General features: G+C 39.7%; 4 protein-coding genes across 5 annotated transcripts in view; 1 reads left to right on the top strand and 3 right to left on the bottom strand.

Moving 5' to 3' along the window:
- Window positions 1-28635: 28635 nt before the first annotated feature.
- Window positions 28636-29942, bottom strand: LOC130713009 (uncharacterized). Its single transcript, XM_057562818.1, has 2 exons — window positions 29868-29942; window positions 28636-29628 (listed from the first exon to the last, which is right to left on the bottom strand). The coding sequence occupies exons 1-2, from the start codon at window positions 29940-29942 to the stop codon at window positions 28636-28638; spliced, it is 1068 nt and encodes a 355-aa protein (XP_057418801.1).
- An 8012-nt stretch (window positions 29943-37954) lies between these two features.
- LOC130710482 (uncharacterized) lies at window positions 37955-41826 on the bottom strand. The gene is made up of 8 exons (XM_057559766.1): window positions 41406-41826; window positions 41276-41335; window positions 41060-41142; window positions 40527-40591; window positions 40408-40441; window positions 39404-39474; window positions 38588-38718; window positions 37955-38479 (listed from the first exon to the last, which is right to left on the bottom strand). The coding sequence occupies exons 1-7, from the start codon at window positions 41716-41718 to the stop codon at window positions 38628-38630; spliced, it is 717 nt and encodes a 238-aa protein (XP_057415749.1). The 5' UTR covers window positions 41719-41826; the 3' UTR covers window positions 37955-38479; window positions 38588-38627.
- A 1404-nt stretch (window positions 41827-43230) lies between these two features.
- Window positions 43231-47401, bottom strand: LOC130710481 (uncharacterized). 2 transcript variants are annotated; one of them, XM_057559764.1, is made up of 7 exons: window positions 47209-47401; window positions 45918-46354; window positions 45619-45803; window positions 45395-45538; window positions 45246-45321; window positions 45052-45126; window positions 43231-43673 (listed from the first exon to the last, which is right to left on the bottom strand). In XM_057559764.1, exons 2-7 carry the CDS (start codon window positions 46321-46323, stop codon window positions 43483-43485), a joined length of 1077 nt encoding a protein of 358 aa, XP_057415747.1. In that variant the 5' UTR covers window positions 46324-46354; window positions 47209-47401; the 3' UTR covers window positions 43231-43482. The 2 variants fall into 2 exon arrangements, with proteins under 2 accessions (XP_057415747.1, XP_057415748.1); XM_057559765.1 differs by having other exon boundaries at window positions 45458-45538; window positions 47209-47393.
- Window positions 47402-67481: 20080 nt separating this feature from the next.
- The window catches only part of LOC130713008 (uncharacterized), a 1722-nt gene continuing 1503 nt past the window's right edge, over window positions 67482-67700 (top strand). The window contains exon 1 of the mRNA XM_057562816.1: window positions 67482-67613. Within this exon, the coding sequence (XP_057418799.1) occupies window positions 67482-67613 (132 nt within the window). The remainder of the gene's footprint in view (window positions 67614-67700) is intronic.

Genomic DNA, 67700 nt, shown 5'->3' with positions numbered 1-67700 from the left:
AAAACATCCTTCTGAAGAAAGATTGAAAACATCAAGAGAAATGGGTGTAAGCGTGTGGAATCTTCATTTGAAGCTCCGAATAGAAAAAGTCTTCATCGTCGGTTGATTTTAGGTTTCTTGAACTACCAGGGTTTTAGTTTCGTCAAACCTCCGAGGATTGGAATCGGACGTTCGTACATTCGAGGGTTTCGCCTTGAAACGCTTGTTATATATGGATTAAGAGAAGTTCTAACATTTCTCTGAAGATTTTTGGAATTATTTTCCATCGTGTCTTTAAGTGTAAATTAGCTATTTACTAGTGTTTTTGCCCTAGGTTTAAGCGTATATCGATCGTGCTATAACTTTTATTGACCTTGATGCAATCCTTAGACTTTTCCTGAACTTTCTCCTTCATAAATTTATTCCTTTCGATAAACTCTTGTTCAGGTTTTCCTTCACGATACATCAAATCTAATCGTGTATAGGAATTTTATTCACTTGGCATAAACTTAAAAACTTGGGTCTTACAGCGCACGAGGACCTCTGCAGACTTGAGGCCCGTGTTAAGGCCATGGAGGAAGACAATCCTCAAATGCAAGGACAGGACAATCGCGACCAGGCCCGCAACACCTAGGACGAAATCCGCATGCTCCGAGCGTGTCTGCGCCAGTTGGAGGAACAAGAGGAGCGCTCGAGACTTAACCCGGCGTTTTCCCAAGAAGGGGAGACTGGCAGGAGGCCTTTCCTCCCTCCTACTACCAAGATGATTATCACCACGAACCGATCATGGAAAGGGCGGCTAATCGGCCCTCCCATAATCAGAGAAGCTTCTCCGGAAGAAGGAGTCCCGTTTCTACCAGAGAACCGGCTCGGGACCACACGAGGGAACACAACGCTATCGTTGCCCTCCCTCAAACGATCAGCGGACCCCTCTCTCCCGACATTATGCCATTTCCGTTCCTGCCAGGTTGCTCGAGACCCAAGATGAAACTCTACGAGGGTGACACTGATCCCACAAACAACAGTCGGAAGAGGAGCACTATAGTCATTATGTCTGCTGCAGGACGACCCCGTCCAGGATCCAGCCGGCCACCCTGGCAGAAGGTGGCCGTCGGTTTCACCGAATATGACTACGGTGCAGACACTGGTGAGGAAGATGACCCGATCGTGATCGAAGCCCTTATCGGAAACGGTAAGATCAGAAGAATCCTAATCGACACAAGTTGTTCAGCACATATTATGTTTTACGATGCTTATAAGAGCTTAGGCCTGTTTGTGTAGGATTTGATCCCCTACGACCACGACCTTATCGGGTTCACTGGGGACGAGGTCCTTCCTTTAGGATATTTTGATACGGGCCTCTCCCTTGGAGACCCTAACATTTGTAGGACTGTGAAAACCCGTTTCCTGGTGGTGGAATGTCCAACAGCGTACAATGCTATCATCGGGAAGCCAAGTCTCAACGCTTACCGAGCCATCATATCCACCACCACCTCATGCTTACGTACCCCTGGGCCGGCAGAGCGGTCGCCGTACGCGGTAACCTAGCCATGGCCAGGGGATGCTATAACTCTAGCTGCAGATTGGCCAGAGAAGACAGGAAGAGAAAGAAGTCCATCCACGAAAGACGAGACGAGAGCTTCCAAGTCCGACGGGGTACTTTAATGACCGATCTCGACCCACGGGTGGACCAGTCCCGGGATGATCAGCGCCTCAAACCCAACGGGGAATCCTGCCCCCTCCAGGTCGGCCTCCGCCTAGAGAACGTTACGAAAGTAGCCCATGACCTCCCTAAGGATCTGTCCACTCGACTGGAGAAGCTGTTGAAGGATAACGGAAAATTATTTGCATGGTCGTCCGCTGATTTGTCAGGCATAGACCCAGCTTTTTGCAGCCACAAGCTAGCAGTAAGCAAAAATTTCAAGCCGGTTGCCCAGAAGAAGAGACAGATGAACGTTGAGAAACAAGAAGTGATCAAGCAACAGACCAGTGAGATCCAGATCCTCCAGGCAGGGATCATTCGAGAAGTCAAGTATACCACTTGGCTCTCTAACGTGGTCCTGGTGAAGAAGTCGAATGGAAAGTGGCGCATGTGCGTCGACTACACCGACCTAAACAAGGCTTGCCCAAAGGACCCTTTTCCTCTTCCCAGCATCGACGCCTTGGTAGACAACTCCTCGGGGTACGAGTACTTGTCCCTCATGGATGCTTACTCCGGGTACAACCAGATTCCTATGTACCGTGAGGACGAGGAGAAAATCGCCTTCATCTACGACCCGGGGATATACTGCTACACTATGCTCTCATTCGGCTTGAAGAACGCCGTGGCCACTTACCAAAGGATGATGACCAAGATTTTTGGGAACCTAATGGGGAAGTCCGTTGAGGTCTACATAGACGACATCATTGTGAAGACTCCTAAGGGCGGCGATTACGCCGCCGACCTTGCGGTCGTCTTCGAACAGCTGAAGAAGCACAACATGCGCCTTAACCCGTAGAAGTGCACCTTCGGTGTCAAGAGCGGAAAATTCCTCTGATATATGCTAACAAACCGGGGAATCCAACTGAATCCAGAGAAATGTCAGGCCATTATGAATATAAAGAGCCCCCGGACGGTCAAAGAAGTACAACAGCTAGCGGGCCGCATGGCCGCAATCGGGGGGTTCCTCCCCAAAGTCGCCCTGCGGGCCCTGCCTTTCTACAACCTGCTAAGGAAGGGAGCGAACTTCGATTGGATCGAGGAGGCTGAAAAGCCTTCTCCCGGCTAAAAGAAATCCTCACTTCCCCGCCGATATTGTCAAGTCCAAATCAAGGGGAACCTCTGTACCTGTTCCTGGCGGTGAGAGACAAAGCTGTGAGCTCCGTCCTGGTAAGGGAAGAGTCCGGAGTCCAGCTACCAGTCTACTTCGTCAGCTGATCGCTGAAGGGAGCGGAGCTTCGATACCAAATGCTCGAAAAAGTGGCTCTCACCCTCTTGACCACGACTAGACGCCTCAGAAGGTACTTCCAGTCCCACCGCATCATCGTCCGCACTGACCAACCTATCAGGCAAGTACTACACAAGCCGAACCTGGCTAGGCGCATGGTGAGCTGGTCTATCGAGCTGTCCGAACACGACACTGGCTAGGCGCATGGCTGAGCAGCTGGAATCGGACTCACGAACAAGAAGAAGCCACTCCTGAGGTCTTCTGGGTAATCCACGTGGACGGCTCGAGCAACAAAGAAGGGGGCGGCGCTGGAATCATCCTTCAAAGCAATACATGGATGGTGGTGGAACAGTCACTGCGTTTCAATTTCTCGACCACCAACAACCTAGCCGAATACGAGGCTGCATCGCCGGCCTAGTAAATGCTCGGTGTAAGACCGGATAATTTATGCGACTAATTAACTAGTTATTTATTAGTTAAATAGCGATAAGCGCTATTAAGCTTAAGTTATTGTGTTTGTTGTGTCTTCTGTGTTTATGAAAAAAAATTTAATTATTGTATAATTAACATTGATATTATTATTTTCTTACTTGAATTGAAAGAAAAGAAAATTTAAAATCTAGTTAAAAGAAAGAAAAAAGAAGGAAAAAAAATGAAAGAAAAAAGTCACGAAGTGACTTAAAAGAAAAAGAAAGTAACGAAGTGAAGGAAATGTTATGTGATTTGTATGTGTATATATAACTTGTTAATTCCTTGTTTCTTGATCACTTAAACTTGCTCAAAATGATCTTAAATTATATCATAGAGGCCCTCATAATTTTTAGGATAATAATTCATCTTCCTAATATTTTTCTCTTAACTCTATGAGTTAAATCATACACTACTCTTTGTGAACCTACACCTTTAGATTTTGAATTCTATTCTTACCAATTTGTTACGTGCTTCAATTCTGTCCAAAGTTTGACAGCACTTGCTTTTTACATTTACACTTCTAAACTTTACTTTCCACCACATGCTTCATATACTACACCTCATGCTTATACATTCCATCTCCTCCTTGATATCATCCCACCTTCTTCTTGCTGCATGGTGAACGTGTCGTTTGCTGCACTTATTTTTGCATATTATAACCATGAGAAAATTGCCCAGCTTACACGTCCTTCTGACTTCATACGACACACGTCCTTCTATTGTGTGATTTCTTCACATATAAGTATTGAAATCTATGCCTATATAAGGCAGCAACTTGGCCTTCGATGGAAGAAATGGAAACACACAAAAAGATCACAATAGTATTAGTTATTTGAGTGAGTTAGTTTTTGGTGAAAATTCTTGAGTGTTAGTCTTGAGTGTGAGAGAATTTTTGAGTTTTGGGAGCGGAAACTAGGATCTTGAAGCTTAGCATTTTCTATAGTGATTAATTTTCTAAGATCGGAAGGGTCACGAGGTTCGCAACTTCTATGCACTACTACTCATGAAGGTAAGGGTAACTCGGTATAGAAGTGTCCTTGAGTCTTGCCTGCTTTAATTTCACTGCATGTATTTGAGATGAATGTGTTTAGTTTAATTGCGAAGTTGACATGTTTTATTGTGATATATATTTGACTACGCTTTCGTTTCTGAGGCTTCTCCTACATGTTTTAGGAGGCTTCGGCCATTGTTAAACTTAAGGCTTACGCCTTTGTTTTTCTTGGGCTTATGCCAATGTTCATTACTTAATGATCTACTTGATGAGCTAGTATGCATGATTGAATTGACTTATGCTTGTTGGAAATATGAATAACATGTGGTTACTCTGACTTGATTATTGGACTTGAAATTGTTGATTAAGTGACCACTGAGCTTGATGAGATGTTGTTGACTAACTTTGGCATATAGGGCTTGAACTTGAAGTGACAATGTGATGGTGATTGTCCCACGTGATTGTCCCGTCTTTCGAGGCGTTATAAAGTGGCGATGTGGTGGATATTGTCCCACGGGATCCTCCCATCTTTCGAGATGTCCTAAAGTGGCAATGTGGTGGTGATTGTCTCGTCCTTTGAGGCGCTAAGTGGCGGTGTGGTGGTGATTGTCCCACGTGATCGTCCCGTCTTGTGAGACGTTATTGATCGATCCATCTTTGTCGCAGCATATAGTCGCATTATAAGGCACTAACATTTGATTATGTCTATATCTGGTTTGATTTCATGTGGTTGGACATACGTTGTCATCTATCTTGAATGAAGTTGCTATCTCATATGTCATGTTATGCACCAAAATTTGAATAACATGTTTTTCTCTTTTTATGTGAAGTATTTGCATGGAGTTAACCCTTTCTGTTTGCTACTTGTTGTTTAGGCGTTTAACGCTATTAGGCAATGGATGTCCTTCCGCCGAAATTTAGCTATGTTCGAGTTGGAGACAAGGATTGTAGGCGTCAGAGTAACGATGGGAGAAGCAGTTTAACTTTCTTTTTGTAGACTATGTATAAGTCTTCTTCGCCATCTGAAAACTCTATTATTAAAACCTTGTTTTCACCACGGTCTAAATATGCGTACTTATTTTGAACCCTTCTTATGATATTGTAAATTATTATTACTATATGTCGGGAACGGGTTATTTAATTAAGATTATGTTATGTTTCCAAACCTATGGTTGAAGTGTTTTATCAAACAAGTGGCAGGTGTATTCGCTTTAGCGATGTTGTGTTTAGTTCTTTTAAAAAAAACACTTGTATTTTATGATTGCAAATTAGTCCTTAGACTTTGATAGGTTTCCAATGTGATTCCTCAGTTGAGAAATTGTGGCGTTACACTCGGGACCTGGGAGCAAAAAACATACTCGTCTGCTGCCCAAGCCAATGGCGAGGCCCAGGCCAAAGACCCCATTCTGGAGCAGTACCTCTGACACCTGAAACAACTCGCTACAGCCTTCAGCAAGGTGGAATTCTGCCACATCCCAAGAGCTCAGAATGACCGAGCGGACACCTTGGCCAAGCTTGCCAGCACCGGTAAACCTGGGCTGAACGAGACCGTCATTCAAGGGACCCTGGCCCTGCCTTTCATAGTTTATCCCAACCGTCCGGCAGAGCAGACAAATATGAGCATCAGCCACGACGAAAACTGGAGAACTTGTAACACCCCATTTTTTTTTTTTTAAGTTATGCTATATGGTAATTGTGACGCCCGGGGCCGACGAGGGTGGGGAGTGATAGCCGGTGCAGTGAGGCACGGACAAGGAGCGGCTCCTGGCTTCTAGGCGGAGGGGCACATGAATGAACCGATCTCACACCCGAACAAGAGGTATTCCGAGACTGTAAAGGGATGGACTATACAGTTGAGGAGGGCATAAAAGATTTGATTGGTACTACTCATGACAACAAGTTGCAACTTCTTTTCGGGAGCCTAACTCATAAGAACTCCATGGTTAAGTGTGCTAGTCTTGGAGCAATATTATGATGGGTGACCTCCTGGGAAGTTTTCCCGGGAAGCGCGCGAGTGAGGACAAAGCGCGCTGAAAAGATTCGTGTTGTTACCGTGAGGCCAGTCGTCAAGTCAGGATGTTACAAATGGTGTCAGAGCCGACCTCTCCCAGTACGGTGTGGTTCGGGGACGAACCAAGCGGAAGCTGGTGGGCCTGTGACGCCCGGGGCCGGCGAGGGCGGGGAGTGATCGTCGGTGCAGTGAGGCACGGACAAGGAGCGACTCCTGGCAGGCTTCTAGGCAGAGGGGCACATGAATGAACCGATCTCACACCCGGATAAGAGGTATTCTGAGACTGTATAGGGATGGACTATACAGTTGAGGAGGGCATAAAAGATTTGATTGGTACTACTCATGACAACAAGTTGCAACTTCTTTTCGGGAGCCCAACTCACAAGAACTCCATGGTTAAGTGTGCTAGCCTTGGAGCAATATTATGATGGGTGACCTCCTGGGAAGTTTTCCCGGGAAGCGTGCGAGTGAGGACAAAACGCGCTTAAAGGACTCGTGTTGTTACCGTGAGGCCAGTCATCAAGTCAGGATGTTACAATAATTTTATAATTTATGTGATTTAATTAGATTATAAGGTGATTATGTGATTTTATTAGATAATTAAGTGATTATGTGATATAGATAAATAAGGGTTTTAAGTTTTAAGTGAGTAGTTGGGAGTGGGGCCCATTGTAAAACTATTTATGGGTTAGGAGTAATTTAGAAAGAGAGAAATCAGAATTTGAGAATTGGAGAAGTTACCAGAGCAGAAGAAAAGAAGCGTGAAAGAGAGAATTGGAGAAAAGAGAAGAAAAACCTAGAATTTGATCTTGAAGATGTAAGAGTTTGGATTCATGTTCTATGGATTAGTATGATAGTGGGTAATGATAGGAAGCATGATTTAGAAACATTTGGATGCATAAATTCCCAAATTGAAATATTTAGGGTTTGATTTTAAGATGAATTTTAGGGGTAGAAGATAGGTGCGCATGATGCGCGGGTTGTGCGCGAGAAATTTACGAGCTCTTGAACCCTTTTTGGAGCTGTGTTAGTGACCGAATTTGAAGAAGTAGTCTTGATAAAAGTTGTAGCCCTTTTATTTATGAAACTTTTGGCGCTGGTTTCATGTCGTTCCGACGTCTGTAGCTCCAGTTATATGTATTTTAGTGAGGATAGGTTAAGTTGTCTCATTTCTCACAAACTGCTGTTAGTGTTAGATTTTTCTTGAATTTTATACTTTTAATTTCGACTAAAAAATTTACAGGGTTATACAAAACATGTATAGGGAACCATGATAAAAAATATTGGATTTTTCTGAGTGTATTTGATGTATTTAAAAATTCGCCTAGGTTGTTGTACCGTTTATAACTGTTTTGAATAAAATGAGTCATTTTAGGTGCAAATGTTGTTTTCGAAAAAAGATGTGGTGCGAGCTAGTGGTGATGCGCAAGGCGCGGTGGCACGCGGCCATGGCGAGGGTTGCGCGCGAGGGAAGTGACGCGTGTAGGTAGTGTTCGGTAGAGCGTGCATGAGGGGATGGTGCAGGGAGATGACGATTTTTTGGTGAAAATTAGGAAGAATCCAGTTTTTGTATAATATTTGCAGAAACCGTTATATATGAATTATATTTAATTAACATATGTTTAATAGTTTATTATATGATGTTATTTATGAATTGATGTTATGTGTTAAGTTGTTAAGTTACTGTGATTGCAAGTTGTGTGATTGATAACATGTAAGTGTGTGTTTTGTGAAATTGGAGATGATTTGAATTGTTGAGCTGGTGATGAATATGCTAAAATAATTAAGACTTGGAGATGGTCTGAATATGCATATGTTAGTTGAGTTGTGCACAATACACTGCATAGTTGTCAAGAGGCAATGTTTGCTAGTTCTCGTGGAGACTAGTGACTTGTCCCAAAACTGGAGTGGTTTTGAAGCCTAGAGCGAGGGCTTTATTGGTGGTTATGTGTCTAGAGTGGACGCGGTGATACCGCTAAGGATAACAACTTTGGTACCAAAGGCATTTTCACAAGTCTCACTTGAGTCATATGTGTTAGGGAGTCGTTGATGCTAATTAATGATAATTGTGATATTTTTTTTGAGATTTGATGTTGTGGTAATTGGAGACAATAATATTTGCTTACTTGATGCTATGAATTATGGAGTATTGTCATAACTGTGAGATTGATTGATTATATTAAATTACATAATTTATTATTTGTTAGTGAAGTGTGAGAAATTTAGGTGGAACACATATAAGCTTTTACATAATTTATTATTATGCTTATCCATATGATATGAGTTCTCACCCTTCTGTTGGAATGATGTTCTATGCGACATCGCTCAGGTATCGAGGATAGTGGAGCTTCTCGCGAGGGTTAGTTGGAGGAGCTAGTATTTCATTTATGGTTTAGTTAGGGGAGTCATGCTCTGTTATGTAACACCGAGAAAACGCTTAGTTTTGTACCTTGATGTTAAGAGTTATTTTATGAACTCTCTTTATTTATTGTTGGATTATGTCTTATTTTGAAATTGAATAAATCCGATGTGCTATGCATATGAAGTTGAGAAATTTATATATTTATTATGAGTGTGACATGTATTTTGCTTTATGTTTCTGGAGAATTAGTGTGACACCCTCAGTGTTATGCATTTCACTCTCGTTTATCCTATAATATGTGCGCGGGGTTTAGAGGGTGTTACAGAACTCCCATCGTCAAGTACCTCACCACTGGTTGGTTGCCAACCAACGGATCCGAGGCCAAGAAGTTAACTAGGTGCACGTCTTGGTACACCATCATCAACGAAGACCTCTTTAAAAAAGGGTTCTCCTCCCCTTCTTCAAGTGTTTGTCCAAGGAAAGGGCAGACTACGTTATGGCGGAAATCCATGAGGGTAGTTGCGGGCATCACCCTGGAGGACGTTTGCTGGCAAGAAAGGTACTCCGAGCTGGGTATTTTTGCCCACGATGGAAAAGGATGCGGTCGAACATGTCAGACAATGCGACCAATTCCAAAAGCACGCTGACCTTCGCCTAGCCTCCCTGAACGCCTCTCATCTCTAGTGTCCCCTTGGTCGTTTCATCAATGGGGGATGGATCTCATGGGCCCGTTCGACACCGCACCGGGACAATTGGAGCATTTGGTAGTCGCGATGGACTACTTCACCAAGTGGATAGAAGCAGAACCCCTCACCACAATCACCTCTGCCCGTATCCAACGCTTCTTCTACAAGAATGCCATGAGCAAGTTCAGCGTGCCTAGAGTCCTGATTACTGACAATGGCACCCAATTTACCTCCAAGGGATTCAGGGAGTTAGTGAGCAGGCTGCACATCTAACAGCGCTTCACTTCCGTTGAGCACCGCTAAACGAACGGGCAGGCGGAAGCTGCAAACCGGGTGCTACTCAGAGGGATCGGGAAACAGCTAGATAGCTCAAAGGGAGACTAGGCAGCACAACTCGATCACGTCCTGTGGGCGTACCGCACCACCCCGCACTCGACTACCAGGGAGAGCCCCTTCCGCACGACCTTCAGAACGGAGGCAGTTATACCGACATAGATCGGTGAGCCGAGCGCCAGGACCCTCGGCTTTGATCCTGTGGTAAAAGATCAGCTCATAGAGGAGGACCTCGACCTCCTCGAGGAAAGGAGAGCAATCGCAAACTGCAGGGAACTAATTGCGAAGCAGCACACTGCCTTTCGCTACAACAAGAAGGTTGTCTCCCGTGCGTTCTCACCCGGAAATCTAGTCTTGCGCAAGGCTAGCATCAGAGCTCGCGCGACTGAAAAAGGAAAGCTAGCCGCCAACTGGGAAGGCCCATACCGAGTCACTGAAGCAACAGGCACTAAAGCCTACAAGCTCGAGACGCTCTCCGGGAAGGAAATCCCACGCACTTGGAACGCCGCCAACTTGAGCCACTACTACAACTAGCCACATCCTGCCGACAAAGACCTATCAACCGTCTAGTATTTCTGAGTATATTTTGTTTGCTTTTTAGTTTTCCCCTTTAATTTCCAAGTCAAGGGCCTACACCCGCACTTCCTCTTGTACAAGAAAGAGAACCTCATGCTTTTTAATGAAGAAACAAGAAGGAACGTTTTTTTTAAACCAAGTTTCACTAAGTTCGAATCTCTCTCACATGACCGCAGATCGAAACAAACGACGATTAAGTAAAGACACACCAGGCACGAAAAATTAAAAAAAGACCCATCGGGCACGTTAAATTAAAAGACCCACCGGGCACGAAAAATTAAAAGACCCGTCGGGCACGAAAAATTAAAAGACCCATCGGGCACATTAAATTAAAAGACCCACCGGGCACGACAAGTAAAAGACCCACCGGGCGCGCCAATTAAAAGACCAGACCGGGAACGATAAATAACAAGACGAATAACGCCAACCAAAAGACCCGACCGGGTACGATAAATAAAGCACCCAACCGGGTACGATAAACAAAAGGCGAATAAGGTATAACAGCGAAACACTTGGACAACAAATTCTTAAATTCATAACATTCATAAAATACTCGAGTAGAACACTTCTCCAAACCTACACTATTACAATATAGTCGTCCAAAAGGAGAAAAAACACTTAAACAAATAATAAACAGAATAGGCCTCAAGGAGCTTGTTCAGGCGGGTAGGTTGGGGTAAAGGCCCCCTTGCCATCAACAGTCCCGATCTTTCCCCCCCGAGACAACCTTCTTGTAACCGACAAGACCCGCATTCAAACCTGGGTTGACAACCGAGAAATGGCTCACCGCGTTGTTGAAGGATGCTTTGTTAATCTTCGACACAGTGACCTTTAGCTTCTTCTTGTCAGCCTCTAGCGAGGTGACCTTCGCTTCAAGCTCGCTCTTCTCTTTCTTCAGAGTGGCAATATGCTCGAGCTCCAGCAGGCGGGCAGCCTTCTCTTCTGCCAGGTCTTGCTTCGCCTTCTTCAAGCGCGCGTCCCCTTCGCCGCTTCCTCCTCGGCCAGTTTCAGCTTATCCCCAAAGTCCTTGACGGTGGCCTCTTCAGTCAACACCTTCTTCCCCAACCACTCCTTCTCAGCATTCGCAGCGTCCAACACCTTGTTCAACTCCTCAATCGCAGCGATGCCACCCTCCAACTCCTCGTTCATCGTCTTAATAAGTCTGTCCGCCTCCGCCTCCTTCGCCCTCAATTCGTCCACCTCGGGCAGCACCGACTGCTGGACATACCGAACTGCAGAGGCAATCTTGAGCGAGCCCTGCAGGGCGTAGTTCAGAATATCATAAGGGTCCTGCTCGCCGAAGTACTTCAAATCACTTTCATTGAGCACCAATCATCAATCTGATCCAGGTTCTCCTCACTGTTCGCCGCCTCTGTACCCCACATCGAGATGAACCTCCGAGGAGCCACCACGCTCACCGGTTCCACCCTCTCAGCATTGGAACTTCAACCATCGTCCTGATGGCCAGATTGGTCGGGGTCAACACGGCGCCTTCTTGCAGCCGGATCTTCAAGCCCTTTCTCCTCGTCGGTCGGTCCTCCCTTCGGACGAACGGGGGAGCGTTCACGGTTTCCTAAAGCGTAGCCCTTGGAGTGTGAGGCATCTACATGACTGACGCCCTCCTGATTCTTGATAGGCTCATCCTCGGATCGAGGGGCCGACCTAAGCCCTTCGTTTCCGACCCGGACCTGCTGCTCGGGGTCGAGGCCCGGCTGACCTCGGTCGTCTTCCTCCTGCCCCTCGTCCCTGGGGGCCTCGTCCTGCGGGACCTCATCGTCATCCGTTGATTCCTCGTCGGAAATTTGCAGCGCTTCCAACAAGTCTCGGTCGATCTCCGCCATAGCACTTGTGCGAAGACAAAGAGAAAGTTAAAAACAAAGGAAATGAGATAATTAACAAAAAGGAGAGCAACAAAATAACCACTTACGCAGCTTTTTAGCGTTCCTCCGAACGCTGAAGGAACAAAAATCATAACAATGTAGAGGACATACGAGGACTTTCTTTTCACCCTCGGGAACATAACGGAGCACACCCGTTAAAAGACGTTTGAAGGCCACATCGGCCTCCGACAGCGCACCTTCGTTCGTGAAACTGAACGATGTCACCTTCTCCTCATAATGAGCAGCGTTCCAAGTCAGTACGAAGCGTGGACGCGTTCCCTCACTCGGTCCCATCTCAAACCACCAATAGGGGGCGTAGTCGGCGCCACACGGAAGAACTGATCCTTGAAATCCTTATAGGGGTCCGCGAACGCCTTGAAGACCGGGAACGCCGTCCTCAAGGTCACCATTCCGTACCCCACCATGCCCCTGGGTATGGGCAACCGCAAAGAGGTGGAAGAATAAGGGGATGGAGGGAGCCCGCCCGAAGAGGGCGCACACAACCTCATAGCCGCGCCCAAAGCCCCATCCACCCGGGTGAAGTTGCGAGGGGCCACCATCATATGGTGAAGTAAATCGACCTGGAAGTCGGTCAACGACATCCGCACCTTCACCTTCTTCATCGTAAAGATGTGCATATAGATGCCGAAGGGAGGAGTTTGAGGGAGCCTCTCAGTGATCCCCGGGGCATAAACGTCGTGGTCGGGCCTAATCTGCTTCTGCAAAAGATAGTACTGCTTTCGGAAGTGCTCCTCATCTTCATTAGCATAGCACGACTCGGTCTTTAAAATATTCCGACAACACTTGTAAAAAACGGCCAGATCCCCCGTTAGGTGAGGGTATTTCACCCGGTCGATTTTCTTCCGCTTGGGGGCGTCCTTGCGAGGCTTGTGCGTAGAAATCCCTCCGAGCGTGTTACTCCTCTTCTTCTTTTGAGGACCAGCTATGCCAACACCTACACAAGGGAACACGTCGTATCAATGCCTACACCGATTGAAAACGGCTCAAAGGGGAAACCCGCTAGGGTCCACCTTTGTCCCCGGCAGGAAAAACTGACTCCGCGCCGGCAGAATGGCCCAAGAACCATCTCTGCCACCGCGAAAGGGGGGAGGGGGGAGACTACTCCGCCCCCAAGGGTCAACGACCCAGAAGGAAATCAAAAAAGAAAAAGAAGAAAGAACAAAAGAAGAAGGAAAGAGCAGCGGCTGGGTGTTGATCGATTGACAGAGTGTTACCATATAGATTATATGATTAATTGTTTATTGTGTCTACTAGATGTTTCTTGCTTGTTGTTGTCTTGAACACTAACCCCTTAACTTCTGACTAGATGGTTAGTACCCCCACCGAAATATTAACTGTACTTGTTGTTTGCCTGCTTTGTTATATGTTATTCTAGGTAGAGACTATATGTTGTTGAACAGGGAAATGAGTATGCATTAGGCACATTCCTTTGACTGTTGTGTGCATTCTAATTAGGAAAATGGTATAGGGTTTAGAGCAGTTTCTAAGCCTTGAAACTTGTTTTGGTACAGATATGTTAGTAAGGAAGATAGAAGCTTAGAATGAATCCTAAGGGAGTGTTGTTTGAGTTTCAAGAACTAAGGTTGTACTTCTTCTAGATGAAGTTGTTAGAGATTGAGTAGATTAAGAGATGATCTTAATTTAGATGTGACCACTTGATGAGATAGACTCATTGGCCTTACTAGTGAGTTTTTTCTGAATTTTCTTCCGCAAGATATTGAGCCTGATCAACTTAATATTGAGGGGTTGATATTTGGAATCACAGCTGGCATGGACTATGATAGGAGGATTGATTGTATTTGATCGATGATTAGTCGAGTTGGTAGGTAAGTTATGTTAAGCACTTGATTGTAGAGGATTAAGATTTAAATCTTTGAAAATTGATGATTGTCGTATAGTAATTAATTAGCTTGTTCGTGTGATTACTCTAAGTAGAGGTAGACTAAGCCAAGAGATTCAATGTTGGAGAGTCGTAAGTATTCTTTCGGAAGTTATGAAGCCATAGGTTATGTGATTCCGTGCTAATTGCACTAAGAGACTAGACTTGGTGGATTACCGCCTAGTTAGACTCTAGAGGTATAAGTGTTGATCAAGCAAAGATTTTGGATTTCTGAGGAACACGTTAAGTTTGACGACTGAGAGTTACTCAGTTGAACTTGAATCTTAGGGATAAGATTAACCCGGTGAGTTGAGAATTACGTACGAGTACGAGAACTTATCGTTGTAGCGGTGACAATAGGAGTTGAATCTTAGAAGATTGAAGATCCGAAGATGAGTTTCTGGTTAAATCCATTGAGGTATAATATAAGAGTGATCTTAGAGTAAATGAGTTCTGAGTTGTGTAGAGTGTTAAGATTGATGATGAGTTGATGATTTGATTTGTGACTAAGAGAAAAGTTGATTTGATGGTTATAATGAGGATAGTTTCAAAAAGAGATGACGTTAATGGATTGTTAGATTCCAAGATGACTTTTGCTTTAGAAACTGTTGGTAGAAGAAGCTTGTCACGAGATTAGAATAGTATTAGCATGAGGGTTATGGTAGTGAGTATGGTTGAGCTGTTAGTGTGAGAGCATGACGATACATGTGAGGTCGTTCATGTAGTGATTGAGTTAGGTTTTGGAGCATGACAAAATTAGTTATTTTAAGTGCAAAGAGTTGCTTTGGAAAATAGATGAGAAAATCTTTTATTTTAAAATGATATTACAATGCTTTGGAGTAGGAAAATCTCTTTTGGACTTTACTTACGTACGTTGTTTATTCGTTTATGAAAATAGAGAACATTTGAGTTTTACGCACGAGTATTCGTTAAAAACCGAATGCGAAAGGTTTTGAAAGTCGAATAAGTTTTTGGAGTGTTTGGGAATAAGAGTTTTGTTATTATCTCCTTAAGTTGATTTTCTAAGTCAAAAGCTTTTAAAGCATCGTAAATTATGTTATTGTTTGTTGTCATTATGACAACTTGTCTTGACTTCCTAGTATGATCCTAATGGTTTATAATCATTACGGAGATTAAGTTTAACTTGTGTTTTCTTTGAGTCAATTGCTTGAGGTCGTAGCTCTAGACTCGGGAAGTAGGTAGCTCAATTAGTAATTACGTTGTGTGTACTTATGAAGGGTACGAATAACGGAAGCGCTTGGCGACGAAGCCAAAGGACAAAAAAAGGAAGCGAGCTGACACGGGAAAGCAAGGGTGTGATTGGATTGGAGTTGCAGTTTAAGCATGAAATTGGCTAAGGTAAGGGTAACTCAGTTTTAGCGCGTCTTTGAGTCTTGCCTGCTTTTATCGCACTGCCTGCATTTGAGATGAAGATGTTTATATTGATTGGCATTGGATTATGATTATTATGCTTGCAATGTTGTATGCTTGCTTATGTTGACTGTTTCTGAGGCTTGTGCCAAATGTTTTCTAAAGGCTTCGGTCGAGTAAACTTATTGAGGCGTGTGTCTCCGTTTTCTGAGAGGCTTCGGCCGTTTACTGGTTTCTGTCATTACAGCTTTCTAATGGATAAGACGTGGTCATTGTTGATACTTGACTTGAATATTAGACTTGGAATTGTTGATTGAGTGATTACTGAGGTTGAGGATTGTTGTTGATTAACTTGACATTTAGGGCTTGAACTTGAAGTGGCAATGTGGTGGTGATTGTCCCACGTGATTGTCCCGTCTACCAAGGCGTTATAAAGTGGCGATGTGGTGGATATTGTCCCACGTGATCGTCTCATCTTTCGAGATGTCCTAAAGTGGCAATGTTGTGGTGATTGTCCCACGTGATTGTCCCGTCCATAGTGGCGTTAAGTGGCGGTGTGGTGGTGATTGTCTCACGTGATCGTCCCGTCTTGAGAGGCGTTGCTGATCGATCCATATTGGTAGAAGCATATAGTCGCATTATAGGACACTAACAATTGATTATGTTATATCTGCTTTAATTCTATGTTGTTAGCTTAATTATCAGAATGTTTTGGAGCTTTTGAAGTGACGATGTGGTGGATATTGTCCCACGTGATCATCCCGTCTTTCGGGGCGTTATCAAGTGGTAGTGGAGTGGATATTTTCACATGACTATCCCGTCCTTCGAGGCGTTGCTTAGTGACAGTGGAGTGAATATTTTCACAGGACTGTCCCGTCTTGCGAGACGTTATTGTTTGATTGATATTGTTGAGGATTGTCGATATCTTATTTGATGTTATATTTTTGAGGATCATTGATATCTGATTTGTTGTTATATTGTTGAGGATTAATGATATCTCATTTGATGTTATATTGTTTAGGATTATTGATATCTGATTTGTCGTTATATTGTTGAGGATTGTTGATATCTGATTTGATGTTATGTTGTTGAAGTTATTGTTATCTGAATTAACCTATGCTGTTAAGTTATTGATTCCTGAGTTAATTTATGTTGTTAGGTTTTGTTGGTATCTGTTTTAAAACCATATCGTTGATTTTGCTGATATGCTGATATATTTAATTCTGTTAAATATACGATTCGATTTCATGATCGATAGGGTAAGTTGTCATCTATCCTGAATTAAATTGGTAGCTTACTTACCATGGCATGTATTAGATTTGAATAACATGCTTTTCTCTTTTATACGTGGTAATTGCATGGAGTTAACCCTTTCTGTTTGTTATTTGTTGTTTGGGCGCTTAACGCTATTAGGCGATGGAGAATCTTTGAAGGAGCTTAACCTTTGTGCGAGTAGAGATGAGGACTTGAAGGACAGTGGAGTACTCGACGAGTAGAGTCGGGTTTAAGGCTAGAGCCTTGGGTTAGAGAGCTTACCGTTATTGGTTTAAGCTTGCATAAAGATTTTAGGAATTTATATTTGAGGTTTCGGGTAGGTTCCGATGCATTGCTTTCCTGCGGTTCCCCGATGTGGAGATCGTAAGGAGTATGTCGGATTCATGGTGTCATTGCATAATAGGTTTTTTTGTTGAGTTGTTTCTATTGGTTAGGTTTTGTAGTTGGGAGTATGCATGACATGTTTTGGAAATACATTTGAAAAGAAAAAAATATACTCGTGTTTATACATCCTTTTGGAAAACATCGCATATTTACTTTAATAGGTTACTAAAGTGACACCCGAAATTCGGGGCGTTACACTCCCGGTATCACTCGGTCTACAATCCCTTTTCGGGAATTCCGCCCTTAAAGCTCATACTCCACCAAAGAACGACCACCACCACTTGTAGACGATCACCGCCTGTAGACGATCACCGCCCCAGGAAACCCTTGAACGGACGACCGGAGTGGACACCGGGGATGGTACCTAATGGGACGATCACCCACTAAACGATCATTACCTTCTCCCGGCCCGCTTGGGACGGGAGAGACTTCCATTTTGAGTACAAGACAATCACCGGGCCCACCATGTAGGGGTTGACCTATCCCAACCACCATATGATACTAGTGGTTGGAGGCACAGATCCCAGCGAACCCTGGGTCGTTGGATCACTGCTTTGCGACAGGGAGCAACAGAGGATCCAACGACCCAGGATGAACCAAGTACGAGCCATGCATGACGTTGCATGGCTCCAACCCTAATTTCCCTTCGTGTATATAAGGAGGGCTCTTCCTCCATTGTCAGTGTGTAGTGTGAACCCTTTGTAGTTGGTTTTTTTTAACACCCCTTGTAGTTAGTGAATGTTATGGTGCGTAAGTTACTTAGGTGGTGTTGGCGCACGAGGTATTTAGGACCACAAGAAATTAGCAAAAAAAAAAGTTTATATTCATGGGCATAAATAATGAGTGGCTGTAAATAAGTTGGGGTAAGTTACTATTTTATCCCTCCTCCCATTTTACCATTATATCCCTTAGTATTTTTTATTTTTTTGCATCATTACTATTATACCCTTCCACTGCATCTCTCCCTCTCTCGCCGGCGCCGACCACTCCGCCGTTTGTTCTACTTCTTCTCTCGCTTAACTCGCTTGCTTCCCTTTCGCGTCCCTCGCTCACACCCGCTCTTAACTCGCAGGGGCGGTGAATGGTTTCTCAGGGGGAAAATGATCCAGTAGAGCCTGAGATTAAGGTATTGAATTTCTTTCTCTTGTAAATTTATGCATATGAAACTTAGCATTGATTGAATCGGTGGGGGTTATCGGTGGATCACTAGATTCAGCAGGATTTGGAGAACAAGAACGAGGATTTTGGGTACTAGTGCTCTTCAAACCAGGTTTTCTTCTCAACTTTTTTGGAGTCTAAGATTCTGTTTGTTGATTATTTGTGATGCTATAACACCAGTTGTTGCATTTCTGTTTGTGAGCATGAATGCACCTGTCACTGTCATGTTCGAGTTGGCAGGGGAAACTCACCCACTTGAGGTAATAAAACCTTTTGTTCCCATTACAATCTCATGCTTTTGTTCTTCTACAGTACAACTTACCTCTTTCTCAATTTTACTGATTTGTTGGTGTCTGTTAGTATGCAGCTAGTTACGAAATCATGTTAGTAATGGTCCTGGTTTGTAGCAACCAAAAATGTTTTTGTTGAGGTGTTAGTCATGAGTTCAGGTTTTTAGGAGTTTAGTTAGTTTGAAATTGAATTGATTTGAATTCTATTTAAGTGATATGAAGGTTTAACTTTTGGTAGTAGTAGCAATAAAAAGATATTTGAATTCTAATATTTTTCCTCTGCCCACTACCTCTGCAATATCATTTGGAGATTTACATAGGGTAATTGATATGATAGCTAACAAAAGCAAGCCTAGTTCATATATGCTTTAAGCTTGTTTGATGAACTTATTGAAAAATCAAATTCAGAAGAGTTCATAGGTGGCCATATCTTATTTAGATGAACTTGCTCGGGTGTGTAACTTATGATATAAGTTCTCTTTCAAACAGATCCTATAAGGTTTCTTTTTTTTTAACTTAATACATGATGTGCTATGTGAAAGAGTTTGTCTTATGATATAACTCTCTTTCAAACAGATCCTATTTGCATGCGTAGAAATTGATGGAATATCAGGTGTTTGACTTTGACTTGGTTTGTTAGTATACTTCTTTTTAATCCTATTCTATGATGTTGAATTCTGATTCTAATTGTCGATGTTGCTGCAATTTTTTGTTTTCAGAACAAACAGGGTGGGTTATGGATCAAACTCCCATGATTTCTGATTGGAAATTGGATATCGGTTATCTGGTCATATTTATCTTGATGCTTAATTGAATAAGGTTCTGGATAAGTAGATGATAACACTGCTAAATCTGATGAATATTATTGAACTGAAACTGAGGTTACAACCTGGAAATCAATTTGAGAATTGAACCAGGGAATTGGGGATTTACAGGGAAATTGGGAAAAGGGGAAAAACAATCGAAACTAGGGTGAATCTGCTTGGACTTTCATCTGGTTCTGAGCTTTGGCCATATTCACTTTTAACTCTTCCAGCCCTGCATCACGATGGAGAAACATCTGATTAACTTCCTCCACCCTTGAAGTTGCAGTCTATAGTGATGAATTGTTGAATTGATGAATTGTTTTATCCAAATTTTACTAGTAAAGGATAATTAAAACAATTATTTATTAGGGCTGATTTTTATTTGGAAATTCTATCTGACCGTGAGGTTAATTCAGTGTATGATTTGGTTACCCAAACAGAAGTAATGAGATTAGTAGTGAATTAAAGGGAAATGCATGTAAAAGAAAGCTTAATTCTTTTTTTTATTGCATTATTATTCCTTTTAATAGGCTACTAATAAACACTCTGTGGAGATTGACAATAATAATAATAATAATTTATTCTTGCTTCTTTTCATTCCTTTATGCCGTATACGTGTATGGCGAATCAAATGTATTCTCTGTGAAATGATTAACTGTGCATTGAAGCAAAAAGTGAAGAAAAACGTAACAATCTTTATTACAAACTTGATGAATTGTTTTATCCAAATTTTACTAGTAAAGGATAATTAATACAATTATTTATTAGGGCTGATTTTTATTTGGCAATTCTATGTGCCCCTGAGGTTAATTCCGTTCATGATGTGGTTACCCAAACAGAAGTAATGAGATTAGTAGTGAATTAAAGGGAAATGCATGTACCTAAACAAGCATTAACTACCAGCCTTGTGGACAAGGTTGTCTCCGAAGGGAATGGAAATGATGCAAGTGCATCTGGGCCAAGGCCCAAAAGGAACAGACGCATCACGCAAGCCCCTCAAGATGAAGGATTTCATTGGGGCCTAGTATTCTGCTTTATTTTACTTAGTTATCTACCTAAAGAAATATTAATATGCTAGTTGGATTTGGATCCCCTCATGTGTTAATCTCACATGACCATGTCATGTGTAAGATCTAGACCTTTAATTAGTTTTTCAATTAAATCTGATGGTCAGTATTATTTCCCGCTCAATTTTAATTTTCTCTATCCATGTACTCATTAAAGGCCCATATTTTATTAAAATAAAATTAAAGGCTTAGATCTTACACATGACATGGTCATGTGAGATTAACACATGAGGGGATCCAAATCCATGCTAGTTATTAGTATTCCCTATTAGTAACTTTGGGCCATTGGGCCTTAGAATGAAGAGTCCATAGACTCATATGATATTGTAAGCAATAACAGGAAAACAATTAATGGAACTTATCAGAAAATTTGGCATTGCTCAAATTTGTCTTTCTTTCTTAATTTTTCCTTCTTGAACGTCTGTTAGGGTTTTGGTAGGGAAACCTTTTGGTAGTTACATCCCACTCATTCTGCGTCTTCCTTCTCCTCCTCCGTCGCATTAGGGTTTTGCAGAGTTCCAGTGGGTTCACTTTCATAACTTTGATCAGTGAAACATGGCATTCCTCATTTGATTCATTATGCTAATACTAAAATTTGAAAAATCACTGATCATTTCTGTCTGATATAGTTCCGTTCCTCGTTTCATCTGCACTTGATTTACACTCTCAATGGATTGTGATGAAGACCCTCCTCAAAACCCAGCTAAAAGGTCAAATTCTTACTCTCAATTCTATTTTTAATTACATTTTTTTGTTCATTTTGATCACCATGCATGATCAATTGAGTGAAATCTAGCTCTCAACTAAACAATGAAGAACAATGGAAAGTGCATGCCCATCGTTGGATGACGTAGGTGATTCTTAATGCCACTAATTAAGAATCATCCTGATCATGGTAAGGATCACTATATAGGTTTAAGAATCAATTATTTATAATATGGATAAGTTAAACTATCTGAAGAATTAGTTAAGAACGACTAGGTTAAGAATAACCTTAGTCGTCGTAAGAATCACTTACCTAGGTTAAAGAATCATCTTAAATATCAAATATTTACAATATGGATAGCCTAAATCATATCATGTGACAAGTAACTAGGTTAAGAACACTTTAATCATCTTCATGATCAATTAAACACCTCAAGAACAATTTTAATCATCTTTAAATTAATTAGAGGCATTCAAAATCACCTAAGTCGTCCTAAGAATCACTTACCTAGGTTGATGATCATCTTAAATATCAATTATCTTAAATATGGATAAGTTAAATTATCTAAAGAAACAATTACTTGTGCTAAGAATCACTTTCATCACTATAAGGATCAATTAAACACCTTAAGAACAACTCCAATCATCTTATCTTTAATTAGTGTCATTAAGAATAACCTTAGTCGTCCTAAGAATCACTTACCTAGGTTAAAGAATCATCTTAAATATCAAATATTTACAATATGGATAGCCTAAATCATATCAAGTGACAAGTAACTAGGTTAAGAACACTTTAATCATCTTCATGATCAATTAAACACCTCAAGAACAATTTTAATCATCTTTAAATTAACTAGATGCATTCAAAATCACCTAAGTCGTCCTAAGAATCACTTACCTAGGTTGATGATCATCTTAAATATCAATTATCTTAAATATGGATAAGTTAAATTATCTAAAGAATCAATTACTTGTGCTAAGAATCACTTTCATCACTATAAGGATCAATTAAACACCTTAAGAACAACTCCAATCATCTTATCTTTAATTAGTGTCATTAAGAATAACCTTAGTCGTCCTAAGAATCACTTACCTAGGTTAAAGAATCATCTTAAATATCAAATATTTACAATATGAAAAAGTTAAATTATCTAAAGAATCAATTATTTAAATGCTTCAATAACTAGAAGTATCACAGCCCAATTAATAAACAAAGCCCAATATGTTGTGTTTCCGCGGCTGAAATCAAGTACAAATAAAAGGAGTTTTCCGTCCACTATACATGAAGGCAATCTTGGGCCCATTAGAAATTGAAAATAAAATTCATGAAGGCTTCATAAACTATTGACCAAAAAAAAAAGCCTACATAAACATAACCTGTTTTGACCCCCCAAAAAAAACAGAATCTGTAGCAATATCAAGTGTATGTGACTTTTGATTATTTACAATGGAGTTGGATGCTCAATTTTGTTGAGACCAAAGTATTAATGGGTTAAATCAATCTTCTTATCATAATTTTTCAGATGTCAAGTAGTTTATACATTGAATACAGCATACTTGAAGCAAACAAATCTTTTGTACATACTAGAACTATTATTTGTCTCAATAGAATTAAATTGAAGCCCTCATGCTCTTGGACTGAGTGTAAGTTAAATGTAGAGTTCCATCTGATTTCTTCTTTATTCTCCCTTGTTGTGATAAACGAGAGTAATACGACAGGATTGCGAGGTCGTTAAGATCCAGCAACTGGGTCAGAGACTTCACAACTTCATCCATGTTAGGACGGCATTTGGGGTCTTTAGTGAGGCAACTATAAGCTAACTGGGAAATTTTATGCACTCCTTTCAAAGAATAATTTAGTGTGGGGAGTAAGGGTACGTGATAGAGAACAACAGAGAATTATACATACTCAATCCTTATGCTTCTGCATTTCAATGAACTGTAACTGTCTGAAGCATAGACAGAAACAGACTTCTTATAACTTCATTCATAGATTATACAACCAGACTTCTTATAACTTCTTATAACTGTAACTGACATTCAAAAAGCAAATCCTTTGGTCCGTCTCTGCATATTGAAACATGTAACATCAATGATTGAAAATTGAGCAAGCATCATATATTCTACAACCAGACGCAATAGTTTGAAATGATGTATGTTCCATGCTAGAACATAGAGATGGAAGGTAGTACCCAAAGTGTGAGGAAAGTGATGTGAATGCTTAGAGAGAGAAGCTCTAACCGCTTAGAGAGAGAATATAACTGAATTTCAATGCTATTATTACTCAAATGAGCTAAGAGTCCCTTACAATTGGTATTTCCCTCCTATTTATAGAGGTGGAGTTGGGCTTTGGCGCCTCTTTCTTATTCAAATGGGCCAGTTGGGCCTCGGGAAGGGCGGCCCAAAGTCACAGCGTATTCCCTGCCTAAGGTCAGGTTTCCTGGGCGAGGGGCCCCGGGGTCTTGTCCAGTCCACAAGACACCGAGCTCGAAGCATGAGAGCTAAGTGCATCTTTAAGCAAGAAACAAGGCGAGAACCTTAAGGATGCCGATTAAAACTTAAAAACTCAAAATCTGAAAATAAAGAACAATGGCCAACATGGCCTAATAAATAAAGCCTCTGCATTCAACGCTCTGGATCTCCTACCGCGCCCTCCGTCGGGCGACCCCAGTCCACAAGTGGGCTTGTGGCGAGGGCCACTAGTCCACCCGCCTCGGCATAGTTATGCACGTGCCTTGAAGTGATGCCAGGGTCAGTGAATTCACAAAATCCCAACCACTACCTTTGACGTCCTTTCCATTCGCGTCATAACTTTAGCAATTTTGAATTTCCATCAGTCAGTGGCAACCGTTGCAGCTTTCATTTAATGCGGTACCCTCGTTTTCGTAAAATCTATGCCACGTCTCCTGAGGTAATCATTCCACCTTTACCATGATGGGGAACGATTTCCCAACCGTTTCCTATCATAACTTTTAAATTCAACTTCTTTCCCTCACTTGCCACTTTTGAAACCTTCCACAATCTCGCAAAGTTATCCAAGTTGTTACTCCAGCATCTTCTTCTTTCCCGTCCCAGCCCCTTTTTGCAAAAGATGACTCCCCAACGCCACACCAAAAGATCCTCTCGACTCCAAAGCCCCGCTCAAACATCCCGCGCCCCGGCCACTCCTCCTCTTGCTGGGGGGCTTCCCCTTAACAAAAATGAAAAGAGTGCCTTCTGGCACAAAATCCTTTCCACCCTCCCTTCGTCTGCTACCAAGGAACCCGTTCTGAAAGCCATCTGCCAACCTTCTGAGTTGTCCACCGACAAATCCATCGCCGTGCTGGCCCGCCGGGTTGGAGGGTTATGCCACGAGAAATCCCTTGAAGATGTCCTTATCACCAGCCGAGGCTTGAGCAGTCGTCGCCCCTGGAAGTGCCGCACACTCGAACAAGGCGCGGAAGAGCCCCACTTCTTCTACGTTTATGAATATTTCTTTCTTGACCTGAGGATCAAACTACCCTTCTCCCCCTTTCTTTGCCAGGTTTTGAGAGAGATCAACGTTGCCCCCAGCCAACTTCATTTGAACGCCTGGGCCTTCATCCGTTGCTACGAGATCCTGTGCGCTGCCATCGACCTTGAAGCAAAAACCTCCCATTTCTTTTACTTCTACGGCGTGGAGCCAAGATCCTTGAAAGTTGAGGCTCCCGGGTGGGTCTCTCTAAAGTCCCGAACGGGTCGGCAACGTCTCCAACCTTACAAGAGAAATATCAAGACGAGGCCCGGGCGCCGATATTTCCGCATAATCGTGCACCCCTCCTATCCTAAAGCATTCACTCGCTGGGATATAACTGCTTCATTTCCTTTTTATTGGACCGAGGATCCTCGTGACGTTTCTCCGCCATCCGACGCATCCCTGAATAATGAGGACAAAGCCATCCTCGGCTTCCTCGCCGGGTTTCCCATCCTCGAGTGCTCCCAGCTGCTCGAAGCCGCCCGTGAAAACACACTCCATATCTTCCTAGAAGGGATCGGCTTCACTGTGGCCGCACTACAGCGTGCCTTAACTGCCGATTCACTCGAGTTTCCTCCTGTTTTCAATACCCAGGTGAGCAAGAGGAAACGTGTCGCCGCTGATTCTGACGCCGAGACTACCGCTCTTCCGTCGAAGAAGGTCAAAGGATCTTCTTCGATTGAACCTGCTCCAGGCGCAGCTGGGTTTGATGAGGCTACACCGGCGTTGCTCCCTTGCAGCCTACTGACGATCCGGTTCCCAGATCCCCTGGTGAAGCCGCTCTGCCTCCCCCCTCGAAGAAGTCCCAGAAATCCAAAAAGGTTAACCCTGGTCTAGAGGGAAAATCTGGGGTCGAGACTTCCTCGCCTTAGAAGTAGAAAAAGAAGTAAAAGAAAGGCGAGAAACCTTCAGCCGGCGAAGCGTCCGCCCTTCACCTGGCGGGCGAAGAGACTTCGAAGCCTTGGGCGGTGCTAATCCTCACCTTGTCCAGAGGGATTTCCGCTGGTCAACATCCTCCTGAGAATTCTCCCCAAACAATTATTTCCCCTGATCCAGTCGAGGCGGGCCCAGCTGGAGCGTCTTTCACTCGACTGGCGAGCCCTCAGGACGAAGGCGTAAATTCCCAAGCGTCGCCATTCTTTTGCTCCCCCAGTTCTGAAACCAACCATGCTACTACCGGCGACCAAACGGGACCTTCACCCAGCCAACAACCTTCCACCATCGACTTTATGTTGTCCAACGCCTTTCTTGGCAATATGAGATCAGCTGAGATCCCTGACCTTGACATCGCAGCGCAGGAAGCCCTCAACCACCTCTTACGAGCGGGATGCCTCTTCGTCCAACTATCCCAAGACTCAGCTTCCTCCGCAGAAGTGGAGAAACTTCAACAAGAGGCTGAGGGTTACCGCTTGGCCACACAGGAGGCTCACAAGGAATGGGACAATTTGATGACCCAGGTGGCAGCTCAAACGAGGAAACTGACCAACGTAGACGTTGAGATAAACTACTACGACGAGGACATGGCTGCTTGCAAGGAAAGGACGAATGAATTGGAGTTGGATTGGTATGAACTTCAGTAGGAGGTGAAGGAAAAAACGGAGACAATCAACGCCGGTAGGGCCGCTTGCATCGTCAAAGGCAAAGAGATCGTTTTCCTTCAGCGCGAGTTGGGAGCGACGAATGAAGCCCTGGTTGACGCGAGGTCGCAACTTGAGGCAGAAAACCAGGCCCTTGCAGATATGGACTCCAAGATCAAGACCTCTCAGGCCAGGTTGGTAGCTGACGTTGCTGCTGAGGTCGTGGAAGAACGTGGCCGCGGCTTTTTTCTCGCCAAGGCTCAAGTTCAACATCTCTATCAAGGAATTAACCTTGATGGAATGGGAGCTTTCAAGAAGATTACCCCGCATGGGCTTGTTGGCCTTGACGATCCTCCGGGCTTCACTACCGAGCGTTTCGCCGCTGCTGAAATTGAGAGGGAAAAAATCGTCAATGTAAACACAGCTATGTTTTTTTTTGTCATCTTCTGTAAATATCATCTTTTTTAATGAATTAATGTTCTTATATTTGTCTTTATTTTGATTTCGTCTTGCGTCTTTCCGTCGCCATTTAGGCAACTTTTAAGGAGTTTTCGCCTTGCGCTTGCCCGTCGCCATTTAGGCAATTTTTCGTTCGCCCATCGTCATTTAGCCTATTTTTTTTTAGCAATTTTCGCCTTGCGTTCGTGTAGCGATTTGAAGGTGTGCCGAAGAAACTAGGACTTTTGCTCATTTTGAGGCTTTGATTCACACCAATATTTCTCGTAAGAGCAGGTGTGGCATTGGCAGTTTCATCCCGCCAAGGGCTTACACTGCTGGGGGCCCAATGGCCATATGGGTTTACCCAGACTTATGCCTAGTTTATTTTCTCGCCCATATTTCGGGGAGACCTCGTATTCCCAGATTTCGGGGAGACTAAGGGGGAAAGGGACCCACCCCATTTTGGGTATAAGTCGCTTTCCCGCACACATCGCCAACGAGAGGTCAGCGTTTCGCGCCGGACTTTCCCAGAGCAATCCCCAGACATCAAGGTCGTGTTGGGATTGCCACCTTCGGGGAATTTTTCCCACCGAGCGAACGTGACGTGTTAGTTGAGTTGCTATTTGGATAGCACCGGTTCGCGCCGGACCTTCCCGGAGCAATCCCCAGACATCAAGGTCGTGTTGGGATTGCCACATTCGGGGAATTTTTCCCACCGGGCGACCGTATCTTTTGAATTAGGAGTATTGCTGGTGAATATCCTTTTTGTATTTCATTTGTAAAAGATTTTTTGTACATCAAGGGATGCCTCGTTAAAAAACTCCCGTGTCGGAGAAAAAGAGTGCATCTTTATTTTTGATCCTACTTGCTTTGATCTGACCCTTCCGCTGCGCTCTCGCCCTTGTCAACGAACTTCCAGGTCAAAGTATCTTGCCCAGAACATCATCCTTTGTCCTGACGTACTCGCCACCCACTCCATGCCACCGCGGATTTGGCGCTTTTGCCAGCTGGTTGCCAATTTGCTTTCTTGCACGCTCCTCTTACCTTTCTTGCTCCTGAGGACCTCTCCTCTCGCCGACTCCCGCTGCCTTGCCCTGGCCTTACCCTTGTCCTTGATGCGGTGGGTTGGGCCTCTTCGCCCTGCCTCTAGCTTATCCCAATCCTGTCCAAATAACTTCGTTCTTTTCTCCTCGCCCTCCTAGCGTTGGAGAACTCTTAAGTCTGCCCCTAGGCTCACCGCCCCTTTTACCTCCTGCACGCACGGTCCCTTGCTTATCAAAGCTGGTGTCCTTAACTGTGGAAGTTCCCAAAATTCCCTATCTTTAGGGCTCCAGCTGAAGAGGTCAAAATTTTCCTCTACCAACTTTTCCAAACGACGTTCTTGTTCAGACGTGAGCCTGGGCTCAATTGCCAGCACTCCTCTACTGAATTTGTACCTTTCCAGATCATCAACTATCCCCGCCCAGCGCTCCTCTGCCATAATGTCTGTGAACGATCCCTTTCTTTCTGTTTCCTCGACCTCTTTTATCTGCCTTTGATACTTCCGTTGTCTCTTTACCTTTCCACCGGCAGTCTCTCCTATCCTGCGCCCCTGTTTACCCCTCTTTCTCTGATTCCCCTCCTGAATTTCTATTTCATGACACCGATGCCCTTTGCCAGCTCCTTTTTTGCCGTACATACTGAGGCCGTTATTGTAACATTCTCTGGCTCGCCACCCCGCCGAAACCTCTTGCAATTGTATTTATCGTGCCAACTGGCGGTTCAAGGTCCTTATTAAAGGTTTCCTCTGCTTCTTTCTTCCATGCGGAAAGCGTCTCCTTCTTGTCGGTATTCGGCGTGTGGCGACGATCTTCTCGCCGGCGATCGTCTTGCTGGCGAGACCCCCTGTACCTGTTCCCCTGTTGTCGTTCTCCGTTCCAGCGATCGCCACGTTCATTCAGCTGCGACCGGCCTGCTCAGATGAGCCTCTCGATTTCATTCTTCAGCGTAAAGCAGTCCCCCATGTCATGTCCTGCTGAACGGTGGTACTCACACCACTTGGTCTTGTCTGTCGTTGCCCGCGGCGGGTCAACCCTTCTCTCGCCCTCCTCAACTGCGTGCGTCGCCTTAATTTCTCGTAGCAGCTCTGTTAGGTAAGCGTTCAAGCTTTTCCCTGCTTCCTCTCGGCGACGAGGGTCAGCCTGATGCCAGGGTCGTCGCCGCTCAAAGTTTTCCTTTCTGGGATACAAAGATTCTCTCGGTGCCTTTTCCCCAGTTCGAACCTTCCTGTCCTGTCTTCTGCTTCCCTCTGCTTTCTCCTTGCTCGGCTTGTCTTCTAGTGACACGTCCCTCTGTTCGCCATCCTTCTCCACCTTCGCGCGTCTCCGCTTAAAAGCGTCATCCTCCTCGTCAAGTATGTACGTGTTCGCCCGGGCTCGCACCTCCGCCATTAACTTGGCTGGCTTTCGGCTCAATTTACTATTTAGCTTTCCTGGCTGCAATCCATTTTTAAAGGTGCGGGCACAGGCATTTGGCTCAGATTCCTCTATCTTTACCGACGCAGCGCTGAACCACTTCACATACTGCTTCAAAGTCTCACCCTCAGATTGACGCTCATTGTACAGATCTTCAATCGTCACCTTCTTAGTCTTGCTCGCCGAGAACTGGACAAGGAATTTGGATGAGAAGTCACAAAAGTTCGTGATGGATCCTCGTGGTAGAGTCGTGAACCACGCCATCGTTGTGCCTTTGAATGTGACTGGAAACATCCTACACTTGACCGCATCAGAAGCAGCGTTGATCACCATCTTCGTATTGAAATACAGCAAGTGCTCCTTGGGATCAGCCATTTCACTGTAGGTTTCCAGCACTATATTCTTCATATTGTCTGGAATGGCAACTTCTCTCACCGCCGCTGAAAACGGTTCGAACTCCGCCACAGCCTCTGCCTCGCGCTCTCCCTCATCTTGCTGCTCAAAGTGATAATACTATATCTTCTCTTGGAGATACTCGTTACGTTGTCGTATATCGTCAATACTACTAATCAAACGCCTCCAATCTTGGCTGGAGATCGGTGCCTGAGCCTCTCCTCCGGACGCTGTGGGTGACCTCTGCCGCTCCGGCGAGGATGGCGGTGAGGGTAACGGAGGCGTCGGAGAAGGAGGAGGTGGAGGCGGAGTAGGAGGAGTCACCTGATCCGTCTCCTCACGTTGAACCTGTGCACGTCGTGGCCTGCCTCGGACGCGGCGCGTCGGCTAAACGCGCCGATGCTCTGGATCGTCATCACGTCGTCTACAACGTGTTTTCATTGGAATTGGAGAATTTCTTCGGAAAAACTCGGAGACTAAAGAAGCTGTATGAAAAATCAAAGAAACTCGAGAACAAATGCTTAGAAGAACAAGCTTCACTCTTCTGAATCACGATCCACGTAGTCCGGGAATAGAAAATCTACCGTTCCCCACAGACGGCGCCAAATGTTCCATGCTAGAACATAGAGAGGGAAGGTAGTACCCAAAGTGTGAGGAAAGTGATGTGAATGCTTAGAGAGAGAAGCTCTAACCGCTTAGAGAGAGAGAGAATATAACTGAATTTCAATGCTATTATTACTCAAATGAGCTAAGAGTCCCTTACAATTGGTATTTCCCTCCTATTTATAGAGGTGGAGTTGGGCTTTGGCGCCTCTTTCTTATTCAAATGGATCAGTTGGGCCTCGGGAAAGGCGGCCCAAAGTCACAGCGTATTCCCTGCCTAAGGTCAGGTTTCCTGGGCGAGGGGCCCTGAGGTCTCGCCCAGTCCAATGTACCATATACAAGAGTAGAATTCGACAAAACCCCGTTTCACACCACGCAAATTCTCTATCCTAATGCCCCATAATTATACAAGCATGCAGCAGGTTCAGACTAGTAATCTAGTCCTAAGCATCCATCAAACCATCATCAAACACAATTAGGGTTCACACACCACAAGAGCAATTGAAATTAGGCACAATCACACAAACTTTATGATAAACCCAGCAAGAAGGTCACCGTGCAAAAGTGCAGATAAAAACTAGCAAAGAAAATCTGAAATAAAAACCAGAAACTTAAAAAGACAGATAGATAAGGCTCACCGTGCAAAAGTGCAGATAAGCTTCCCATTGGAAAGTAATCATGAACAAGAAGCTTCTCATCCCTGCTATAATAGTAAGCCCTGAGAGGGACCAAATTGACATGATCCATTACCAAAAAAACACCAAATTCTTAGCCCCATTAAGGTAGTTGAGAAAGGCCTTAAATGACATCACATTAAGGTAGCTAATTTGTAAGTTGTATGAAAACGACACTAATCAAATGTGAAATTGTGAATTCAACATGCAATCATCAATTGCTCCAATGAATAATTCATTGAGGTAGCTGAGAAAGAATCCTACAATGATTGTTGTATAAAGTTACAGATTAACCAAACCATATCACTTGGTAGCAATATGTATGTTTTGGTTTATTCTTCAAGCAACAAGAAATGATTTTTACTAGAAACCTAGAAATCATTGCCACATAAACTCTACATATGAAATTCCATAAGTCAAGGAAGAAATCACTTCTGAATAGAAGATTGTCTAGACTTCCACGGGTCATAAACTCTTAAATAAGAAGGGTGTCGCTGATCATCTTCAATGCAGTAGCCGATAAGTTTTACAACGTGCTATAAATGTTCACACCCTTGACTTCACATAAATCAAACCAGACAGTAAAGAGAACAAGAAGATAATAAACACACTTAAAGATGATTATGAACATTTAATTTACCAAGAACCAGAAACTTCATCCACAAGCCCATTGATTATATCACCAGTGATGCAACCAAGCCTCATAACTTCAACAGCAACATCCGAATCAATAGCTTCCAGAGCAGCCAAAGCATTACTCTGCATCTGAATTGGACCCCTGTACTGTCCTTCCCCTCTCACAAGCACACAAATCCTTCTCATACACGAAAGCCTCAAACCCCTTTCTCTTTGCGGCCAAAGCAAAAAACAACCCACCGATGCCTTCACCCGGCACAAGCACCCTCAGCTGCTTCTTCTTCTGCGGTGATGCAGCAGGCGGAGCACTTTACCGGAGCCCACCATGGTCATCGGAGAACCTGAGAGTGAGATGGAAGAGAGGGTAAAGGAAGGGGGTAAAATGGTAATGTTAGGAGAGAGACAAAAGAGAAGGGGATATAATGGTAATATGGGGAAGGGATAAAAAATGTAACTTTAATATTTTGACAGGATAAAATGGTAACTTACTAGGATAATTTCTAGCCACACAAATTTCTTAGACTTAAACTTTATTTTTTCCCTATTTAATTGTGGCTAGAACTTGTTGTGTAAGAGGTAGTGCATGTGCACCACCTAAGTTACTCACGCACCAGAACAAGTTCCGATCAAGTAGACAATAGTTAATGGGAGATAATTTTACATGAGTTGGGTAGGATTATTACGTTGAACAATATTTAATATAGGTGCCTACCAAGAGCTTTAACTTGTTATTATCACTTATTAAGAGTTGGACAATCCATTTGTATCCTTGCACTCGGTGATAACTAAATTTCGAGTAAATATAACTCTCAAGAAACCATGTGTGTGTTTGGTGATAAGCATTAAGTTATTCATGTAAGTATAAGAGCACAACTGCACAAGTTTGAATCATAAAAAATACATTTGTTAGAACTGACTTAAAATCGTTTCTCGAATCGGTGATAACATCCATAAAATAAAATAAAATAATTAAAACTCTCAATAGCCCAAGCTTAAGATCACAAATTAATCTATAGATTGTCACATCAACATCTCCCATGTGTTGGATTAAAAGTATATCGATGATTATAAAAGTGTATATATAAAGTGATCTAATTTAGAATTAAGGTTTTAAGGCTAAAGGGTATAATTTTTATGGAAATTATTGTGTAGAAGCAGAAGTGATATTTTAATTTGTTGAGGGGTCAAATTGAAATTATCACAACTTAAGTCTATAAATAAGGGTCATGGTCCCCAAATTTCATTGTCATGAAAATGTCTCTCTTTCCCCCTTCTAGAGATAATCAAGTAACTTCATACATTGAAAATCTGGAAGATCATCCCTCCATCTTACAGCCAATCTCGAATTTCATATTGCAATCATTTACAAATAATAGGTTTAGGTACGCTTTCGCTTCTTTTTTTTTGTGCATCGGAAAATTAACAAGACAACTAAAAAGCTAAGGGATTGCTAGAGAGTCACTTAACAAGATGACTTCTAGCTCCGGGAAGGGGATATCAACAGCAGAAACTCCTAGGGAGGGTGAAGAGGAAGCATGCTTCGCGAGACAATCAACTGCCTTATTCTGATCTCTACTAATCCACGCAAGTCTCGTTCGCCGGCCTCTCTTTAAGAGGTCACAAAGCTCCTGCAGTAGCAGCCCATGTACGTGGAAGCTGCAGCTACTTGCATTCGACAGAAGCCTCACCAATTCAGTGCAATCAACTTCACATAAAACATTCATGAGGCCTGAGTTCCACGCCATGATCAACCCCTCTCAAAGAGTTGTAGCTTCGGCCAGGAAAGGGTCTCCACCCACACCGGTCCAAAGGAAGCCGCGAATCCACTTCCCCGCATTATCTCTGATTAAACCTCCCCCACCCATAATGTTATCTACTTCACAGAAGCTTCCATCAGTGTTTAGTTTCATATAGCCCTCAGGAGGAGCTCGCCACCTGGTACACATCAGCGTTGAACGATCCAACGTCGCTGCCGACTGGGACGCGCACAAGAAAGCATCATGATCATGGCAAATTTTCTGCCACGCCACTTGCAGAGACCACTTGTTCTGATCTAGCACCATATTATTTCGCCATTTCCAAATTCCCCAAACCCCCGCTAGAAACGAGGTGCGTTACTCCCACGACTCTGAGTTTTGATCCAGTCTTGTAGGTCTGTAGTCCAAAAATTCTGCCAACGCCACGCCCCAAGCCGCTCCCACATCTCGCGAGAATGGGGACAATCTCTCAAACAATGGAGACCATCTTCTTGCACCACCGAGCAACGCGAACAAGCTTCAGAGGAGGCAAGGTTACACCTAAAGCGGTTGGCATTTACGGGGAGAGCCTTGTGCAAAGTGAGCCAAAGAAACATTCGCACCTTCTCTGGTACCTGTAACTTCCACACCCAGTTCCAAGACGAATCCGGGACAACATGTTGGCGTTGCTTTCTTAGCCAAGAGTAGCCATCACGAACTGAATATATCCACTGATCAGTGTTGTCCCATGTCCAATTATCTACGCTGTTTAGAGCTAACCGAGGCAGAACATAGGCGAATTTATTGCGAGTCTCATCCGGAAGCACAGTTGCCAAGCGTTCAAGATGCCAGTTGTTATTGTCGATCACGTCTTTGAGCTTCAAGTTAGTGTCTGAAATGTGTACAAAAGGTACATGCTCTGCTAGAGGACCGCACCCCGTCCAATTACTATACCAAATGGAAGAGTCACCATTGCCCAACCGAAATTGGAAGCCACTACAGATCTGGTCCATCGCTTTTAAGATACCATGCCAAATCGGAGAAGCACCAGGCCGGCTCACAACGTTAAGAATTGTGGATTGCTTTAAGTACTTATGAGAGAGAACGTTAACCCAAAGCTTATCCGATCCAATCAGAAGATGCCACACTGCTTTGCCCAACAAAGTTGTGTTGAAGTCACCCATATCCTTGATTCCCAGGCCGCCATCATCTTTGGCACGACTCACAGTTTCCTAGTTAACAAGGTGCCATCCCCGCTGCCCGTTATGCTTGGACCAGATGAATCCTCTCATGATTTGGTTGACCTTGTTGGTGATACTCCTAGGAAGCCAAAATGCTTGCATCGTATAAGTTGGCACCGCCACAATAACAGACTTGGTCAAGCAAACCCTACCAGCCAAGTTTAGAAGGTTTGTTTTCCAAGACGCCAACTTCCGCTGGATGTTCTCAATCAAGTAATTGAACCTGCCCCGGGAAACCCTACCACGAGCCAGTGGGAAGCCGAGGTATCTACCAAGGTCATTAACAAAGGGAATAGGAGCAATGCTATTAATCTCCTTGTGGACATGTTGGCGAACACCTTTGGAAGTGATAGCTTTAGATTTCCCCATATTGATCCTCAAACCGGAGCTCTCACAGAAGTTCTTGAGCACCTCAGCCACCACATGAACCTGGGAGGAATTAGCCTGGCAAAACAATAACACGTCATCAGCAAAAAAAAGACGAGAGATCGGGGGACCTCCACGAGCAACATGGATGGGCCTCCAATTTCCACGCTCAACTAAGTGGTGAATTTTCCCTGAAAGTCTCTCCATGCAAAGCACAAACAAATAGGGAGACAATGGGTACCCTTGCCGGAGGCCCCTCCCAGTAGAGAATGCTGGCAGGCGCGAACCATTCCAAAGGATGGAGAGCTTAGAACCACTCACACAACCCATGATCAGATCAATAAGCCTGTCTGGAAAACCAAACAAAGTTAGTGTTTCCCTGAGGAAACGCCAAGAGACACTATCATAGGCCTTTTCCAAGTCAATTTTAAAGGCTAAACTCCCCGCTGCAGCTGTGGAGGAGCCCATATGATGAACAATTTCCTAAGCCAAGAACGCATTGTCCATGGTCCCTCTCCCTGGAAGAAAATTACTTTGCATTGGGCCAATCAGAGAATTCAGATACGGTCTAATGCGATTGACCATTACCTTGGTTATAACTTTGTAGGTTACGTTGCAAAGGCTTATGGGGCGAAACTCCTTGACCATAGTCGGGCTCTCCACCTTTGGAATCAAAACAATGAGAGTTTCCAACAAAGTACTATCAACTGTACCTGTCTCAAAAGCATTGCTAACAACTTTCCATAAATCCTCTCCAACCACATCCCTGAATTTCTTGAAGAAAAATGGTTGGAAACCATCCGGTCCTGGAGCACTAAAAGACCTCATAGCCATGAGAGCCACCCGCACCTCTTCCTTCGAGACTGGCAGATCCAAATCCATCTTAGCTGCACCCGAGAGCATGGGAAACGACTCATGAGGGAAATCGGTCAGGCCAGCAGTTGTATCTTCAGCAAATAATGACTGGAAGTAGGTTTGGATTTCATGAATAAGTCCATCATTGTCTGTGCACCAAGTTCCATCATCTAGCTTAAGCCTGTGAATCCTATTCCTTTTTCTTCTAATCACTGCATGGGTGTGAAAATAAGAGGTATTCCTGTCACCAAACCGGACAGTATTCTCTCTGGCCTTCTGGTACCAAAGGAGTTCTTCTTGCTTGAGCAGATTTCTGTATTCACCTTGCAGCTCCGCCTCAAAGCGAACCATGTCTGATGTAACACGGTAGTTTAGTTCTCTTTGCACTCCTCTAAGGCGCCCCTCTACTCTATTCTTTCGAAGAAATATGTTACCAAAAACCTCCTCATTAAAGGTCTTAGAATTTGTCCTCACCTAGGCCAGCTTAGACAAAATGCTAGCATCACCACGCTGCCAAGCGGACTCAACCACATGATGAAACTCAGGATGCTCTGTCCATGCTGCAATAAAGCGGAAGGGGCGATTACCAGGGTCAGCTATAGTAGCGCTACAATGGACAAGAATGGGGCTGTGGTCCGAATGAATGCGGTTCAAATTTCCACGTACGCCTCTGGGAAAGCAATCCTCCAATCCACATCACCAAGAGCTCTATCCAATCTCTTGGACAAGATAATGCAATTATTCCTCTTTCGAAACCAAGTGAAGTTGCCCCCCACAAGGCCAAGGTCCACGAGCCCACAATTTTCTAAAACTGAGGCAAACCAGCAAGCTCTACTCGCTACGAACTCCCCATCACGCACCTCCAAGGGATGGAGAGCCTCATTCATATCCCCCAGTAAGAGCCAAGGGATATTAACAGAAGAAAGGAGCTGGGTAAGATGTTGCCACAAAACCTCTCTCTGAGACGGCGTTGGAGAAGCATAAATTGAACTGCAGGCCCATGAGAGATTGTCCCTCCACACTTCAAAGGTCAGCTTGAGTATGCATGTCCAGAGTCCTGAAAGAGATATTACTCCCTGTTCTAGTGAGGACCCAAATGCCGCCACTGAAACCTGTTGCTTCCGAAATAAGGGAAGGACGGAAGCCAATCGAGTTCCAGAAGTGACTCACTCTTGAAAACTGACAGCGGGTCTCAAGTAAAATCACAATGTCAGGTTTCTTCTTCCGGATCAAATCTTGAATAAAACGCTGGCCATTATCATTCATGGCACCCCTAATATTCCAAGAAATAATTTTTAAATCTTTAAAACCTATCATAAAGAACATGACAGATTTGAGGGGACTGGCCCCGAAACCCACAAGATTGGAATTAATTTTCCAACGCATGCTCCTTGGCACCAATCTTGATTGAATAATCATTAGCCTTTGACTCATCATGGCCCATCCTAGGTTGTTCCCCCATGATAACCATTTGATTGAGACTAGCCTGTGTGATGTTTTGTTGGTTCTCCTCAGGGCCCATGATCTAACATATGTTTTGACGTTGGATATCTCTCGAGCTGTTATTGGGAGCAACTTTTGGAAGCTATTCGTTTAGTTTCCTTTGAAGATGACCCCACTCCCTAGTTAAACATATAAGGAGATATATAAACACATTTCAACACGAGGAAATATGAGAAAGTTTTTACATGAGAAAATCATGATCTAGCATATGTTTTGACGTTGGATATCTCTCGAGCTGTTATTGGGAGCAACTTTTGGAAGCCATTCGTTTAGTTTCCTTTGAAGATGACCCCTCTCCCTAGTTAAACATATAAGGAGATAAATAAACACAATTTCAACACGAGGAAATATGAGAAAGTTTTTACATGAGAAAATCATGATCTAGCATATGTTTTGAAGTTGGATATCTCTCGAGCTGTTATTGGGAGCAACTTTTGGAAGCCATTCGTTTAGTTTCCTTTGAAGATGATCCCTCTCACTCTTTTGCTGACATGATTGAGCACATTCGGTGTAGAATCTCAACGCATAGAGGTATTGTTTTGGCGTTACTTTCAGGGAGAGTAACTTGTTGCGAACTGGCTTGCCAGTGCTTCCTTAGCTTTTCGTTTTGGGTCCATTGTTTTACATCCCCTTTTGGTGAGTATCATCATGTTCTTAGGCAAGATGTTAGCGAAGGCATGACCTCGGTGTCTGTTGTTTCTGCATTTTAGCCTTGTTTTTTGGGGGGCTTAGCCCCAACCTTTTAACAGAACAATAAATATCATATTGAGCTAGTTACCAGATAGTGAAAGTTAGTTTACAGTATCACTCAGAATTAGTCCAAAGTAATAAGCAATGGAGAGTAATGAGTACTGATTTTAAAATCTTTAACAAATTGGGGTGCATAGATGGCCTTGTTCTAACATGGAAACGTATAGGGAACAGACTTCCCAACTACCAAAATGACAAAATTCCGTCCCAGCAACCGAATTGTGTATCAAACATACTTCTGACTTGAAGCATGTTCCCCAGGTTGCTGACCTTCAATAATGCAGAAGACCCATAATTGCCAAATCACATGGGAGAGCTTAAGATAACTAATTAAACATAACAGATTCAACTAAAATATGGTATTTCTTTTTGATATAAATAATCCTGTTGCATGAAATCATAGCTGCATCACAATTTTGACTAACTACCAATATATGTGCAGCCACAAGTTGCATGAGATCCTTCTAGTAGGCTGGCAGAATGTTGCGTTATGTTGCTCAAACTCTTGGTTATTTTCAATCATCCATCTAATGTGTTTGTACTGAATAGTGGCAGTATCAGAGGATTGTGCATTTGTGCCCTCACTGCCCTGCAACCCCAAGATTCAGGAACAACATCAATTGAGAATAGGCACAATAAAACTGATCATAGCCGGTTTAATAAAAAAAACTCAAGTTGCCAATAATGGTGAACTTACTAAAGGGATAAACAGTTTCAAGATTCTGGAATACAATGTATTAGTCCCAACTACTTTTACTTCTTCTAAACGCTTTCTTATCTGAAAGCACCTTCTTGCTTTTAAGGCGTTTCTGCTCTCCTATGGCAGCCCTTCAAAAGTACACATTCAATTAACAGTTGTCAGTTTCAATGTTACATGCCCTTCACACTCAAGTGACTCGAATGTAATAAAAGCCACAAGCAAAATGGTGTCCAAAATGAGACTGCATTTTTAACCTGAAGAAATTAAAAAATAGGCTTAATTCCACTTTGGGCCCCTGATCTTTCAAAAATGAGCGATCGGGGCCCCCCGTGTTTAAACGTAGCGGTCAGGCACCCCAACGTTTCAAAAACGTGCGTTCCAAACCCTTCTGTAAAGTGTCGTTTGTTTGACCAAACGGAGCCAGTGACGTCACTTAACAAAAGGGCTTGGAACGCACGTTTTTTAAACGTTGGGGTGCCTGACCGCTACGTTTAAAGATCAGGGGCCCAAAGTGGCTCCGTTTGGTCATCGCTCATTTTGGTCAAGTCACCGGGGGGAGGGGGGCGATCGCTCATTTTTTAAAGATCAGGGGCCCAAAGTGGAATTAAGAATGAAAAAAAAAAACGCCACATCATTGGCTCCGTTTGGTCAAACAAACGGTACTTAACAGAAGGGCTTGGAACGCACGTTTTTTAAACATTGGGGTGCCTGACCGCTACGTTTAAACACGGGGGGCCCCGATCGCTTATTTTTGATAGATCAGGGGCTCAAAATGGAATTAAGCCTAAAAAATAAAAAGAGAAGTGCTCTTACATCTTGGCAATTTTCTTCTTTTGTTCTTCTGATGGAGGAGGTGGGACATAAGATGCGGCATCAATGATTTCCTATTTTTCCCATTAAATAAACAGAAAAGCAACATTGTCGAGTAAAAGTCATTTTTCAGGAACAAGAACATCGTATCCAAGATGACACTAACCAGGAGGGGTGTTGAATAATCATATTTTTAAGGAAATAATCGGAATGCTTATAAGATATACTCATATTATATTTTGTATACACCACACCTCATTTTTGTTCTCACTAATATTTCCAGGGTCAAGACAAGTACACCATGGACTCCGCTATAACAAAGACATGGCAATCAAGCAACTCAACAATAAAGGAATAGACAGCCAATGAACAGTAATGAACAAGGAGCCAATTTACAAAGTACTTCTCCAAGAAATATTCCATTTCTTACTTATTCAGTATGTTATTATAACTCCTCAGACAATCAAAAAGATAGTCAGCGTTAGAACTTGACTTACCTTCATCTAATACACAAGAACCCAGAAAATAAGGAGTAGGATATGTCTACCACCAAGTCAATATCCTAAGCTCCATTCTTCCCCTAGTTTATTTACTATCAAGATAAGGGAGTATTTATAAACACAGCATTTTCAACAAACAAACTTCTACAAACCCCATTAACACCAGAGAAGAATAGGAAGTAATAGAATCCAGAGCTACAAAAAGTAAAATCCAGACTTATATAGCTGATATGAGTCCACAGAAACTGTCTTGCACACTGGAAAATTCCATTTTAAGAAGCTAATACATCATTATTTAAAGAATTAAGTCCCTGGTGGGAGAAGACTTGAGAGCTATAGAAACATAATCATTTCAGAATCTACCAAGTAATGTTAACCGTCATAAAAAACCATTTTTGGGCTTCCACTGAAGAATTTTAGCTTTGAGGAGATATGTTCTTCAATAATAACATCTGATGCTAAAGCATACTTTTAAACAAGTTAACAAAAGTAAGAAATTTTATATACCTGAAGCTTTGCCAAAGCATCATCGATATTACGCCTGAAGAAAAACTGGTAGAATAAGGATCAATCTTACAACATACAGGAAAACAGACAACAAATACGACAGAAGCGAAGAGGCAAACTTCTGTGTTCTAGTTTTGGTTGAAGAAATCACAAGCTCCCCATCCTTGTTGATACGGTTTTTCTCCTGCTCAGGAATTCAAGAATATTAAAAGATAAGGTAGATATCGGTGAATAATGAGCATATAGCAATAAGATGTGGCTTCACATAAATAATGCCAACCATACAAGGGCATAGAGACAGTGCAATAAACCAATTATTCCAAAAGCTTAAATTGTTAGGTTAAAGTACATGCATGATTTTGCATCTGACACGCCCCTCAAGCAAGACTCAATTGGGCTTGAAGCGTGGCCTATGCCCAAGTTCACCAAACATTGTACTGAAATTTAACTTGTACTTAAAAGAATAGGATCAACAAGGATCAAATTCTAAACCACTTAACTATATAGCTTTTAATATCATGTCATGAACCAACTATTTCAAAAGCTTAAGCATTTAGGTGAAAGTATACATAAATGGTTTCAAATTTAACGAATTAGCAGTTAACCATATGATTTTGTGAGGATGCGAATAGATAAGTTGCGACGAACTAACCGTTTGAATAATCTTCTCCCTGATCCTCTCACTTAGCCAATATGCATTTTTAACATTGAAGCGCATGTCCACCTTGGTATTCACTGTCCAACAACAGGCATAACAATACAAACAGTATTATACTAGTTAGCCCCAGCCAGCATCTAAAATAGAAACAAATAAAAAGAATAACCTTTGATTTCTCCAAAAACAAGTTAAAAAAAAATAAAAACCAACCTTTATTCACATTCTGACCCCCAGGTCCTCCGCTTCTGGCAAAGCTCACAGTAACATGATCTGAAACCAAATTTCAAACAAAAGGGTCATTTAATTTTCCTTTTTTGTTCCTCAAAATGATGAAATTGACGAAGAAATGAGATTTTAGGAGTAGGCCCAGTATCAGCAGAGAGAGCTCGTTGTTCAGCTTCATGGAGGAGATGCTGAACCTGTGATAATCGAGAGGATACTTTGTTGCCAGAATCCGAATTTGAAGAAGCGCATCGAATTGCAGGGAAGCGAGAGTGGCGTGATTGAAGAAGTGATGTATTCCGGTATGGAGAGAAGGGGAGAGCACGAGAAAGCACAGAACCGACACGAAGCGAAGAAAATGGAAGTGTGAAAGAGAGGTGCAACATTTCATTCAGCACCATTCTACTGGTGGCTGAAGCCATAGCATTCATCAAGGTATGAACCTCGTCCACAATACCCAACCCTGTCCCTTTTGTTTTGTTTTGGCCTTCGTTCTCCGGTTGATTTTCGATTCCTATTTCGTGATTGGATTTTTTTAGGTTAATTTTTTTTAATTTACACTCGCACCAAATAAGATTTTAAAGACGTGTGCCTTAATCAATCAAATTAAATAATTTTTTTTTCATTTTTAAAATCTAATTGGTTTTTTTTAACATCTACCGCTATCTGCTATGAGTTTCCTATTTCTCTCATCATCGCTGTCATTCATCAACATAATTTGTTTCCACCCCTCCATTGCCCTTACCCACCACTAACCATGCCATGGAAGGTGCAATCGCCATAGTGCCACAGGCCACAGCTAAGAGTTCTTTTCTGAAGTTCTATTCGAACAAAAATGATATAGGATGCATGTGTGTTTGGTTTTCATTGGATTGAGTTTTTCGACTCTAACCTGACTATTGAACAGCCCTATACTACACACTAGTCACTGGAAGCCAGGTTTGGAGGGAGATTGTGCTTATTCAATACATCTCTAGCCAAGTCTGGTGGGTTTCCCTTCCCATATACTTTCCAATTCAGCCTCAATTTAAATCAACTATGAAACTCTTGGGTAGTCAAAATTTTAATCAGAAATAAATGAAATAAAGAAAAAAGAGAAAAATATTTATCTTATTTCCATTCAATGTTGTCATTACTCGTTAGTGCCTTTCTTCGGCAGTTACTTTCATTTTATAAGGAAAATATGGTTTAGGAATAAAGAGACACACAGAACTCTCAAAAGAGAGTGTAGACCAGGAAATATTCATTGTTATGATTAAAAAAGATAGTTGCAAAGATACTATGGTCCATATTTATACTACAAAATATCAAAAGACCAATACCAACTCACATAAAAAATTAACCACCTAATTAACTAGCTAACTCACTAATCAATAGTTCTAATACTCTCCGCCAGCAAATCATACTAGTACCAGTCTCATTGGGTAAGCGGGTCGAAGTCCGCGAGACCGCGGACTAGTGCGGGCTATATCCCGAAAAATAGAGGACCGCTAAAATGCGGACCTACGCGGAGCGGGCCAGCACAGGGCGGGTCAATGCGGGACGGGCCTACGAGGGCAAAAAAGGGTGAGAGGCCAAAGTCCGCGGACCGGCCCGTGAAACCGCGGACTAGTGCGGCTATAGCCCGGAAAATAGAGGACCGCTAAAATGCGTGGCGAGCCAACGCGGGACGGGCCACCCGCGTACCCAGCTCTACTCATTAAGGACACAAAGGTAAGTTTGTACTTCACTAGTCTGGAAATTCTGCAAGTAAATCAACATTCGCAGGTTTCCAGCCTCGTTAAGGACACACCCTCTGGCTCAACTTTCAGTGCTCAACTTTCAGTGAAAGCCGGACTAGCTCACATTATTTTCAGGTGCAAGGGCCTTTTTTAACAGAGGAATCCTTCATCTAGCATAAAAGTTGCACTGGACACAAGACAAGCACCACATGCACAAAAAAAGACAACTAAATCCCTCACGCAGTATAAATGGCAGTAAATGTAAACTACTAAGTTTGTTATACAAGGAGGTCATAGTATGAGAATGTACATGCCTTAGATACTAGCATCACTATTATGATCTCAGTGTTCAAATCCAGCCTACCAAAGGCATAACACCTAAGGCCAAAATCACCATACACATAATAGGAAAGCAAGGAAGAAACACACTTAAGAGGCAACAACTTGAAAGGGCGAGACAGCAACAATGGTGCCTTAATTTCGCCTCTGCTCTCTTGGATGATACAAACCCTTATCTCTTGAATCTGTCCTTATCCTCTCCTGTGAGGGGGAAGAACCGACTTTTCCCCTAGCTTCAGTCGACCCACCAGGATGAGAGTGCTCCGGAGAAGGGAGCATCCAACCTCCCTGCCGGGCCTGCTGAGCTTGTCCACTATGATCAGCTCCTAAAACACCAAAAAGCACAAATTAAAGATCACAAACAAACAGCATACTTCTAGTGGAAGGAAAACAATTACTCAGCAGCCACATTGAAAGTATTTTAGAAGTACATAAACATCACGCAAGTGATTGTTACTAGTTATTACAATGTCATAATGCCAGACCACAGTAAAGGTCTTTGGTTTTGATTTTGCATTTTTTTAATAATCATACACTTTGCTTAAAAAAATATAGATGAACAAAGAATGAGTAAGGAGCTTCTTCACACTCTAGAACTATTTAGTTTTCTTTACAATGCTGGGAAAAAGTCCACAAAAAAGGAATGTTTCCAATGACATGATAAAATGTTCACAACCATGCACCTATGCAAAAGCCATTTCTCTTTAAACCCTCTAGATGTTGGCAAACACTATTGTGTATGCGAGTCAAAAACATTTTTCAAAACATGTCTGAAAGATTGTGGTGGTTGAAAGAAAAATGGAAGTGATAGGAATTGGAGGAAAAAGTGGAAAAGGGAAATACAATATAGTGATCAGTGTTGCCAATCTCGGATAACAGCGGAGCGGCCGGCCACAAAAATGCTATTTCGGTATAGCGCATAGTGGGATGGCCGGTGCCCGCTATGCTGATTTTTTTGTATAATTTATATAATATAACTATACACATATAAATGATTAAAAATACTAATTTATGACACTAACATAAAAAAGTCATGGGTGTCTTACACAAAACATACTAGTACCAGAAAGTCAAGGTAAAAAAGGCCATGAAAGTTCTCTGCCACTTCCCCGTCATCCTCCTCAAACTAGACCATGTTCAGTATGTTTCCGAAGCAAAAACCCTGAAATACCTCCCCAAAATGCCCTAACATGAACTTTTTGTGGGTTGTTTATGGGTTATTATCAATTCCAGCAAAAAGCAGCCAAATAATCACCACTATGGCTACTATTTCCTCTCCTTTAGCGGCCGCAACAGCTGCTACACTGAACTTCACCGCTACGCAACAACTAGGAGCGGCTAAGGGCTGCTACGCAACGGTATAGCGCCATTATACTCACAATTGACAACCCATATTAGCGATGTATACTACAACACACACACAGGTGCTCCATACATAGGCTGACTTTTGGTATGGGATTTCTCCCTATTTTGCCCGTTCCATTGTACTGGGTTTTGTAAAACAAGGTTAATGATATATATATATATATATATATATATATATATATATATATATATATATATTTCAGAAAATGAAAATATGTGGGACAAATATGTGAACATAAAACTGTCATCATTCTCTGATAAAATGAAAATATATTTTTTAGAAATTAATCATCAAAACCACCATTCCTAAAGTGGCACAAAGGAGACTCAATTACTCACCAATACTACCAACCCATCCAGGCAAGTACTTTTGACCCTTTCCTTTCCATTCTTCTTCAAATCCAACAAGTTCATCTACAAAATCACAACCCCAAAACCTTCAGTAATGCTGACTGACAATGGTATAGAACTATTGAAGTAGTTGTCATATCACATCACAAAAAATAAATGAGTCCACAAGATACTTAACGAACCTTCGTTTAGATTGTGCAAAGTCTGCATAGTATCCACCTTACCATCTGAGTTGAGTTTTCTTGCGAGGGAATGTCCCTGTAAAACATCAGATATAAGTAAAATAAAATAAATTTGTACAGGACATCATAGGAAAACAGTTGGAAGTTACCCTGAAATCAAACCAATTAAATACACAATTGCTACCAAAGCAAAGGGAATGGTATATGAAAACCTTTCCGTGCAGGCCTCTAGAAATTCTGTGAGAAGCTTGCCTTGTCGAGCTATCAGCCTCCTTGCTCTCTTCAAAGGTCACCTAACACAATGAAGATGGCATCAGAAAAACATCACAAAAATCATGGATCCAGTATAGCTTTTAATCAAAGGAACACTTACTCCATCACTCCCGCTCCTCCTTGTCCTCAATGAAGTATAATATGCTCCATTTGCACCACCATAGCTGACTGTTGAGCTCTGAAAGGAGAAGCTGTGAGTTTGAGGCTGAGGCTGAGGCTGCGGCTGCAGCTCCATATTGAACCTGTTGTAATCATGTCTACCCTGCAAATGTCTGCTCTTCTTCCCTGTTAAGAGAAAAACCACACCAAAAAAAAAAATCAGCCCAAACAAAACCAAGCTACCAGTTTTAAGAGAGATAGAGCAAAAGCACCAACTGCTTAATGCAAAACATACATTACCTTCAAGTCCACCATCTGGATGTTCAACAAAGGGTTCATTTTCTGATCTACTATGTTTTCTTGGATTGTCTTTCTTCACTTCCTTTGCTTCCTCATTTTCATCATCAGAGTTCAATTCCTCAATGATCGGGCCCCTTCCCCTACTAGGCTCTGGAGGTTGATGCGCAAGAAACCCAGATGGCTGCATATTCGGGGGAAAAGGAAATCCAGCAGGACCACCAAAGGGACTAGACTCGAACATCCCCCCTAAAGCACGGGTGAAGAAAGGGTCCTCAAATGGATCCCTTCCCCCAAAGAAGTTTGAGATTAAACTCCTGGGAGGTCCAAAGGAACCAAAGCCTCCAAAACCACCAAAAGGGTCACCAAAGTCGGAGAAAGGATCCCTGCCACCTCTGCGTCCTTGCATTCTGTCTATCTAACTCCTTGTGCAGTTTTAACTGCAGGTCGTACATGATCCATGAAGGATAATTAAATTGCAACAACAAATAATGTACAAACCATACAAATAGTAATCTAAGAAGCATGGCCCCAGTGCTGGACACTGACACAACACGGACACCCGACACTCGCATGACACATATCAGACACATTTTTGTTGTGTTTGAGCAATTGTTTTCTTCAGCTCAGACACTTCTAGACAAAGAAATCCGAAACATCTTGTTGGCAAGACCTTGTGGGACACTTGTATTATTTTTTTTAAGTCAAACCATAAATTATCTTTTATATGAAGCTCATTGGCATAGAGCTTAGGAAGTTGATTTGTATATATATAAATCTTCATAAAAAAAACCTTAAATTTAAATTAGATTCGTCATCTTCATGGTTTTCTACTTCTTAATATACAAATAATCGGTGTCTGGGTATCCTACTTTTTGGATATTAGCCACGCCGTGACCGTATCAGAGTCTGTGCTACATAAATATTAATAATCCTCAATTCCTCATTATGATCTAATCCTGTTTTCTTTTTGGTTTGATTCCTGAGGGGATAACGTAGGGTTTAACATAACCTAACTCAATTTTCAAACGCAGATAATTGATTCAAACAATAGTAGCATAGCATCAACATAATTCCCAGAAAAACCTAAGGAACAGGAAAACAAAAGGCTTGCATGCACAAAATATCAAACATGGAATCAACAAACCAAAACAAAAACGCAACGACTCGATTAAGCATGAGGATCGGTGAAATGAAACAAACTACAGGTACGATTGCGAAACAAAGCTAGTGCGAAACGAAAAGAGATCAACATGAACAAAATTCAGAGGCCTGTGACGAGAGAAACAAGTACCTGAGAGGAAATAGACAGGAGAGTAGAGATGGAGAAGCGGAAAGGATCGTCGACGAACTGTGATCGATTATCAGGTACACAAGAAATTGGAGAGAAGGATTTATGAAGATTTCTCTTGTTCCAGAATTCTGTGGAAGGAAGGTACCATCCACCAACAGGGACGAATCTATATTACCAAAAATCGTTGGGCTTCGTTTCGAAATTACCAAATGGACCATCCACCGCCCTCGACTAGAATTATGATTTCTTCACACCTCATTTTGAGGTGGAAGGAGGTGGAAGAGGAGAGAGATCGGAAGAAAAGAAAAAGTATGAGAGAGAAAATATGAGATGTGATAAATGATAAGAGGAGAGAGGTAGAAACAAAAATAGGTGGAAATGAAGTGTTTAAAAGATGAGGTGTGTATATATCATTACTCAAATTAAAAATATGAAAATTAAATATGATTATATTTTAGAGTTTAAATGATTAAATTATATTTAATAAGTACATGTAGAGATGGAAAAAGGTCAGACCGCCGACAGTGACCTATTCTCTGGCCTACATCAGGCTCAGGCCAGACCAGGCTAAATTAATAAATAAACAAGGCTAATGCTTTTTAAAAAGTCGTTTCAGTTATAAAGATCAGGTTTATGTCACTCATAAAGCCTTGTAAGCCTAACAGGTCGGTCTATTTAAAAAAATAATTTTATTTTATTACTTTTACATTGAATTTCTATTATAATATCTTAAAATTATATATTTTTATTTATTTATATGTTTAAGTATTTTTTTTTTACGGGCATGTTTAAGTATGTTAGACTAGATAATTATTTAACCATATAAACTATAGATAGAGACTGATGACTTTGACTCAGACGATATAAAGATATTGTTATATTTTTCTCGTTAGCTATAAGTATGTTGACATGTTTACAAAATAGATTTGTTGGTATACTTGAATGTTATATGATAAACCAGGCCTTTAAATTGGCTACGAAGCTATTGTGAAAAAAAAAACTACCAGGCCAAGCTAGACTTTCAACAGGTCAAGGCTTAGGCCGAAAAAAAAAACTTATGATAGATAATAGACCGGGCTTAGGCCTTGAATTTTTGAAACTTGTCAGGCCTATTTAAGCAAAGTCTAGCTTATTTCCACCCTTAAGTACATGTAGAATCATTTTAATATGGAATTGAAATCAAAATGATGTATTGAATGGAAAAATTATTTTGTTTTATTCGTGATTTATAAACAGTTGTTACTTATTTAGAGTTATGTTTCTTACTTGAGTTTAATTGATATGCAATGTAGTGTCATTGTAAAATAGTTTTACACTGCCATCAAATTAATATAAAAATTAAATATGAAGTTATATAAGAGAGTTGAAATGATTAAATAATATTTAATAAGTACATGTAGAATCATTTTAATATGGATTTGAAATTAAAATGATGTATTGGAATGGAAAAATTATTTTGTTTTATTTGTGCTTTATAAACAATTGCTTCTTCTTTAGTGTTATGTTTCTTATTTGAGTTTAATTGATATGTAGTGTCAGTGTAAAATAGTTTTGCTAACATCCAATCAATGTATGTCATGTATGAGAGAGTTACATTCATTCTTAGTTTTAGTTAAAATAAAAACATAGTTTTTGATTTGGTAGAATTCAAATGAATGTTTGTGTAAAAAAGAACTCAAGATGAACTCCCATGAATATATCTCACTCTCGAAAGAATAATCTTGAATTTATTACCTAAATATATGAAACGACTTTGAAGTTACCTCATTTTAACACATCTCTAGTAGAGTAAGGTGGTTTGACCCGCTGTCCACCCCACCAAAAAATTAAAAAAAATGACAAGTTTGCCGCCTCACTTTGTATTGACTCAATGGATTGGGCATGGGAGATCGATGAGCTGAATCACCCAATCCACCATATTAAGCCTGACAGGTTAAGTGGGTTACCCACCGTGTTGAACCCACTTATAGACTCTAGTTGAAGTTTAAGTGGAAAATGAATGTTTCCATTAATATAATTATTTCTATAATTTTGAGATCACCAACATTTTATAATTGTCCAACACAAGAAATATTAAAAGATGCCATTTCTCATAAATAAAACTTTTGAACTTATCAAGTGGAAATGAATTCCACTCAATCGTCTTTTACAATTTTTTTGGTCGTTAACGGATATCGTTACTTGTTCGAGAAATAGTTGCATGTCACTCCCAATAAATGAGAAGTTGTTTTGATTTAAAGTGAATGAATAAAACTGAATGATTGAAAATTTCTTTTTGGCAAATCTTTACCGTGTAGGATATGCTTTTTGAAGCTTCACCTCTCTTAAGTGTATAAACCATCATTCTTATACCTTTAACAGTCCTCACAAGCCACACCAAAATTGAAACCTCACAAATCAGAGCTGAATACATCCTATTAAGTTAGCCTGGGAAAGAAAATATATACAGTCACAATATATACATGAGAACTCAGAACTGCTGGATTCTAATACTCAGTGTCAATATATGCTGAATTAACTTCACACTCAAAGTACAACAAGAAGAACGACATCCTGACTCCAGAACTAAATGACTTAGTATGTATTTACATACCAGCTGAGAGCAACGTGAACAAACTTTCAACCCTACATGTAACAAGAGTTTTGTTCTTATTTTGTGCACGTCTGTCTGCAGTCTGCACTGTTGTGAGCGGATAACCAAACACAATCAACACACTTCTTGTTCATAGCAATGACTGCCCATCCCATTGACTGATTTACATGGGCTAACATTTAACCAACAACTATATCTTCATCCCATAGCCATACTCACATCTACTGCAAACTACTAGCTCAAAAACTCTAGCAGGGAGAAATGGTGGTTGGATTTTCAATCATAGCTGAAATCTTGTTTGTTATAACTGCTGGAGGGCTACTGCATCAGGCTCTGTTGGATACTCAAGACCCTGTAATGCTGGTATTCGCCTTAAATCCTCTTCTGAATATGCAGGAATGAACCAGTACCTTTTATCGGTGCCGAATACCTGAGAAAATGTACACAACTTCATGGAAAAAAAAAAAAACCGTAAAGTTACTTCTGACTAATGTATCAAACTGAGTAAATATTCTTTAAACTGCTTAATGCAACTTATAGTTGTAGAATGAAGATTTACCTCCTCCATAGTGAAGAATGCATTTTGGAGAATAAAGCACGGTGTTAAAGCCATTAATCAGAAAATCAACAGTTGGAATTTCAATAACTTTATAATATATCGTAGATGCGCATACATAGTATCACAAATTCAACAGTTGTTTTTTGAATTAACAGTCATCACATCTTAGAGGAGCCAAATATGTAGATGGTGTATCTGATCATATGGCATATCATCCACTATCTACTTCACAAAATTTAATCACTCAATTTTAAACCAATCAACCAATGTTTTTTGGGGTGCTATGAAACAATAATTGGCATTCAATTAATGGCTGAAATAAGATTTTTTTTTCCTCCTTTAGATGCATGGACTAAAAATTTGTACTGTTTACGTTATTTTTAAATAGAGAAAGTAGAGACAAATGAAAAGAGAAAAGGATGGGCAAAGTAGTCAATATCACAGTCTGAGGGTAGGTCTTTGCTCAAGACCAGGGAATGTAGAAGAAACTTAACATCATTAAGGGGAAAAACTTTTTATAAATGTATAATCCCCTTTATAAATCATATTAAAATCAGGATTAGGCCAAATTAAAACATATTAGGCCATAAACCATACGAGAACTATTTCAAATCAATGCAGAAAACTCACCAATGGTTCAAAACTCCACAACTGAAGTCCATTACCAAACCATACATAGAGTAAAATTAACCCATATATATAGATGTTTGTTACCATTTTTGCATAAGTTTTTTAAGGTATAATTTTTAGAGTAAAATAATCTCCATCCCTTTAGAAATATGAATATAACACTCCCTTAAAATATACTTTTCCATCCATTTAATTAACACTGTTAGGATTTTTTTAAATATTTCTTTAATTAAATTTTTTATATATATTATTTGATAATTACTGAAGTACCATCTTTTCAAATAGAATTGTGCTCCCTTGCTTCGTTCTCTTTTTTTCGGTAGCAGCCCACTGAATCGCTTTTCCGCGGCTTCATCCACCAAGGTGCTTCGAGCACTTGTGTTTCCACCAAGGTGAAGACTCAATTGAACAAAATTAGTTACTGCTATCTTCCAAAATGGGTTGGATGTCAGGAATTGTTCGTTCCTTATAGTAGATTAGTAGCAATGGACAATTTGCAAGGACTCAATTTATGCCATAACTAATTGAATTTAATATTTCCTTGCCAGAATTTGGTCCACTTCGAATTTGAATTGTAGATTTCAAAGTTTTGCATTAATTAGTAATAATTCCGGAAAATTCTTTAGTATATTTGCTAAAGCCCACACATAATTAGGTTTCATTTCCATAATTTAATTTTTTCATTTTCTAATTTTTTAATTTCCTAATTTATTGAGTCAATAATATGAATTAATGAAAACTCATCAATAAGGACCAATGAAAATCAAACATTTGGAAAATCATTGTAATAAATGAAAAACATATGACATTTAGGTTGCAATATGACCCACTTTGGTGGATGGATCTTATATATTACTAGTGGACCAATAAATGGAAAACATATGACACTTTGTTTGCCCGCCTCATCAAGTATACAAAGTTAAGACCTTTTCTTGAGCATACTCTAAAGAGAGGTACATATAACTGATCATTAGTGAAGACGAGTCTCGGAAGGAAGAGCCCAACCTGAGATAGTGTTTGTCCTTGGCTTTTGTTTATGGTCATAGGAAAGCATACTGCAATTGGAAATTGTCTTTTCCTGAATTTAATTGGAAATTTGGAATTAGAAGGAACCAAACTCATTCTTAAAATGTGATCTTTGTCAATGACATTTGTTCTCGTGATAACAGTTGCACCAATAAAATGTTCACCAAGTTCATCCACAATTAACCTGGTTCCATGCATAAACTTGTTGCTTGGTCTATATTTCTCAAAAGCATGATTGGAGTACCAACTTTCAATAAAAGTTTGTGGTTAGGCATTCCTGAACTTTTAGTGACGTTCAAAAATTATGTGGTTAACCACTCACCTTGGACTTCAGAATCCCCATCAGATTTCAAGGCAGAGTCAGAACTCAGATATTCATGTTCTGGTGCATCTATTATCCCAAGCATGTAAGTGTTGTAACAAGTCCAATGCTATAAACAGATTTTATCTTTTTTATGATAAACAAATCTACTGGGAAATTCAGCATATGTTAAATCATGCCCTTCTCGGTATTTTTCATTAGCTACAAACCAAGCCATAAACATTGTAGATTTTGTACCACTCTTTTCTAGAACATCTCCAACGTCTTGATTACAATCCCTGTTTGCCTTCTTCTATACTGCGGATAACCTTCTTCCTCAATAGTGGTTGTGTTTTGAAATTTATTTGGAAAGAATTTAGTGCACCTACCCTTCTCCATGCATAGTGATTTTTTGTTTGCACTACCGCACAGTCCATGTATCATGAAGTTAGAAACTATAGCGTGCAACTTGGGATATACACTGGATCAGGAAGCTCGGCAGAGATGACTTTAAATTGTCAATGTCGTCCCCGGTCTTCAACTTATGTCAACTTACTAAGTTTGACAACGATTTCAGGAAGTTTTCGCTTATATGTGATAACAATTCGCCGACCGCTAGCAATTTTTGATATAGAAGGAATGTCTCTATTGTCAGTAAAAGGAACTAAAGCACGAAGAAACATAGTATTTTTAGGATTTGTGACAACAGACCAACCGTGGTACTTAATTTCGTCAAAAGTTTCAGTATAGATAGAGATATAGAGATATTAAATGTGGCTTTTCTTATTTGGCAAAAAAGAAACCAACAATTGTAACTGAAATTGTAAAATGAACGGAGGCCAACCCATCCATCGGTTATTGCAGCAAAACCTTCATAAACTTCGTACTTCAACACTAAAGTTTTTCCTAGAGGATCAACAATGTACCATGTCCCGGCAGTATGAAGTTTAAGCCTCATGACATCATATTCACTAAGCAAACCAAAGTCCTGCAAATTAAAACGAAAACTTTAATTATATCGTAGACAATACAAAATATATAAGACCATTTTCATAAAAAAATGTAGGTAAAGAATAAACCTTCCCCATATAATGTAGAACAACAAAGTTCTGCATCTCCATGATTAAAACAAATACAATGAAGTGAAAAAATGTACGGCCAAGGGTATTGTGTTGGTGGTTGAACAGTTATGTGCATATGGATTTATATAGCATTGATTATATGAGAAAGACGGGAATATATTTTTGTAAAAATTTAAATTTTGTCAAAAAATTAAACACTGTATTTGTAACATATATTTATTGAGATCGTATTATTAAAATTGGAAATTATTCAAATTTTGTAAAATTCCATTGACTAAGTAATAAGTATAATCAAAATTTGAAATGATTCAAATTTTATAAAATTTCATATTTATTTAACAACTATTATCCGCATTTATTACGCTAAGAATAATGTTCCTTATGCTGCCAGATCAAGTGACCATGAATATTTTCCTTATATACTTCCTTCATAAAACTCTAAAGCTGGCCTTGAAAAAAACAATCCACGCTACCGTCAATTACTGGTATATTCCAAAATTTAGATAAAGGTCAATTAAAAGTAGTAAATCAAACCGCGTGGAAAAAATTGATTCAAAATTTGAATGTAAAATTTATAATTAATAAAGGTTGTATTCTTGTTTGATAAATAAAAGCTTGGCTAGAAAAAAAAATTCCACGATCACGTAAATTAAGGCCTTCTTTCAAAATTTGAATGTCATATTTGAGCTGTTAATGGTTTATTAACTTTTGTATTTGTTGATTTATTAATTAATTTATTGATTTATGGACTCATTAATTTTGACCAATGAAAATTAAACAATGTGGACCAATAAGAATAAGTCATGTGGAAATTCAATAGTAAAAACCAAGAGAATACAAACATTTGAAAATTATATAGCAATGTGGCTCACTTTGGTTGATGAACTTTATATATTATTAAGATTATAAATTACCAATATATTCTGTGGTTGCAATATAAACGAGTCTGGCACAAATTCCATGAGGAATGAAGTAATAGTGGATGGAAAAGCCTGTTATAAATAATGGATTATCATTTTTAGTCAACAAACAATGAAAATGATGAAAGCTTAATAATAAAAACATAAAGACGCAACAAATAATCAAAGGGAGAGTTGAACTTACGAACTGGACTCCTGAAGCCTCATAAGCCGAAAGTCTCACAACAATTTCAGGATATTTCCTCTTATATGATAAGAACTCGGCGAGCGCTACCAATTTTTGATATAGAAGGAATGTCTCTACTGTCGGTAAAACTAACTAAAGCACGAAGAAACATAAGATTTTTAGGTTTCGTGACAACATGAAAGTCTAATTATAAATAGAGATATTAAATGTGGCTTTTCTTATTTGGCGAAAAAAAAATCAACAAATGGAATTGAGTTTGTAAAATGAACGGAGGTCAGCCTATCCATCGGTTATTGCAGCAAAACCGACATGAACTTCGTATTTCAACACTAAAGTTTTTCCTAGAGGGTCAACGATGTATCACGTCCCGACATTCTGAAGTTTAAGCCGCATGACATCGTATTCACTAACCAAACAAAAGTCTTGCAAATTACTTAGACAATACAAAACATACATACATATTTCATAAAAAAAAGGTAAAGAATAGACCTTACACATATCATGTAGAACTACAAAGTTCTGCATCTCCATGGATGACAACAAATAAAATTTGAGTGAAAAAAAGAATTAAACATTAGGGGTTAGGGTATTTTTTGGTGGTATAATTGGTATGAACATGTGAATTTATATAGTCATGAATGTCTGAAAAATGCGGGATTTTAAATTTTTTTAAACGATTTCAAATAACATAACACAAATTCCATGAGAAAAAACATTCTTTTTTACTTATTAGCCAAATTTAACGGTTAATTCCATAAAGAAATTGGGTTAAAATCATATATATTTCCTTATTCGGTCTCATTCATATATATATTGTTACCAAAAAAACAATTCATACATATTGAGAAAAGAAAAAAAAACCGGTTAATTGCAAAAAAATAATAAACCGTGCCAAAAGTGTTAATACACTTACAACTTGCTATATTTATTTGATCTGACAACTTGCTATATTTCCTAATTTGGTCCAAATGTTCCACATGTGCCAATAAATTTCAAAATGTATTGATTGAATGAATTAAAATTTGAATTTATTGATTTAGTGAGTCATCAATTTGGACCAATGAGAAGTCATCAATTATGGACCAATCAGAAGAAGACATTTGGAAATTCATTTTAACCACCAATAAAATTAATACATGTGTCATTTAAGTTACTATATGACTCACTTTGGTGGATGAGCTTTATATATTACTAGTGTGATGACTCGTGCGTTGCACGAAAATTTTAGGTTTTTCATTTTTTTATATATGAATGAATTAACTTAAATTCATTTAAATTGTGATAGTATGTATTTTTTTTGCTGTTGAAAAAAACGTGATATTATGTACGTTACATGTTAGTTATGTTGTTTAATAGTAAAAAATTTCAATACGTAAACTGGATAATTTACTTGGTAAAAAAGAATAAGTAAATACATGTTCGTTCAATACAACAAACGTTAATTTTCAAATGCGCCCAAAAAAATACCACAAACATTACCAAAAACTTCCTTATATACTACATTCAAGGTAGAAGTCTGTTTGTTTCTTGCATGATACAATATACAAATTTTAAGACCCCTCTTTGGTCGTACTCTAGAGAGTGCAACGTACAACTGACCATGAAGAAGAGAGTATACATATTTTTAGATCTCTATTTGATTGTACTCTAGAGAGTGCTACATGACTAACCATGAAGAAGAGAAAGAGGAGAGTGCTACGTACAACTTCTAAATTAGTTTACTAATGAATTTATTAAAATAACTGACTATAAATTTGTTTAACTACTTACACCAACAGTGAAAAAAGGTAATACCATGTGATCCAACTATAGTCCATCAATTTGGCATGACATACTTAAATTCAAACTTAAAAATACTTCAATAATGCGCTCATCATATTTATTATCATTGGTGTTTCTTACATCAGATTCATAGGTGTAATTGTTTTGCTTTGGCAAGACTTCCACTCTCTCAACTTGTATAAGGCTCATAGACTAAAAAGACTCTGGGTTCAAAAGGCTCATAGATTCTGTCCAAGCCTTTGACTCGTCTCATTTCTCCCTTTGAAATCATATGCATAAAGTTAAAAGAAAAGCATGATGGGATGCAAGAATTTTGGAGTTAAGATATGCTCATTGATATTATCCACGTCCATCAATCTAAAGAATCCAACTTCATGCTGCCATTACCATCAACAACATCAGTGATGTCTAACACAACAACAACAACAACAACACATGAGTTGAGAAGAAAAACACAAGAAAATGGAAGCAATCTCAAGAAAGGGTATGATTCAGATCTGATGAGCTACAGAGTCATAAATTTCTGACCCCTCAGGTTCATGTTCATTCAATCCCTGCACAAAAGGTTGGCTTAGTTCCAACCACGTTTATACCATATTCAACAATTAAACTCCGACCTATTAACATCAACAAACATATACAAATGTAATGATTACTATATATTCAAAGTTCAGCTCCCACATTTTTACATCAGCACTCACCATATTTTTGCTTATTGTGATGATGATACATGCAATAATAGTGCTATAAATTGTCACAAAAAAATTAAGGAAGTACTACGTGCTAAATTTTCAACAGTAGAAGCCAAGAATCCAATCAGCACAAAGATTAAAGAAAAACTAAGAAGTCATGACACATAATCTACTTCTAAAAAATACCCATAAATAAGGGAACCTAATTGAGCTGTAAGTCAACCTCTGTACATCCTTTTAGTGCCCAACAGCTTAAGAACAAAAAACCTACCAACCAAGAAAGCAAAAAGTACATATAAATCTCAAGCATACATCTTATATTCTTTAAAAAGTCTATCTATACAAATAAACCTGTCAGCTACTACATATAAGTATCACGCACCATTATACAGGCAAGCAAAAATGATTTATCAGTTTTGTCCCTGCTTCATCCTCTCTATCCTTCTTACTTGTGAATCTGAGTGAATCTTGTGGGTCAAAGAAAAGTCTTCAATCCTAGACAAAAAGAAGATAAAAAATATTAGTGAGCTAGATAAAAAGGTCATACTAATATCTAGCTTTAGATACCGCCCTTATTGTTCCACTTATACTTATATTTAGAAAGTCTGTCCATTCCTTGAAAATTTGAAAGCAAGAAATTAGCAAGGAAACTTACTCTGAAATTTGCAAGGAAAAAAAAAGTTTATACCTTGGAAGGTTCATTATATTTTCCGAAAGCAATACCTGGATGATACTTGGGCCAAACATAACATCCACTGAAAACCAAATAATAAGAAATAATAAGGTATAATGAGAATTACCAAAAAAATGCACTCAATCTTCAATGATCCCCATTCAGGATATCTTAACTCCATGCTTCAAACCTTAAAAAACCTCAAGCTCAAATCAGCAGATGACAATTTCATGAGAAAAGATATTGTGATTGCATGGAAACTCCTCAAACCCTAAGCATCATGAAACTGAAGAGCATGAAACATAATACATTATCAAACAACTGGAAAAAAAATTCCTCCTGGTGAAATACAGAAAATTGAAATAATTCATGTGAAAAGGGGCAACACCGTAAGTGAAGCGGATGGAGAAGAGAGAAGAGGCTTACTTGGGATAGCCATGAACCAAATGTTGATGTTAGTAGCTAACTCAAATTTAGGTGGCCTTAATGAAAATCCACCCCGAATTAACAGAAAGCACAAAACCATCCTAAAAAATGCAATATCAGCTAAAGCAAACCAATATAATAAAGTGAAATCATGATTCTTATAATTGAAAACATGATCCTCTGTTATTCTATCAAAAGGAAATAAAGTTTCATTTTATTTTATCACAATGAAATAAATAAGTAAAATCTAAGTAGAAGCACCATCCACATCATCCTTTGTTATTTGATCACAATGAAAAAAAATGTTTCCTCCCATTATTCCTTCTACACTTCGTTACTAAGGAAAACATCTATTTAAATAGCACACAATGCTCAAGAAGCATATCATCTATATTTATGTCAGTTACTCTAATGTTGCTTTGAACTACACATGTGACTGCTGATTTAGCTCTCACCTCACACTTTTCTTCAGTACCAAATATCAGCTCCAATTCCAAATGCACATGCAGCAGAAACATGCGTAACTATCCTTGAAGCCACAATCTCAACAAAGATACCCATAAAATGAGCTTAAATTTTCAGTCAAAAGTTCAAACACATATAGTAAAGAATGTTAATTATTTTCTCTCACCCATGATAACATGAACCCTTCTTTGGTTTTCTGCAATATCATAATATACTTAATAAACAATTAACCTAGACTTAGTAGGTTATTGCGAAACACCATTTGATGCATCTATTATAATAGAAAAGAATCCTCTCAAACTTAATCTCATTTAAGCAACTTGAGAAAGAATTCCTAATCAATCCCTTAAACTTTGGACTTTAATGCTTCTAGGTCCAAGCCCCCAAAACAACATCAGGAGCAACTCCAACTAAATAGACACCAGTTTCGTTTTCTAAAATTGCATTAACACATTACTTGAGGGCCTATTATTATATGGAGGAAGTACAACCAATCCCTTCGCTTGATTTGTTTCTGACAGAAATAATGGATCTTGAATTGGCTGACTATTCAACCAATCCCATCGTGATCTACCACTTCCAATTAGAGGAAACAATTTTCGGCATTCTTCCTTCCGTGTAGTATATTACATCCTGACGGGAAAATCACAAGTGAAATTCAAGTAATGATCCTAATTACACGGCAGTTATAAAATTAAGGAACTATTAGGTATTCCAAAGTATTATCCTAAAATAAAGGCCGTGGAAGAAATTCTTGCTTTACTTTTTAAGGATAAGTCAAGCCGGAGGTGACATACTATGGACTTTGCAGTTTTATTCAAAAAGAAGATCTAGGCAACAAAAAAAAAAATGCAACACCACAAAATGTTCAAATGTTCTACAATGTTATAATACTTATGAGGCTAACAATGGGGTGAAAAAATAATTCTTATCGAACAAAATACAATATTGTGAAAAGGGAAGATTGATTACCTTTGGCCTTGAGCACCCCCTCCATTCTTGTGAAGCGTCAAATGTGCTGATAGTTCATACTCCCACCAAATCTAGCTCCAATACTCATAGCCTAACAATTAAAAAGCACTATAAAATTCAAAATAGTGTTGTCTCTTTGTATCACAAATGAAAATCCCACTATATTTCCAACACATTCTCCTTTTGCAGTGACATTGCACTTTGCATATTATAATTTACCATGGAAAACTAATGCTTTAGAAAAGCAAGGTATGCATGGGATAGTTAGCCAGAGAGGAAATACAGCTAGGAAAATAAAAGAAAAAAACACATGAAAGAATGGAGGGGGTAGTGCTTGCTTTGAGATTATTTTGTTATAGCCATAGCTTCTTTCGTAATAGCTAAACTTCAACTCTGCTATGTCAGTTCTTCTTTTCCTTGCCACTGCATTGAAGCAAGCACCACCGCCAGAAATTTGAAACAGTCAAATAAAGAAGATTAAAACCAATGGCCTAACTTTCATGTAAATATATAGCTCATAGGCCAGCGTACCACATCTGCCAATCAATTTATTGAATTCAATTCAAACTAAATAAGGCCATGATTCCATCATGAAATTGCCTTCTAAAAAAATTGTTACAATAATAATGTTTATTGAATGTGACATTTAATAGTCATTTAAATACATTTACGACTAAGAGTATCAATGTATAAATGGTATGATTTCCTACATTAACTATCATCAAGATAATTTGATTGAATAACTTCAAATATGGCAAGATTGAAATCAGCTCCTATTTCATATTAAAAGACCATATTATAATAGAAATTCTTAGTAATGTTCATGGTACCTGTGTGTTATAACGGAGACACTAATGGGGCTCTTATTCAGCCTGAAAAAGTTCCAAAATTAGGTTTTGAAGTAGCTCTGAAGGACATGTTGGCGGCTCAGTGTGACTGTGAGTAAGCGGCGACCGAATTGCATTTTTCAACCTCTAAGCTGTTCGAAAATTAGGAAAAAAACTCAAAATTATCAAAAGCATAAAATCTGAAAAATTATAAAGAGATTAGAATTAACACTTCAAACAACGAAGAGTCATACCTTGTCATCCACAATCGAAATCATGGATTTGTCACAAAAAAAAGGGATTTGAGGCATTAGAGGACGAAGCGGAGAGAACGTGATGGCGGTGACGAAGAGGAGAGAACAATGACGGCGGTGAGGAGCATGGTTAGATGATGAGGATTGAAGTTGAAGAGTTGACACAGAGAGAAAACGCAGAGCAGGGAGAGGAGTTGAGAATGAGAAAACGCATACCCAGGAAAAACATATGAATTAAACGTGTGACACATCTTTTGAAAACCGTTTTTCTTACAAAGGAACATTCTTTTGAAAACAAAAGTATATTCCTAATAATACAAATTTAATTTTTTAATTTTCTACTTTATTGAGTCATCAATATGCACCAATGAAAAGTCATCAATATTGACCAATCAAAATCAAACATTTGGAAAATCATTGTACCAACCAATAGTTGAAAACCATGTAGAATTTAAAACACAATATGACCCACTTTGGTGGATGTGCTTTATATATTATTAAGACTAGTGCGTTGCACGAAATTTTATGTTATATTTTTTAATAAATAAATTAATTTTATGTTATATTTTTTTAATAAATAAATTAGTTTTCATATATATAATTTAAATTATAAATAAGTCAATCGTGTATAAGTCAACCATATAATAATATATGAAGAGAAAAATGAAATAAATAAATGAAATTATGTTGTATATATCAAACAATTTCAAAAAACTTCTTAAACACTACATTTATAGTACTGGTCTATTGTTTGCCCGAATCATCCAGTTAGGGATGAAAATTTTCACCTGCATGTGGGGATTACCCCATTTGGGGACCCGATCTTGGGAAATTTTTTTTCCGTGAGGGTGGGGGTGGGGATCACCCTCCTCGCCCCATGTGCATAGGTAAAAATTCATTAATACCCTTAATAATAAAGTCAAGTAGTTAATAAAAAATATAAAGGAGCATAAACGTAGCCAATTAGGCACTACTTCAAAATTTCAATTTGAACAACATATTCTTAATGAAGATAAAGATGTTATTGAGGTAAAAAATATGTGGTTTATATATTTAAACTTTTGAGGTCTAGGTATACATTTATGCATTTTTTATTTTATTTTTAATGATATATTAGTGATCCCAATGGGGATCCGTGGGAGCTGTGGGGAGGTGGGGATGACGTGAAAATTCACCCCGCTACGGGATAGGGAGTGGGGATGGGGACAGAGAAGGGATGCGGGGATGGGGAGTGGGGAGACCCTCCTCGTCCCCACCTAGCGCGGGTACCATCTCTGTATCCAGTATACAAAGTTTAAGACTCTTTCTTGAATGTATTGTAGAGAGAGGTAAATATAACTGACTATGAGTGTAGAGGGGCCTCAGAAGGAAGAGTCCAACCTGAGATAGTGTTTGTCCTTGCATTTGTTTATGGTCATCGTGAAGCATACTGCAATTGGAAATTGTCTTCTTTCTGAATTTAATTGGAAATATGAAATTAGAATGGACTTGGTTCCTTCTTGAAATGTGTACTTTTGTCATTAGCATGTGTTCCCGTGATAACAGTTGCACCAATAGCATGTTCACCAAGTTCATCCACAATTAACCTGGTTCCATTGCGTAAACCTGCTGCTTGGTCTATATTTCTCAAAAGAATGATTGGAGTACCTACTTTCAATAATAGTTTGTGGTTAGTGATTTCTAAGCTTTTAGTGTTGTTCAAAAATTCTATTATAAACCACTCACCCTCAATTTCAGAATCTTCATCAAATCACAAGGCAGAGTCGGAGCTCAGATATTCATGTTATGGTGCAGCTACCATGTCAAGCATGTAAGTGTTTATCATTTTAATAGCCTCCAGTGTATGGGCAAAACTTACATACAGTTGCTTAGGTCCAGTTTTTACTGTTTTTCAATCAAAATTTGACATTTTGGATTTCTTTTTTCCACTTTGGATTTCTTTTTCCACATCAGATTTAATAAAATCCCATCCACCTTGAACCCTAAATCTGAAATAGCAATTATCGAAATGCTCCATCTTCAATTTCAACAACAGCAAAACATTTGAAATGCTCAATCTCAATCACCGAAAGAATACATGAAAAATTTAATTGCCTTTAGAAATTGGCAATGAAGATGATGAAGACAGCAAAACGCTGTTGGAAAAGACAACAATCGCGACCACATGTGCACTTCCCTGGAACCACCGCGTTCGAATTCGACGACGATGATAGGTTCGACGATAATAATTTCAGCCTTCAATCTTGGAAAAACTTGGAATGTCAACATTTATTGATTTATTTAATTACTGATTTATTGACTCATTAAATTTGACCAATGAAAATTAAACAATGTGGACCAATCAGACGATGTCATTTGGAAATTCAATGGCAACAACCAATAGAATGCAAACATGTGGAAATTATGTAGCAATGTGGCCCACTTTGGTGGATGAGCTTTATATATTATTAAGATTAAGATTAAGATTAAGATAAGATATGATTTGATGGAGAAGAATTACCTCAAATTTATAGAACCACATGTTAGAGTCATGAGAGTTCTTGATTTCCGAAACTACATAGGAATTGAATTAAATTAATTACTCATTGTCTGAACAAAATGATTTTCCAAAAATTCTATGAGAACAATCTCCCGGTCTGAGCAATTTTTATGATGTGAACCTATCAAACACGGGGAAGCCGTATTTTCAATTTTCTTTAAAACTTTTAGATCTTGATTTGATTTCTTGCATAAGTTGATGGGAATTAACGTTCTTGAATTGTTAAATAATCGAATTCACATGTGCTCCATTGGAATTAACGTTCTTGAATTGCATAAATCTTGACATGGAAGCAAGACATTGTTGTGGAAAAGAAATTTGAAAAAACTCTAATGAAATAATCGAATTCGCATGTGCTCCATTGGATTTGTTTTGGTTTTCTATTAGCTATAGCACGCATAGTGTAACGCCCTGATTTCTTGACAGTTAAAATCATAATATTGCAAGAATAAATAATACTGTATAAGTAAAGATAGCGGAAAATTTGAATTAATTAAAAGCTTTAGTAAGAGAGAGCTACGAAGGCATTTTTATCCAAAGTATTGAGAAATAAGGAAATTAAGTCATCCCTCCCGAGTCAACACAGAGGAAGCAGAAACTTCAAGGACGGTGATGACCCTAGAACTGAAAAGTAAATGGTTTGAGGATTACAGACACAACCCAAAAAACCAACTAAAGATATAGTCATACAGGATACTCAAGAGGCTCCACATGCATCTATCATATAAAGAACAACATCCATCATATCAAGAACAACATCCTCCAACGTCGTGCCGCAACAAATGATCCATCATGAACAAGGCTTACTCTATCTCAACGATGAGTACAATCATCTTGACTTATTCCAAGCGTAAAACTAGTCCAACGAAGAAGTCTTCTCTTCTAAACCTTGAGGACGGAAAACGTTTTGAAGAAAATGAAGAACTTGATAAAGAAACCAACCTAATATTTCTTCTAAAGAAATACAATTCACTAGTATTTAAGATCAATCAATATTCATAGAGTCAAGCAATGTATAATAATAATAATAATATATATTTTAATAATAATAAAGTAAATTACCTAAATACCCTTGGACTATTTCTAAGGGTCTTACACATAGGTTAAGTGTTGTTGTTTTGTCATGCAAATTTGAGAGGTTCATCAAGAGGTTATAAATCATGATAAAAAGTGTCATCCATTTCATATTTCATATAACTATAAATAGCTATGAGCAATATCAATTGCTTACCCTTCAAAAAAAAAATCAATTGCTTAATTAGCATTTCGATTTTAATCAGGTTAACATGATATATAAATTTTTTTTACTTATTTTTATCTCTCATTTTGTTCATGCGAATGGACAATTCGACTACCTCACATTTTCATTAACGTGGGCTTCTGGGTTTTGTGGAGAGAACAACAACAATGGATGTGACCCTAGAAAGTTTGTGGCTTTTAAGGGAAGGTATTGTAAAACTTTTGTAATTGGTGGCTCTATAAATATATTATTTGGTTCACAAGATAATTAATTTGTGCAAATATTTATTACAGTTTTACTATACATGGGCTTTGGCCCTCAAATAGTAGGACTGCACATCCACGGAGTTGCCCAAACCCAAGATATAATCCTTGGGATGCACAAGTGAGTCAATAATTATAATACTTTGTTTTTTGTGTCTAATTATTTAGGGTTAAACTTGCATGTTTTGATTTAATTTAAATGTTTCTTTTCGCAGACTCAGAATTTGATGATTAACCTTAAGAATGTGTGGCCTGACCTGAACAAAAATCGGGATAATGGGTTTTGGGAAATGGAATTTAACGAGCACGGAAGATGTATGACCCACCAACATTTCAGTCAATTTGATTACTTTTGGCTAGCCCTAGATTTATATAGGGTTATACATGAACGTTCACGCGTGGAGTCAGCAATAAATTGTATGCCTAGTAACCAAAACACATATAGCTTATTTGATATTGAGCAAAATCTATTGCATACATATGGTTATTATGTTCAAGTCATTTGCCCTACTAATAGCCCAGATACGATAACAGAAGTTCGCTTTTGTTTCGATCACATGAACCTACCAATCTCATGCCCAAGACCGAACAGAGTGATATGTTATCCTGAAGTACTTTTCTTACGTGGTTAGTTTACTTTTTATGTTGATTAGTATGCATCTCAAATCTGTATTATTGTATTAGGATTAAAGAACTCCGTAGTTCTTTAAACTAGTATTTGTGTATTATTGTATTGGAATTAAAGAAGTTTTTAGTTCTATAAACTAAGTATTTGTACTCATGCTTTTACTGATGAATAATAATGGAGGAATTTTTTTAAGAAAAAAAAAAATATTGAAGAGAGTACCAGATATTAAATACAAACTATGAGTGAAAATGGATGCATGATGTGTATTAGTCCAAACAGACTAAATACAAACTATGACTAAAAATGGATACAAATCTAGATCAAAGGGCTACTAAGGAGAAACAGATTAATTCTGGCTTAGAAATCAAAACAATCTTACACTAAATCTTATACAAGAAGGAATCAAAAACCACTTTTTAATGATAAAAGGATTCAAAAGTGATTCCAAAAAGAGAAAAGTTAATAATCAAGTTTGAGTTACTTTCGCTCATAGACAAATTTAGAACAGAAATCAATCTGAACGTTACAAAATGATACAAGTATTTGGAGCTAGAAAGTGCTAAAGAGGGTGACGAACCACCCAAATGGTATCAAAACTTTGGTCAACTTGGTTTTCAAGGTATCTGATCAAGAATACAGTGAGAGAGCTGTTGAGATACTTTTAATAATTTGCCATGATTTTGGTAGGGCAAGATAAGGCTGCTGCAAGAGCTGCATGTACTTCTGCTTGAGGGAAAAAAAATAATATTAGAGAAAGGTGAATATTTTCCTTCTGCAGCATAATTATAAAATGCTAAGCCTGTGAACATACCTGGATACCCTCTTAGAGAGATATTGAAACGTCTTCCATCTCTGCAATCGCTTGTTCTCTGTCACCAACTTCATACAGAATCAGCGCTCTTCCTACCCTTGCATACTCTGAGAATGCCAAGTCTTTATATCTATCAATCACCTGAAAAAATGAGTAGGCAAATCAGTCAGATGAGTCCAGTGAGGACTCTATATTTAGTCCAGTGCTGTTATCTGCATTTGAAACAGTGTATGCAAAATCTTGATGCAGAGGAAGAAAAGATTCTGAAACAAATTTTAGAGAATGTGGAGGAAGAAAGTGATGAAAGAATTCAACACCAAGAAAGAACTCATGTACTCAACCAGGTATAAAAGGTTAAATTCATACTTGAAAATTGAAATTGAAGGTTAGTGTTGCTAATATAAGTTCTTCACATGGATTCTTAAAAAAAAGGGAATAGAAAAAAGAGAAATGTTCTATAAAGTTGAAGAAGCAGCTCAGTTATCAGTTGCAGAAGACTCAAGACCCAGTAAGTTAATTAATCGTTTCAAAACAATGATCAAAAGCGAATAGTTAGGGTGCAACTTGATGTTGTGTAGAACCATTTCATTTAAACAGTGGAAAGAATATTGATCGATTATGAGTTTGTAATCTACACATCAAGCTTGCCAGAATATAATATACTGTAATACTGAGTTTATTTACTGCACAACCATTTAGTCAATGTTTTAGGGCTTTGTTTGGACAAAATTTATGCTAGCCTTGCGTTCAGATTTGAGCTCCAGAATATGCCAATTCTGGCTTATCTGCCATGTATAAGTTTCAATTATCTTAGAGGGATTAATGGTTTGCAAAATCAGTACAGACCAAACAACAAAAGAATAATGCAATACCAGAGAGAAACATGAAAGAAAAATTACTTGGAATGGGACCGAATGAAAAATACCAAAAATAACAGTCACTTTCAGCAATACCATAAGTGAGCTGCTTGGGTCAGTCAAGGAGGAGACAATAACCTTAATCTTTTTTTCAAGAAAATAGAAATATTATTGATGAGAAAAGCCATGAGAACAACCTTCTCATGAAGTAGGCAAGAGTTTAAGCACCGAAAAGGGATTACATGAAGAAAAAGCATAAATTAAAACAATACAAAGCGCTGCATCAGTGGAATGACAAGAAAATAAAAAGGCCAAAGCCTTGACAGCAAGCTAGAAAGAAATAAAGTAAACAAAGATACATAGGAACAATAAAAGGAGAAAAAAGCAAGAACAGAAGCTACATCCACCCAAAGAAAACGCAAAGGCAGCCCCAATCCAGCGAGTTCACAAACAGCACTCAAACTCAGCAGCAGGCACAGGAGAACAGGGTAGAAAACAGTCCAGGTCCAGCCTTCAGCATAAGACAGAAAACCATTAACAGATACAATGCAGCAGATTGAAAGGAACCAATTGAGCAGTGATGATTTAGCAGCATACACAGCAGATCAGATTCGAAAACAAACCAGTACAGGTCCAACCTTCAACCCAAATCATGACAATAACCTTAATCTTAATAAGGTGAAACTAGACTTTCTACATAACCATGGGCCCACCTCCAATGTTTGTTGGCAGGACGTTGAACATATTTCACACTATTATCACTTA

Source organism: Lotus japonicus, chromosome 4 (assembly GCF_012489685.1).
Source record: "Lotus japonicus ecotype B-129 chromosome 4, LjGifu_v1.2".
In the NCBI taxonomy this organism is placed as follows: domain Eukaryota; kingdom Viridiplantae; phylum Streptophyta; class Magnoliopsida; order Fabales; family Fabaceae; genus Lotus; species Lotus japonicus.
The sequence above is the reverse complement of the archived record's forward strand: the minus strand, read 5'-3'. Positions and strand labels throughout refer to the sequence as shown.

Coding starts and splice junctions, on each gene's coding strand:
- LOC130710482 (XM_057559766.1), bottom strand. CDS start 41,718: ATGAATGCTATGGCTTCAGCCACCAGTAGAATGGTGCTGAATGAAATG. Junction 40,592..41,059: donor GGGAGAAGATTATTCAAACG/GTTAGTTCGTCG, acceptor ATTCCTGAGCAG/GAGAAAAACCGTATCAACAA. Junction 40,442..40,526: donor ACCAAAACTAGAACACAGAA/GTTTGCCTCTTC, acceptor GTTTTTCTTCAG/GCGTAATATCGATGATGCTT.
- LOC130713009 (XM_057562818.1), bottom strand. CDS start 29,942: ATGACGATCCAGAGCATCGGCGCGTTTAGCCGACGCGCCGCGTCCGAG. Junction 29,629..29,867: donor ACGACGTGCACAGGTTCAAC/GTGAGGAGACGG, acceptor CACTTTGAGCAG/CAAGATGAGGGAGAGCGCGA.
- LOC130710481 (XM_057559764.1), bottom strand. CDS start 46,323: ATGCAAGGACGCAGAGGTGGCAGGGATCCTTTCTCCGACTTTGGTGAC. Junction 45,539..45,618: donor GGAGGAGCGGGAGTGATGGA/GTAAGTGTTCCT, acceptor TCATTGTGTTAG/GTGACCTTTGAAGAGAGCAA. Junction 43,674..45,051: donor TGGATGGGTTGGTAGTATTG/GTGAGTAATTGA, acceptor TTGGTGTTTTAG/GAGCTGATCATAGTGGACAA.